The sequence below is a fragment of the Medicago truncatula genome, chromosome 2 (assembly GCF_003473485.1).
Source record: "Medicago truncatula cultivar Jemalong A17 chromosome 2, MtrunA17r5.0-ANR, whole genome shotgun sequence".
Lineage (NCBI taxonomy): Eukaryota > Viridiplantae > Streptophyta > Magnoliopsida > Fabales > Fabaceae > Medicago > Medicago truncatula.
This window is the reverse complement of record NC_053043.1, coordinates 8,099,328-8,158,187: the sequence shown is the minus strand read 5'-3', so window position 1 is coordinate 8,158,187 and position 58,860 is coordinate 8,099,328. Positions and strand designations below refer to the sequence as shown.

The window sequence follows — 58,860 nt, the reverse complement described above, 5'->3', positions numbered from 1 at the left end:
AAAGATCAATTTTTTTACTTTGACTATCATTCTTTTTTACAATACCCTCCTTTGTGTTTGGGAACAATTTCTTAGCGCCGGCTCTTCTTTTCATGTTTCTTCATTGTTTGGGTATCTTTAATATTGTATTATGTTAACTTTTTCTAATTCATTTTGGCACATCTTTTGCTATGATGAATTAGTTTTATGGTAATATATTTCATTTTACTTTGTTAAAAAAAAATTGTCGTAAAATGGTTGTTCAAACATCATTTCTCTCTAACAAAATATAAATGGTTTGTCCTTGTGAGCTTATCTCAGTAGGTATGGACAATGCATAATATATGCAAGGTCCGGGGTTCAAACATCGACCACTACAAAAAAAATAAAATACAAATGGTCAACGAAGAAATGGAAGAGATTCTTTTATCTACACCCCTTTGGATTTGATAGTACAAACTTTGCAAGGAAGTAGGCTAATCTATTACATCGTTTTTTAGAAGATTTTATCTAATATATCAAAACAATTATGAATAATACTAATAGCACACTTTTCAACACACTCAATTTAATTTGTTAAAATTCACATATGTTCTACCAAATCAGGTTGGTTCCATATCAATTTGCGTAAGCTGTTCATTTTATCCTTATATGTAAATAATACTTCATATTTTTCTCAAACTTTTTTCACAAGAGAGTAAATTTTCAAATATAAATCAGATTTTTTTTTTAATTCAACGTTTTCTAGTATACATTTGTTACCAAACTATGCAAACGTTTTTAACTGTTGGCCAAAAATATTATTTTTTTGAAGAAGCTAAAATGATTCAAAAGAGTCTTTCTGAGCACAAGACGTACTCAGGAAAGGACATCAGAGTTAAGAACAATATATACAAAAGTTGCCTAACAGATCATAAACAAAAAACAGAAAAGAAACTCTTAGCCAATGCCTAAAATGGTAAACGGACTAAGCCACCACCCATGATAATTGAAGGGAAGAGAAATAAACTCCGTCTTCAAAAAATTTCGGACTTGGCCAAAAATATTTTATCTAAGTTTTTCAGCATGATGTCTGAAAAAGTTATAGTATTAAGTTTTTTAGTATAAATTTATTTTTTAAAACTTAGATAAAAACATTTCCTCAAAAAAAAAAAATACTTAGAAAAAAAATGACAACACGTAAAAATTGTTTCCTTAACCTATATGACAACGGTTTCTCAACCATTAGAAAAAATATATTAGTTCAAAAAATATACAGACTAAAATATTTTTTAAGAGTTAATTCATCGTTAGAAACTTAGACAATGTTGTTAATGACATTTGAAAATATTTGATTTTGTTTATTGTAATGATGAACTCCATGATTACAAGGTACTTTATTTATTTGCATACTTTAAAAAAAATAATCATGAAAAATATTATAAGTAGACCAAAACATAAGTAAACATAAAACAATTATGTTTGTTTTCAAGGCATGAACAACATAATTTTTCCAACTTCTGCAAACAATGAGATTTTTAGACATATAAACAATTATCAACTTTTGTTTTTATTTCTACACGTATGTTAGTTTTTAAAATATTTTTTATCAACATTTTTAGTTTCTATTGTTAAATTCTAGAAACGATAGTTCATGCGACACTTTCTATGTAGATTTTTGTAAAGACATGAAAAATTTATAATACATTTTTGAGTTAAATATGTCTTTCGTTCTTGTAAATATAGGTCATTTGCATTTTTGTCCCTGAAGTTACTAATCCTTCCAATCTGCCCCAAATATTAATCATTTGACTTTTGGTCCTAATTAGGTTTTTTTTGCTGAGGTGGACTGTCATTAGCGACGTGGTGTCCATGTGGCAAGTGATAATTGGACGAGGTGGTTTGCTTAAATAGGTCTTTCATCCCTGCAAATATAGGTCGTTTGAATTTTCGTCCTTGAAGTTACTAATCAGATGTAATTAGGACCAAAAGTCAAATGATTGATATTTGCAGGGGCAGATTGGAAGGATTAGTAACTTCAAAGACGAAAATTCAAATGACATATATTTGCAGAGACGAAAAACCTATTTAAACCTACATTTTTTTTATAAGCGCATAGACTTTCTGTCTTGTGTGAAGGAGCAAGTGCAAAGTACAAGGGATGCAGGAAACAAAACTCAATAGAAGAACATGACACCATAATCATTGTATTATAATTGTGTTACCATTATTATTCTTTGTTTTATTTATCACATCATCACTTATTCTCTATTTGCACTTTAGAGTCATGTTTTGAACACAGTTTACTTGTCAGATCAACAAATAAATTCTCATTTTAACCTTTTTTTCCTTTCAAATTTGTTGTTGCCAGTTTTACCCAAACATGATTTTATAGTTATCTTCATATAATATGAGAAGTTGAGAACATGGGAGAGAGAGAGAAGATATTTAAGAAGGCAACATGACAGAAGATGGAGAAGATTCTCTCAAAAAAAAGAAGATGGAGAAGATGAAAAAAGAAACCCTAATTAAATATCAATACTTAATATAACTTAAATGATAAATAAATAAAAATATGTGGTAACAAAGTAGAATCCTGGTAACAAAGTAGAGATTTGGCCATAGATTTAATCTCTATGCATCGCACATGAAAAAATTTATGTTGAGAGAGATTAATATTTTAGATAAATCTTTGTACCTCAAATCATCGATCTTTAACTTTCGATTGTAAATTATTTTGGACAACTAAAAATAACAAAATCTTTCACGTTATTTAGCAAAGTCCATGCGACAAATATGATGTGAACTTATGTTAGCCACATAGTATGAGTGTTGAAGAAAAATATTTTAAAAATAAAAATTGAAGAAATTTTTTTTGATAACTAAAATCGAAAGTTTATATTTTAAAATCTTTCACGTTATATTTAAAATACAAACAAATACTACACGAATCTTCGATATAAGCCAAAAAAATAAGTATGTTTGATGGACTCAAATGAAAATAAATTTAATAACATTGTACTCTATTTAATTAATAATGTCTTTCCAAAAATACTCGTAAGTAAAAATGTAAAAGGACTTAATATAATATAATCGAAACAAAATTTATTTTGGAAAAAAATATTTGAGAAAAAAAATATCCAATTTAAATTATGTCAGAGAAAATTCAGTTTTAATAAAAAACGTTTGCAAAATGAAATGTAAAAAAGTGGAAAAGGATTGAATGTGCTGTGTGAGCATCTGATGTTGATTGAGTGAGAAAGTGTGAATGTGTTGTGTGAGCACACGTGATTGGGAGTGTGTGAGCACGTGAAGTGGGGTGCACATGAGTTATGACTATTAACGATGCTAACACAAATAATGAGAATGATGGGAATATACTTTGAAAAATTAATGAAATAAACATTATATATAAAAGCTTAAAAAAAACATTATATATAAAAATTTAATTTCAAGTAAAATAGTTTTTAGTCAAGTTTTATTTCTCTACCTGTCAAAGTTTATATTACTAACATATTCCTCATAAGGGTTCAAAAAAAGAAAAAAAAACACAAGGCCTTCATAAATTTAATAATACTGAAAATATATATTTCATTTTCGTTATAATTTTTTTATTAAATAGTGCTAACAAGTAACACCACTCATTATTTTTATCAATTAATATATAGTTATTAAAATATCATATTTTTCAAGTATAAAAATCGATGGGGAGTCGTAAATTTAACTTAATCCCTTATAAACGGATATCTACCAACTGAATTATACTCACAATACATAGCAACACTCATTCTAACATTTTCTTTTTGATTGAATACATGCAAATCTCATCAATATCATCTATACTTCTATTTTCAAATCTACAATTATTCCTCTAAATTTATGTTTTCATAATTACTATATAAGAAGAAAAATTCTATTGTTAATTGGTGATAATTATTCTCTATCAAATAATTTATTGAACATACAAAGTGAGTTCGCTATTCTTAACAAAATGACTTTTATACGCAAAAATCATATTTTAAAGAGTAGTGATATTTGAACTACTATTTGTCACAATTTTTATGATAAATTTCTCTTTCTCTCTGGTTAAAAACAATAGAGAGAAAAAAATAATAAAAATATAATGTAAGTATGAAAAAAAGTTGTCATAAAATAATTGTACAAATATCATTTCTATATTTTAAATTTAAAATGTGCAAACTGTTTACCACAAGATAGATAACATTGAGCTTATAGAAAAGAAATTAAAAGAAGATATAATTGAGATATTGACACGACCCACCACTAAGGACATGAAATATGTGGTGGTTAATTAAAAGGGAGCAGAACCACATAACTATACATAGAAGGTACTTGCATCTGTATGGATTTCTTATTGGCACATGATGAACATGAAACCAAATTTAGACAACGCATGAAGTAAGGATAGCGATTTTTCAAAATCAAAAGAGGGAAATGCTAACTAGTATTCTTGAAATACTAGTTAAAAATCTTTAATGTTAAATTTTTATAAAAGTTTATGTTATCGGTACATTAAAAATTGAAAAGTTTAACATTTTTAAAAAATAATTATTTAATTTAAAATGTTTACGGAATGCCCCGAAGACTCGGTTTAGCAAAGACCTATAGAAGAAAAGCTGTCGAGCTGGAACAAGGAGACCAACGCCGGATAAAGATAGAACACAGGAAGATATTATTCCTTAACTTATCCTAGACTCAAATGAAATTATATCCAATGAATTAGCATATATGTGTAACAAAGTAGCTCCTAAAACAAGTTGTTTAATACTGTTCACTTTAAACATATGACAACTACTAACAAATCAATACCACATGCAAAATACAAACAAAAACAATTGATTTTGCCTTGTCGAGTAGATAATTTTTGTTAATTAGCAAAACAATCTGAATTAGTTTAAGTCTGTTTATTTAATAGTAATTTGAAATGGTAATCAGATAAAATAATTTAGACCTCGTTAGGATCATTTTTTATTTTCAATATAATTTTGGAATTTTCAAAAGGAAAAATCTTAATATTTCGGTATCAAGTTTCGGTTTCAAGAATTTAGTTTCAATACTTCTGTTTGTTCTCGTAAGCTTAGCTCAGTTGTTAGGGACACTGTATAATATATGTAAGGTCCATAGTTCAAACCCGACCAAAAAAAAAAAAAAAACCACTATCTTTACCTCGTCTCACCATAATGTACCGAATATAACAAAATATTAAAAGATAAAATAATAAACAATGACAAAAATATATAATGGAATTTGGAAAAAAAATACCAGCAAACATCATGTGGGAACTTTTGAGAGAACTATCTAATACTCATGGTTTTGCTAAATTGTTAATCACCGGCGATTGCTAGAGTGGCGATCAGTGGTGGTTGGTGGTAGCCAACTGAGTGGTAGCCAATGGAGATCAAATTAAGTGGGGGTGAGAGGCGGCTAGAGTTTTGGTCATAATAGTAATCAGTGGTGGTTGGAATTGTTGTCAATGGTGATCAAAGTGATGGATGACGAAGGTGTTCAGATAAGTGATTGTTTTCTTGCATTACACTACTTTTATTTTTACCATAACTTTATTTCTCTGAGTTTTTTAAGTAACATTTTTAATGAGATAATCGTTGTTGTACACATGGTTGTTTCTTTGGGTTTTCTTGCATTACACTACTTTTTATTTTAATATATTCAATATGGTACTGCAATTAATATATAGTAGGTGATAGTTTTATCAATAAAAAACATCATAATCTTATATTGAAACCATGACCAAGTTAATAATCATTCAGTGATCTTCTAAACCGTGTAAATGAACGTTCTTTTTATATTTGATATAGTGGTTCTTTGACTCACCAATAATATAGGTGAGGTCTACTACATAGTACTATCACTTAGACTTTAGGTCTTTAAATCCACAATATGACTATTCCAAATTCACATGCATAAGGGTACGTTCTTTTGTCCTTTTCCAATAATGTACTGTGGATATCAAGGTTAAGCCCTTTCTTTTCCAACTGAAACTCGCAGCCACCTTGTTGGGTGGTAAATATACTAAAAAATTTGTACACATTTTATTTTTATTTCTATCTTCCAATTATATATATATATCATTAACATATTACATCACTCTCTCAAAGTGTGAAATAAATATTACCATGTCAATGAAATATTTTCCAAATATATTAGATATGGTTTAAAAATAATTACATTTTCTGAGAAGTTCATATATATATTAGTTAACCCGCAAATATATACATGTCATTTTCTGTAGTATATGCTTATCCCTACATGTCTATTTCTAAACAAGCTAGCAAAGTTCACTTCTATATAAAATATAGTATAAAACCATGCTTATCTCAATACCAATGCCTGCACACATAAACTGAGTTGAACTTATCTTTTCCCTGCTCAAAAAATCATGAGTGACTCAAAGTATGCAACCACTGCAAACAATGGCCAGTATGTCTCTTCAGGTACCACTTCAAGTTGACCTTCTTCTTCTTCTTCTTCTTCTTCTTATATATATATATCATGTTTTTAACTAATCAATATATGTTTGCTTGTTGTCTCAGATCAGATGAATCGCGAGGATGTGCTGGAATTTTCCCCAGAAGAGGAAGATATCGTTGCGAAAATGTTTAGATTGGTCGGAAAGAGGTTAGCTTTGTCATATATATGTTAACTAACTTCGTTGGTATCTTCCTTGCATTTGCACAAACTTGATGAGGCAATTAGTATTATGTGTTTGTATTGGAGAAACTCTAAATTAAGTGTCGACGTACATGTTAATTGTAGATGGCATCTCATTGCTGGAAGAATCCCTGGAAGAACCCCAGAAGATATTGAAAAGTATTGGACCTCAAAGTTCTCATCATCAACTGCATGCTAAATGCTAGCTGATATCCTAAGCACCATTCTAAGTTCCTAGGCAAATTGTTATTTAATTTATCCATCAACAAAAATAGGTAGAGTTATTCATTTTAAGTTGACACTAATCAAAATCGTTCATTTATTTTTTTTACCATATATAACATAAATGTAAAAGAACAAATGAATGGTTTTGATTGATGTCAATTGGACATGGATAACTTTATATATACATCTTTTGTTGGTGGTGGAGGTTGTTCTCGCACCTCTTTCCTATTATTAATCCATATGCATGGTTTGAAATTATGAATAACTTCTTATATATCTATCTATTGTATTATAAAGATCCCTACATCTTTATCCACAAATAAGATGATGTAATAACAATCTATTAAGTGATTTTTCACTCTAAATTTTATGCGAAAATGACAGTGATAATAATTTAGTATTTGAGCGGAAAACAAGTAAAGTTCGGTCAATGATATGTATAAGCAAGAGTTCAAACTCCGACACTTTCGATCAATTCGATATTCACTATTAAGAGTCTTTTATAGGGAAAAAATATGAGTATAATTCTCATTTTGTTTTTCAAATTAACAAACTGTATCTTAAAAATTATTTTTTGAAGAATATATCTAAAATTTTATTGACTAATTAAAATTAATTAAGACACATATTTCAATCCAACTAAATGAGTTTATACCCTCGACAACCATTTTAAAATTATTAACCATTGACAATTATTTAATTTTGCAACCCTCCCTTCAAGCAAGATTAAAACATTTTTTTTATTTCCTGCCTCCCGAGAAGTCACGTAGTTGAGAGTTTCTCTCTTTAACCTTGAGAAACTCGGTTTGAGACCCGACAATCAGAGAAAACATTTTTTTTATTCACAAGATCACCAGAATATGATAAGGACAAATAGGATAATAATACAAATATGATATGAATAAGATAAGTTTCATTTTATCATGCCATAGGAAACGAAATACTTTATTACATATTTTAGATAAACTAAATAATGATATGGAATATATTATATTTAAATGATAAAATGTGATCAAATTATATTTAAAATTTGATAACAAAATTCAGAATAATTTTATTATGTTTATAATAAATTTGTGTTTATTTTTTTTTATAAAGAATAAATATTCATTTTTATGTATTTATATACTTTTGCAATATAAAATGAAATTATAAATCACTTTTTAAAATTAATTATTTAATCCTTTCAAAAAAATTAATTATTTAGTATACATTTTTTAAATTTATAAATAGTTTTTATTATATATCAATTTGTATTTCAAATTATGTTTTAGGAACTTCCTAAATAGTTTTTTGATATGATATGTCCTTCAAAACATCAACAATCCATAAACTCTCTAAATAATTTTTTTAATTTTTTTTAGGAACTTCCTAAATAGTTTTTTTTTTTTTTTGAAGATTCCTAAATAGTTTATGGCTTGCTGATTCGTTAAGGTCTTATTCTCGAAACAAGCTTCTTCTTAGAGCACCACCAATAATTGCGTTTTTTCTTTTCTTTTGGGAGGACCCAATAGTTGCGTCCTTAGTTTTTTCTTTTGATATGATATGTCATTAATTTTCGCTAACCTAAACCTGATTTGATATGTCCTTAAAAATTGATGATGCTCTGCACGATAGACAAATTCAATTAGGGCTGGACAAGATTGGCCCAAACCGCCAAAATCCGTCCGGCCTGCTTTAACCGTTTGAATTCGGCCGGGTCATCCGGGTCCTTCGGTTGAAACAAATGCTTATCAATGGGTTGTGTTGGTTAATAAGGGTCGGTTTCGGTTGGGCTAATCTAGCCCAACAAAATCCGAACCCGCCCGCCCATATCATGTATATTATATATTAATTATTATATTTATGTATATTACTGGAACGATGCCGTTTTGGTGTGAGAGGAATTTTTCTCAGGAACTCAGTGTTGGCTTCTCACTTCCATTCTCTCCTTCTCACCATTCACCATTAATTCCAGCGACGAACCCCTAATTCCGACGACGAATACCATCAGAATTTGAGCTTTTCTTTCTAATTAATCTCCTATAAAGTTATAACATATGTGTTTTCTTATGTGATTTTCTGTCTAAAACTCATTTCTGTGGGTTGTATTTTCTTCTTCATCATCTTTTCTCTTCATTCTAACCACATATCCCTCCTTCAATCTATCAGATCTGACCAAATCTTTTGTATTACAGTCTGGATCTCAAGTTTTGCTTCTGAAGTTAACATATTTGGATTATTCTTGTTTATGGATATTTGTTACAAGGGTTTTCTGAAAATCAATTTTTGGAGTTTGATTTTTTTCTTCTTAAGATCTGGATTTGCAGATTTTTTTTTTATCAATTTTTTTTGAACAAAAAACCGACGTTATCGAACCGATCAACTGCGAAAACCGTCAAACCAACACCGAAAAAAAACCGAATACTCAGTTGCACAGAAAAGGGTTTTCCTACTACCACCGTCGGCTTGTCCGGATGGAGGGTTTGGGACCGAAATCCGACCCTATCCGTCCGATGTCCAGCCCTAAATCCAATGGCTTTTATTGTCCTATATGAAACTTCAAACTTATAATGTGGTAAAGAGAATCACTAAAATTAAATGAATGAAAATGTTAATGAGAGTCTTTCGGGCACTAGTTAAGGAAACAAATTATAGTAATAATTTTTTAAAATTTGTGTAATCAAATACTTAAAAGTGTAGGAAATAATATTTTAATTTTTTTTGTTTTATTAACTAATGGTTCGAAGACACTAATTAACATGACCCTTAAATTAAAAGGAACATGAGATACAGACAAATCGGTACAAAAGTGGTACATGACCCACTAAACATAAACCGAGACTTTAATGGGTGATAAAGACAAATCAGTACAAAAGTGGTGGAAAAAGTGAAACAATCATAAATGTGTGGACGTAACTGAATTGAAGAAAAAAAAAAGTGTGAGTATTGAGAGCATGTAAATAGACGTATGAATCATCTACAAACACAGAAATGATCCAAGTTCCAACAACCCCCTTCAGAACATCGGCAAGCCATAAACTCCCTTTTGATCCAAGCCGAAACAAACAACACAGAGTCGCCTAGGTCTTGAAACAAAAACCAAAATCCAGTTGTAGTCCAAATCGAAGGATGAATAGACGATAGGCTCCATCACAGTCCACCAACGACACTTGAACTAAATGCGAGAGATACAATCCTTAAGGTTTAACGAACGATTGCTATCGTCAACACGAATCATCTACACACTTAGCCCCCTTTCGAGCAACATCAAACAAACCAAATCTTGTTGAATCCAGTTCGGGGTGCGGCTAACAAAACAACCCACAACTAAATAGAACCAAAGAAGTAAAGAACCCATATCTTAAATACAAAAAAAAAAAAAAAAAAATTGAAATAAGAAGAAAAAAAAAAGGTGAAATTGAAAATGAACCCACTAATGTAACCTACGCAAAAGAATTTCATGAGATTTAATAACATATAAAGTATATAAATTAATTTAATCATTTTAGCGTAATTAGTTTTTGGCAAATGTTAATGTCAAATTTAAGGTATCAACTAACAAATATGTTGAAATTGTTATTTAAGACTCCATTGTAGAAATTCATACCCCAACTCCTTCAATTGTGTCCTTGAGTTTTTAATATCTATTGTCATTTCATTTATCTACGAAAATAAAACAATCAAATAAATAAATTTTAATTTAATAAATTAAAAAATTAATTTTTTAGTAAAAGTAAATAAAAATGAAAGAAAAAGTAGAAACATTAATTTAATTCCTTTCCTCTATCTTTTCTCAACCAATCAAACAAAGAATAAAGAAAGTATGTATTATGTTGTCGCCATTTATTTTTTTTAGGGATTAAAATTTGCTTTCAACTGTTCGCGTGAGCATAGCTCAATTGGTAGGGACATGCATTATTATATATAGGGGCTGGAGTTCGAACCCCAGACAACTCACCTATTCACTTTGAAAAAAAATGAATTATAGCCATAGGCTACTTTGACAAAAAAAAAAAAATTTGCTTCCAACTTTCTTAGAGGTTAAATTGGTTCTTGCAATTTTTTTCAGAGTCTAAAATCATTCTTCACTCTAAAAATTAACTATTTTTTAACTAATATTCCTAATATATGTTTCAATTTTTTTGAGTAGTTAATTCAAAAATATTTTGTTGAGTGAGCTATTTTTATTAAACATCAACAAGACGCTTTAGTAAATTTAATTTGTATTTTAATAATAGCGATAGAAGGAATAACTATATTACAAGTTAAAACAAAAACTGTGATTGGGAGTTGGGACCAACTTCGGATAAAGATAGAAAGGAAGAAGAATAGAGATATTTGAGGCTCAAACGAATTTATATCCAATGAAACAGCATATATATGCAACAATGTAACTCCCAAAATTAGTTGATCCCTTTAAAGCATGAAGCAGCTATTAATAATAGTACATATGATCATATGAAAAACATGAAAATACAAACAAAAATGTTGTCTTTGTCTTATTGAGTCGATATTTTTCACAAAAAAATCATTTACATTCAAAATCAACTTAAAAACACAAAGTCACGGATGAAAAAAATCATTATGGTTAACGGTAAATGTTGTCGTTCTTGCTAAAGAACAAGCCGTACCATTTGTTAATCACCCACCTAAAAAAATTAACACAATAATTTGTAAAAGAACTAATTAAGAAGGGGTTGCAATAATTCAAGATTCCGTCCCATTCAAAGACACGATCAAGAGGTTCATGAAGGCAATTAGGAACCGTCTCAAAATCTAAATCAAAAAGTACATTTTGCAGGCCAAATTCTATCACTCATTAGAGAGCTTTAGGAAGACATGTAATTTTACCAAAGTGAAACAAAATTACCAAAGTGATTGATGACACGTTTTTATTAGTATTTGTTTCACAAAATTACCAATGTATTTGTTTCAGAAAAGAAAAAAATTGCCAAAGTGAAACAAATGAGTGAAACCAAATCACCTTTGTGTTAAAATGAGTGACGTTGTAAGATGAGTGCCATTTTCAAAGAGAACTTGTGACCTAGGGAGTATAAGCTTCTAACTTGGAACTTAGGTTGGTTATCTCTTGACTTTTGGACATTACTTGCTCATACATATGAATTTTGTTCTCGGTGTTTTTGATGTTTGACAATCCTAATACTCCCTCCGTTTTTAAATATAAATAAAATTGATTTTTTAGGTTTATTTATTTAATGATGTATGTGATCCACATTATGAACCATGAGGGAGTTTGATAACGATTGCTCAAGCATGAGGGAGTTTGATAACATATTTATATACAAATTTTTAACACTTATTTTATTTAAATAAGTATTTGTTTTTAGGTTTAAATGCAATTTAAATTTCCCTATTTCGACATTTCACTCCATATCTTTTGATCTTATCTATTTATGAAAAATAAACAAAAAGTAAAATACTTTTTTTAGAGAGAAAAAAGTAGTAAAATCCTTTTAAAAACACAATAGAATAGAACTATTTACAATCTCATCAAACTATTTTGTATTCACGAGGTTACATTTTCAATTTCATTTCTTTTTTTCTTTTTCTTTTTTGAAGGAATTTCACTTTTTTTTTTTCTTGTTTCAACGTTTAGGTAGATTCTGTTTGAAAATATTGAATATGGTTTTCTTTGTATTTAAGATATGGGTTCTCCGATTCTATTCATATATGTGTTGTTTTGTTAGATGCATCCTTCGATTTGGATTCAGCAAGACTTGATTTATCTCATGTTGTTCAAAAAAGCTATGTGTAGATGCTCCGTGTTGATGATAGTAGTCGTTCGTTGTACCTTAAGGACTATATCCCCCACATTTGCTTCGAGCGCTGTTGATGTTCATCCTTTGATCTGGACTACGACTGGATTTTAGTTTCTGTTTCAAGACCTAGGCGAGTTTGTGTTGTCTGCTTCGGTTCACAATGGTTGGTTCGGACGAAAATGGACTTTATGGCTTACTGATGTTTTTGAAGGAGTTGTTGGAATTTGGATCGTTTCTGTGTTTAAAGATGATTCATATTTCTATTTAAATATGACTGCTCACACCAGTTATTTTTTGCAATTCGATTTCGCATCCATATGTTTAGGGCAGTGGCGGTGCCACATACAAGTGAGGGGATGCAGATGCATCCCCTGGATTTTCAAAATTTACACGTGTTGCATGTATTTTATTTCTATTTGAACCTCCTGGTTTTTTTTATATTGAACCTCCTGATTTTTTATATTGCATCTAGTCAAAAGATTTTGCACCTACTGCTCATATGAATGACACGCCCAGTTTATACATTTCTTTTATATATATTTTTTATTTTTTAGATTATTCATATTGAACCTCCTGGTTTTTTAGTTTTTCCTTCTTAAGGCACTTACTTGCTTTTAACTACATGCTTTTGATACATTTCTTTTATATATATTTTAAAGGATACATTTCATTTATGTTATTTTTTTTATTAATAATTAAATTTATGTTGAAGTAAAATCGAGGTACTTTAGGGATCGAATACAATTCCTACAAAGTCATTTGAGAAGCATTTTACTATTAAACCAAGTATGTTCTTGTCTTATGATTTTGCAAAATAATATTAGTTAATAATATTTCATAACTTAATCCTCCTTGAATCCTAAATCATATGCATAAAAATTTACTTTATTCGTCTCAAATCATAAGCAAAAAAAACAAGCTTTTATCCTATTTAGTCATGTTGTTTACAAACAAATCATTTTTTCCAAAATAAATTTTTATTTATTTTCATGAAATTAAAATACTATTTGACCTATCATAAGTGGATTCTGACAAGATTGTGGTTAGCAATGGATTAAGTGGATTCTGCAAGAAGAAATACTATTTGACCTATCATAAGCTAAATAAGGTTATAACAACTAATCTCTTACTCTACAATGTAATTATGACATTGTTCTTGCACAACCACTTTAATTGTGTTCACATCATATAAGTTACTTTAATTCTATTTAAAGTAATAATAGGCTAATTTTAATTCTGAGTTGTTAATATTATTATACGTGGGGAAGTAAAATGGCATGAGGGGAAAAAATAAAAGAGAATGAGTCAAGTGTAGTTGCTAACAAAGTTAAATCACATACCATATGATGCATCTCCTCATAAAATTCTCTTCCACTTAGCCATATCACCCAATGACTACGATTTTACTCATTTCTATCATGGTCCGGAAGCTAAGAATCTAGAAACTCAAAATGTTTGGTCCAGTGATAAAAGAAAAGACATTTTATCTATAAGGTTACTGGCAGGTGTTCTTGTTCATTAATTTTTTTTTTTAAGCAAACCAAAATATAATAAATAAAAAGGAAGTACAAACAAGTTGGGGGACATATACTTAACCCAACAACCACATATGAGCCCTAAGCGGGTAATAAAACATGAAAACAAAAGTGGTATAACAAACAAATCGGATTGAGATTCAGTAATGAGCCTAATGCTTAGCAAAATAGATACACATGCACAATTCAGCGAACCCCCATTAAATATGTTCATTACGATTTATATTTAATAGGGTTAAATATGTTTTTGATCTTTATAAATATTTTAATTTTTCGTTTTATCCTCTCAAAAATTTCTTTAACTTTTAGACCTCCAAAAAATTTTCATCTTCACGTTTAGTCTCTCCTTTAAAGCAAACTCATATGTATAATTCATATTTTTGAATAAAATTTTGCAATAAAATTTATAATATTATAAGAATCTCTTAAAAAAATAGAATTTCTTTAACAAAACTTGAATTAAGTATGAATTTTTTTATTTTTGACGGTTAACAAATCATATTTAATTTATGTTTGTTAAAAAATTCTATTTTTTAAAAAAGATTTTTACAATATTATACACATTTCTGCACAATTTGATTAAAAAAATACAAAAATTAACTTCAAAATTGGGACCAAAATTAGTGATCGAAAACTTTATTTGGACTAAAAGTTGAAGAAATTTTTTAGAGAGATTAAAATGAAAAGTTTGTATATTTATAAGGATCAAAATCATATTTAACCCTACTCCATATTATAGGATAAATTGAATATTATTCATCAAAATATACGAAATATTAGATTTAATTTGAAATTTTTCAGATTTAATTTTATGAGATTTATATGAAATGTGACGTGTAAAGACTAGTTGGGGGGTATCATTGAGAGTTTTCCATTCTTTTCAAACCTTTTGGGCTTTAAAGAAGTTGGGCTGAGCACTTTGTCATTCAAAACAGTGCTGGGCCAAAGCAAAAGTCTCCGTCCACTATTTTTTGTATTTAATTAAAATGAAAATGATTTATAATACCCATGCATCTATTCTTCTCACCCCCAAAAGTTTTAGTTAGACTGAAATATCCTTAAATATATTACTTTTAGATAATTTTTACTTTCTAATAACGATACTCTCAAATTACAAAAAATTTGTTTAAATTAGTAATTAGTCCATGTAAACATAACAACTTTTGATTTTAGTCACATGATTTTGTTTGTCTTCTCTCACTGTAAAGTTAGATGTTTTATTTTTAGTCTCAGACATCAATACTCTATTTAAAAACACGTAGTGTGTCCTTTACGAAATTGGTATATAAGATGATGATATCACACGCCAACGTCGTGAAAAGAAAAATTTAAGGATAAGCACAAAAATAAAGAAGGCACTAACATGTTTGTTGTTACGCTTCACAATATATTTATTTTGCAGTATCAAGTTATACACCTTTTCAAATATATCACAATTAAATAAAACACTATAGGAAAGGCACGAATCCTATCTAAACCCGTCAAATGGACTTGAGAGATTCCAGTCGAGGCAAGCAACCTTCAATCGTCTTTTGGAATACAATCGGGATAGCTCAATGAGATGTGATAATAAAGACTAAATTGGCGGGAAATACATTAAAGATTGTAATACACGGCTGAAGTTGGATTAAATCGACTATTGGGTTTTATGCTCCAAAGCAAGTCCCTCGTCGTCAAAACACATGAACATATTTTGTTAAACTTTGCCAGGGAAGTAAAGATCAAATCATCCCTCCTAACATAAGAAGTCCATGAGGGATGACCTTTTATTATTAGAAAAAGGATCAAATCGGTTGAGATCTAGGTTATGGTAATTAGTTGATTGGAAGCTCCAAAAGCTCCACCATGAGAAACGTTGGGAAAAGATACGAGGGACTTTTTTGAAAGTCACACCCTCAATACGAGCCATATCTCACTAAGAGGACAACAAATGCAGACAATATAGGCGAATTCAGAGCGAGGGAAAATCATAAAGTTCCATTCACATCTTCTATTTACTTGCTTCTTTTTATGTCGATTGAGAAGATAATGCATGTGGTGGTAAACATTGACAAGGAGGAAATAACATTAAGATATCCTCTAGCTCGAATGAAGTAGGGTAAAATACAAATGTATTTCTAAATCTCGCTGGACTGAGCCGGTACAAATGAAGTATTTGCTAAACCAATAAAGCAGAAATTTGATGTGCTAGACTCCCATAACCTCGCAAAAAACACCATCATTATTGGTAAAAAAATTCTGATGTCTACATCAGTTTTCGAAGGACGAAATCAAAGAGGAGGGTGCATGTATCATGGAACACTAAGGCCTTCAACCCCGGTGATAGAAATAGATTGGAATGTACATACCAACATGATATAAAAATATACAAATGTTCTGTTTTTGAAAGCATGATTATATCGTAAAATCCCCATGGGAGATGTAGTCTTACATCAAGTAAGGTTTAAACTTGAAATACTTCAGCACATTCTTGATGTTGAACGATTTGCAGGAAAGTGGCAGGAAAGACTTAAAAAAAAGGGTTTTTACGAACACATCATCGGTGGGTCTGGTGCACATCAGTGAGTAATGATATCCTAAACTTGACGTAGGCCACCATGGAGATTGGCCCATGAGGAGTTGTGGCTGGAGGATTGGATTTCATATAAAAAGGATAAGGTCAGACAAAATCATGATTTCTAAAGTAAGAAGTGAAGACAAAATAATGAAAGGAACTCAACGTTGGAGCATTTAAAGAGCGATGCCATTATTATCAGAAAAATAAATCGCTTGGTTAGTTGAAAAGATTGAGGTTACCGTTGGATTACGTGGATTGTGCAAGAAGAAATACCATTTGACCTATCACAAGCCAAATAAGGTTATAACAACCAATCTCTTACTTTACAATGTAATTATGACACTGTTCATGCGCAACCACTTTAATTGTGACACATCATATAATATCTTAAGGGTCAACCAATGATACAATACATGGAGGCATTTCTTCCGCCTAAAAATAATTATCATGTTAGCTAAACTCGGAAAATAGACGATTAAATCATTATGTGAGAGAACCCTTTAATGAAGTGAATGATAAACGATGCTAGAACAGTTGAGCATGGAACTTGATTCTTTCTAAAGGCCACTAAATCTAAACATTGGTTGTCTATAACAGCCCAGATAACTTTCAAGATTGTCGACTGATCCCACAAACAAACACAAGTTTTTTCATCGTGTTTTGTTCTCAATCACACACTTTTCGAGAAACTTTCTGGAAGGTCACTCATCCCAAAATTTAACCAAGTCAAGAAGGCTTATCTATGGAGTTCTTATGAAATGGGCTACAAGAAAGAAGATGCATCTTGTTGGTATAGGTAGTACCAAACAATTCTTATAAGTCTCCCTTCAACCTTATAGACCCATACCTGCACAATCTCATGATCCCTCTCATTCTAATGAGGATTCAATTTGCCTAAAAGCTGTCAGGAGACACTAATTGTCATGGCTTATGCACCGCGATCACTCCCTGCCCTCGTCAGCCTCAAACGTTACATCATCAAGTGATCAAAATTGAGTGAAACCAGTATGTCTGGACAATGACGCGACAAACCTATGATCCCTGCTCTCAACGCCAATAACTGCTTTGAGGAATGAGTGAGAAGACACGAATTACCCGAATGGAGGTTTAAGCCCCGTAGACCACATCGCTTGGCTAACATGTAACAATTACATTATAAACACTATGTTCATACATTGTAATTACCACATCCAATCAATTAAACAAAATCATTTCACCCTTTTTTTATCAGTTTATCTTTCAAATTTTATTTATGTATTTGTTAGTGAGACTTAAACCCAAAAATAATTGTGCTCAACGTTTTACTGAAGAGGTTAAGAAACTCACAAATGAGGGACAAGGTTTTTTCCTTTGCGTTAATCGCTTGAAGCAAAGAAAATGTAATCGGAAAAACTAAACTGACCTCAATTATTTTTGGCTTCCATCAACACTTATATTAAAGGTCAAAGTGCAATATATTCATTTGTAATATATAATGATATTCGATAGAAATCTTCATTAAATTAAAAACATCTAATAATTTTTTACACTGTATTTGCGGTGTGGTTTAGTTTGTCCAAAAGACAAATATCTATCCGGTCTAAAAATCAAAATACTCGCGGTTCAGTTTTAATGCTTCTCAAAACAAAATCCAATCTGATTTATTGGAATTTAATTTGGATAAGTATTTGATTATCCAAATTACAATTCTAAAAGAAATTATATCAAAAACATCATATGTTTGTTGCAAAATATATCATACAATATATTAAGAATAAATATTTTTGAATAATAATGACCGATTATGTTTGGAATAGCAAATTAACACAATGTCATATAGTAATAAATACATAAATAAATTGATATTAAATTATATGTTTGTGGTTCATTCTGTTTGTTTCAGTTTTAAAAAATAAATCTAATATCTATTCTGAATGATTTTCACACAAAAATCCAACAACATACGGTAATATTCAATTTTGCATAATTTAACAATTTTTTTAACCGATTTAAATTTGAACACTCTTGCTTAATAAGTTTTCCCTTACCAAAGATCGAATAAGGAAAAAAATGCCAAACCTGAAGTGCTAAATCTCTTTCTAGAGCTGGTAAAGAGGTGCTCATCAAATCTGTTGCTCAAGCAATTCCTTCTTATTGTATGGGAGCTTTTCTCATCCCCACCTCTTTATGTGAAGAATAGAAAGAACCATGACTTCTTTTTACTGGGGTTCAAAAAGGAACGGCAGTCGGGGAATAAATTGGATGAGATGGGATAAATTATCATTGCATAAAACTCGTGGTGGTCTCGGATTTCGTGATATGGAAGCCTTTAATCTTTCCATGCTCGGTAAACAAGGTTGGAAACTCCTCACAGAGCCCAGCTCCTTACTCACTCGCATTCTCAAAGCTAAATATTTCCCTCGTCGGGATTTCTTGGTAGCCAATATTGGTCACAATCCAAGCTATACTTGGAGGAGCATATGGAGTTCTCAAGACCTTATTAAATTGGGGTATAGATGGAGGATTGGCGATGGATCTCATATCAACGTTTGGAACGCTCCTTGGATTCGTTCTCTCCCGACACTCAGACCCTCCACTATTCCTCCTCCTTTCATGGGTGAGCTACTTGTCCAGAATTTACTCAATCCAGACCGGATCTCATGGAACAATGTTCTTGTTCATGCTATCTTCAATTACAATGATGCTGCAACAATTCTTGCTATTCCCCTTCGGAACAGAAATCTTGTTGATTCTTATGTTTGGCAATTTACGGTTGACGGTTCCTACTCCGTTAAATCGGCATATTCTCATTGTATATCTCTTGCAGCAAATGTGACGGAAACTGCTGTTCCGGGTCAGAACTGGGACATTATATGGAAGCAAAAAGTCCCTCCTAAAGTTCGATCTTTCCTTTGGCGTGCATCTCATAATTGCCTCCCCACTCGATCGCGCTTAATCCAAAAGGGGATTCCTTGTTCTGAATCGTGTGTGCATTGCGATGTCTCGGCTGAAACGCATACACACCTCTTCTTTGTGTGCGCTAAAGCTGTTGCTTGTTGGGAGCTGCTGCAACTGGATGACACTATCCAAAATATGCTTCCCACCGCTAATGATTTTTCTACGCTCTTATTCCATTTCTTTGACAGGCTGAATACCGAAAAATAGTTTATAGCGTCAATGATTCTTTGGAGTTTGTGGAAGAATCGTAACTCTAAGCTTTGGGAGAATTCTAACTCGCCCCCCTCAATCTTTGTTCAAAGAGCGAAAGACTCACTCAGCGAATGGCAGTATATGCAATAACACAAACACCATGGTCAGATTATGCAGCACACGTCTCTTGGTCCAAGCCTCCACCCTCGCACTTAAAATGCAATGTTGACTGTGCATTGTTTAACAACATCTCAGCAGTAGGTTATGGCTTTTGCTTTCGCAATTCAACAGGTCATTTTGTGTCCGGTATGTCGAATTTTACTCACTGCAATTTACTCCCTGCTGAAGCTGAAGCTTGGGGCTTATTTGAGGCCATGAAATTTGCCTTAGATAATGACATGCCCTCTGTCATTTTTGAGTCTGATTGCAAAACTATTGTTGACATAGTGAACTCCCATCAAGTGCCTCAAAATGAGCTTGGAGACATTATCTCTAAGTGTAAGGATTTGTTATCATCTCACACTGGTTTTGTTGTGAATCATGTTAGGCGGCAAGCAAATAAGGTTGCTCATTCAATAGCAAGAGCTTCCTTATCCCACCCTAGCCCCAATGTTTTATATGATGTACCCGATTACTTGTACTCTTTAATCATTAATGAAATGGCCTAAGTTTGCCTTTGCTCAAAAAAAAAAAAAAAGGTTTCCCTTACCAAGAAGTAAAAAACGAGTGCTATTTTTTTGTAAAATAAAATCAATTACAATTTTTTTTTTGTTATGGAGAGGGCCAATGGCATGAGAAGAGAGAGCGAGAGTGAGAGACTACATTACTACTAGACAATGGATAGTTATCTCCAACAAATGTCTAAGGGTCTGTTGGTAACATCCAAAAAAGAGCTTCTAGCTTATAAACTCGTTTGACAAAAAAAACTTTGTTTGGTAACACTTTTTCACCATGAGCTTATAACTTATTTCACGAGCTTATAAGCTATTTTTCAGAAGCTATTCTAAGTAGCGTTTGAGCTTATAGTTTATAGCTTCTCACTTTTAATTTCAGTTTTACCCTTATTATTCTAACTAAATTCCATTTTTTACCCTTAATCGTTTATTATATTATAAATTAAAATACATATGTTTTAAATATGAATGCTATTTTTTTTTTTATGAATGAAAGATCCTTTTTTTTTCTAATAGAAAAAGATTTTTTTTTAGCGTTACGTTTAAGTTTTTTTTTCATTACAATTGTTACGTTTTTTTGTGGAACTATTTCAATATTTAATGTCACCTTTTTTTTTGCGAAATGACACGTTATTTTTGTGTGATATATATCAAAATTGTAGAGAATAAGAACAAGGACAATAATTTTCACCAAAAAAAAAATAAGAACGTTATGTTTACCTTCACTATATATATATATATATATATTTGTACAAACTATATTTTATTTATTGTTACGTTTAAATTTTTTTACACTTTATATCTAATTTTTTTAGGCAAATGAAAATAAATATAAAATAACATTTAGGAATTAAAAATTAATTTAATAATAATATTAAATTAACAATTTTTAATTTTTAAATACTTTAAACATTAATTGATATAAACTTTATTATGAATTAAAAATATCCTTTTATGAAATTTTACATCCATCAACTAATTGAACCGCTAATTTTACCAAACACTTCAAGTAACTTATCAGCTACCAGTCATCAGCTATAAGCGATCAACTATAAGCTATCAGTTATCAGCTAGTTTATCGATCATCCACTATTTTTATCAAACAGAACCTAAATTAAGACGGACACGTAAAAAAAAAAATATCATGGGGTCATTCTCTCCAACACACCAACTTCTAAAAAATGTCCAAATTAAGATGGATATGTAACAAAAAAAAAAAAAAAATCACATTTGAATCTACGGAGGAAACAAGGTTCGCTAAAACATATGCACATTGATTTATCTTTCGATAAGAGTGCTGAAATACAACCTCCCACTCTAACTCTAAGAGACGTCGAGTCTTCTTAACAAGCAAACTACCACACGGGCTACCCCTGCCACCTTTGGAGAGCCACCAGTAAAGAGTCAACGTTAACCTCCATAGTTGCAAATCCCAACCTTCGACCATAATTCAGTCCCTCAAATACACCTCACAATTCTGCCATATACGCGCTATACAAAACGAGTACTATTCTGTAAAAGAGGAGAATAAGAGCACCCATATGTTAAAAACACAACTTGATATTTTCTTTCTCTTGATAAAATGGGACCTTGTTTAAAAAAGGAATGATCAACAATTTGTGTGATTCTCATTACTTTCACAAAGAACCAACTAACCAAACTGTCCTTACTCTTTACAAGAAGACCGTATTGCTTGTCTCATTCTTGTCAAAACCACTTTGTTGGTAGTTTTCACAAACCTATTCTTAATCATTAAATCACCTCTAAAAATTATTAATAATTTAATCATAAATTTCCTTTTGTCTTTTGTGTCTAACTGCTTACAATATTATCTTGATAAAAAAATATTAATAATTAAAAATTAACTAGGTTTGGTGCAAATTGCAAAGAAACCTAGTAATGTCTTTCTGTTGTGGGATTCATCATCTTCATCATGATATCATGTCTTATATGTATGGAATATATAGCTCTCCCTTTCACTAATTAACAATAAATAGCTAATTATCCAAGATCAACATTGATTATCCAAAATCACCTGAATTAAATCATTATCCAAAATCAAACTTGAAGTGACCTTAAGCATATGAGACAATGACCTTGATCATAAATTACAATTCCATTTCAATTATTATTACATGCTAATTAGCAGTTTAGCACTTGCTTGCTGCTTAATTAGGCTCACTGGCCACTGAGTTGGACTCTAATCACCCAAGTCCACCCAACCGAATCATTGCCCATAAACCACCATTTCTAATCATAATTAAACAAATTTATATTAATCAAACAACCACCAAGTGGAATCTGATTAACAATTAATTAATTAACCACAATAATAACAATAACATTAATTAACTAAAATTACAAATACATAAACAAGAACCATTTTAAACAATCAAAAACCACCACCTGAACCGGATATTCAAGTTTCAACCATCGAACCCGGTCTGACTCCAAACAGCATCACGAACCCGGCTCAAATCACGACCCTTCAAAGTTCGACCCACACCTTCGAAAACCGATTTCGCTGCATTCTTACGGCTACGCGCCAAATATTCATGCGGCGGAACCATCTCCGATTCATCATCGTCGTCGAAACTATCGTCGTGTAACGACTCAACCGAGTCAACTCGGAGTATCTTACTCCAATCCGGCACGTTCACCGGCAACGATGTCGCCATGTGCCGTCCACGTGCCGAAGGCGAAGACGCAACGCCGTCGTGTGCACGAAACTGATGCACAATCCTCGCCGTCGCCACCGTGGAGGAATTCACTGGATCTTCGAACGCAAGTGATAAACCACCTAATTGACGGTGTTCATCGCTGTTTTGAGTAATCCGATGCCGGTTCCGATACGATGAGCCAGAACCACCGCCGATTATCTCAACGGTTTCAGCGTTTGGTGATTCCCACTCATCGGAGAAATTCAAGTCAACTTCACCGGAACCAACATCTGTGGACCAGATATCCTCTTCCCGGAGCTCCGATGGATCGGCTGCGGCGGCGGAACTTTGGTTGTGAGAGTAACCGTATGTTCCTAAGAAACGTTCACTCCGGCTGGTTGTTAATTTCCGACCTTTCGCCATATACGGCGGCCGAAGTAGGTTGTGCCGCCGTGGAAATTGAAATTATGAGATTTTATTAAGAAAAAGAAAAAAATAAATATTCACAAGTTTTTAATATTTTTTCTACTACTAATGTTATGAGTCCATTGCTCTTGAGCTTGAGCTGAGGAAAAAATGGCTAGAACTTGCTCTCTATATATAATGTTGGAATTTCATTTGAATTTGAGTTTGGTGTTCATTTTGTCTGAATTTATATTGTCGATGTATCAGATATCATATACGCGTAACTACAAAAATTAATCTCTCGATTTTTATAGGTTTAAATAATTAGTATATCATCTTTATACATATGAATATAATATTTTGATTAAATTAACAGAGACTCGTGTCATCTCATTCAATCACTCTCGATTGTTCTGGTTTACTGTGCACCATGGGGTAAATGAATAGAAATTAAAATATTGGGACTGTAAATTTATTTAGGTAATGACGACAGATGAGATTAAAAAATGAAATGAAAGTTGATTATAATATAAAGTTTTGTCGTTAATGGCACGTCACTGTGGTGGTGTGTGTGGGATAATAACTCGTTAATTTTGAGGCAGGTGAATGGAAATGAACCCAAATGAAACATGTGAATCTTAAATGGGACTTTCCATTTTAAGACTTTAATCTCATGTCATGCCTACCACTTAAACACATGACAAGGATTTTGCTGGTTTTGTTTTGTTTTGTTTTTTACTGTGCTGTTAATAGTGCGGGAGCAAAAAAGGACAAATCACAATTCTGGTCTTCTACCATCATAAAACATAAATAAAGGATTTTAGAAGAAGAAATAAGTTGAATTTAGTTTAAGTAAATAAACATTATTTTTTTACTAGGAGTAAATAAACAATTAGTCTTGTACTGAAAAAAGCAAATTAGTCTTTGGATACCACCTAATTTAGTAATGACATTAATAATATCAAAAACCTCCTCTCTTTCTTAGTTTTTTTTTTTTTTTTAGAAGAAATCAAAATAAAATTATATAATCACAATAATCAGCAATTCTCAAACACAAGGTGTGCTTAGGAGACCATTAAAAAGTTACAAGATGTCAGAAATATACTAAAACAGAGAAAACACAGGTTAGCCAATGCCTAGACAATCTAACGGGCTTGACCACCACCTCTGCGTACCAAAAACAAACATTGTCTTTTTAACTTTCAGCCACCCTAAAGATAACAATTTGACCTTATCTAACAAGTGAGGAGCAGTAGTAACAGTATTATTGAACAAACGGTTGTTACGTTCATTCCATATAACCCAAGAACACAAAAGTCAAATAAGCCGCATGAATGAACTTTTAACTTTACCAACACCTGCCATATGAGTAAACTGCACCAAATGATATGCAATAATATTAGAGTCCACCCCAAGAAAATCAATCCAATCGCGCACCTGTTGCCACAAAGATGCAAACGTAGAAGACGATAAAAATAAGTGTTCGGCCGTCTCCACGTGACCACACCCTGAAACACAAAAGATATCATCTGCAGGAATAACACCACGAATAGTCAGATTAGCTTTCGTTGGTAGTCGATCCCGAATAAGCCTCCAAGCAAAAACTGAGACCTTCAAAGGAACTTGATGATGCCACACCAACTCAAAAGGTATGCCCATATGAGAAACATCACCGTCAGATAACAAATCATAGGCACCTCTCACGGAGTACCCCACATCAGTATCAGACAGCCACTCCCATATATCTGAAACATTAGGAACCAAAGAGATATCAAATAGTAGCGCCCTACACTCCTCTAGCATAGCCTCCTCCCACGCCCACAACCTACGCCGCCAACTCCACCCCTCCCCACCCTGCTCCAGACCCATAGAGAACAAAGTAGCCACTGTAATGGTTTTGTTCTCAGATAAGTCAAACAAGCGGGGAAACCCCACACTGAGCAGGGAACCGCCAATCCACCTATGCGACTAGAACAAAGTTGCTGCACCATCACCCACCCTCCGCCTAACACTATCACCAAACCACCCACCACCTACGTCACCGTCACCATCAAGAATTCTACCTACCTCCCGCCACCACGAAGAACCACTCCTAACGGGCGACTAAAACATGATACCACAACCCTTCTCTATCAACTAACAACCTCCAACATCATTTACCTAGTAAAGCAACATTAAACTTCTTCAACTTCCTGACCCCCAAACCTCCATGCTCCTTTTTAGAACACAAGGTATTCCAACCTATCCAATAAATTTTTCTAAAATCCTCACTCCCACCCCAAAAAAAATTATTCAATAAAGATTCAATGGAAGAGATTATACCTGATGGAGCTTTGAAGAAGGAAAAAGCATAGACAGACAAAGAAGTCAGAACTGATTTGAGAATGATCAAACGGCCACCGAAAGAGAGAAATCTGCTATTCCAACCCGACAATCTAGATTTAATACGATTCACGATTGGTTCCCAAAACTGAAGTCTCCCCGGATTACCATCGATAGGCAGGCCTAGGTACATAAAAGGGTTATTCCGAAGAGAGATGGTTTATAGTCAACTTTTGACACAATTTCCCCTTTAAATAGTTTCTCTCATTCACTTTTATTTAAAGGGTTTTTCTATCATGTGCAAATTTGCACATGTTAAGAAGTTTAAAATAGAAATTTTATATTGGAATTTGTACATTTAATATTTACTACTCCCTCCGTCCCTTAATGTAGGCTCCCATTGCCCTTTTCACATTTCCTAAGAAATGTTGTCAGTGTAATTAATGTGTCTGTTTTGTGTGTTAATATTACCAAATTATCCTTTGTTTGTATGTGTATTAACTTTGATTTTTCATATTTCAAGACAAGTTAGTAGTATTAATTAGGGGTATGTTTAGGAAAAATGAATAAATGTATCTAGTAATTTGAAAGGGGGTTTACATTTAGGGACAATAATAAAGTCAAATGGGGGCTTAAATATAGGGACGGAGGGAGTATAAAACTTTTGAATAAATAACTGTTGTTTTCTAAGAAAAGTTACTACTATTAGATGTTTTAACACGTGCAATGTTGCACATGTTAGACATTAATAAATAATTTTAACATTTTTTAGTTTTTTTCTGTAGAAATTTCGACGTCTTAGTGCGACATTGTTTTGTTTGTCGTTTTTGTGCGATATTGTTTGTCTTTCCCATCTTGTCCAAGTGTTTGTTTAGTTCAAATTGTCATACCAAATTTGATCCATCACAGATCCAATCAATAACGTTGACGTCTTCAACGTTGCAGATCCGGAGATATGATTATTTCGAAGACTTGAATATAGTCATATTTGCAAGTTTATGTACTTTGTCGTTTTATGCTATTAAAACTTATGTTGTGAGTTTATTCGCAGATTCACCCTTTTTGTTTTTAACGAATCTTTATTATATCATATACTCTATCAATGTGAATGAATGAATATCGTTTATTTTCAGTAAAAAAAATAATATCAAAATTAGTCTCCTTTGTCAATTTACACACGCCCCAATTTAGTCTCAAATACAAATTACTCGAACCCAAATTTGAATATAAGGAAAGAGTTTAATGGTGGTAGGTTGACGGTCCGAAACAATTTTGCACATACAACAAATCAAAACGTTTAGAATTTGCTTGTGTCCAAAGGTATGCTATAAATGAAGCTGAGGATTTGTTCAAAGAGGCTAGGACGATATTGGAAAAAGAGTATGGTCCTTATCATCCAGATACCTTAGGAGTTTATTGCAATCTTGTCAGAACCTATGATGCAATGGGAAGGTAACATCGTCATTGACCCTTAAATCTCCTTACTTTTTATTGTTCTGATCTCGACATGGTGCTATCTCGATCTTATGTCCAGTTTGGATTATATCGGTTCATCCATGTTTTACTAATGCATTGTTTTATATTTATACCATGTCATATAACATATTACAAGCTGAATAACATCGACATATATAACATAGTTTTGTCGAGTATACTAGAATTATTTAGGTTTTAATTGCTAACATTTTTTGTTAATTATAATGATTTGCAGAGTGGATGATGCCATTGAAATGTTGGAATATGTAGTTGGAATGAGAGAAGAGAATCTAGGAACAGCAAACCCTGATGTCGACGATGAAAAATGCAGGTTGGCCGAGTTGTTAAAAGAAGCAGGAAGATCAAGAAACAGGAAATCAAAAAGATCGTTGGAAACTCTTCTTGATTCAAACTCTCAAATTATAAAAGACAATTGCACATCAATAAATGTTTTTAATTTGTATGGTAATTTGAAATGTTTTGATTCATTGTGTATGTAAAATTGTTTTGAAATGTCAAGTTGTCAACCCACCACCATTAAACTCAGAGAAAACTGTACTCGAACTTAATCAAAGACGAAATTCTCCCTTAAAGTTGTGGCGGGTTCAAATGGGTAATTGAACGTGTGAATTATGTTGCCATTCCTCTTATGTTTAATACAAATATTAATCTAGTCTTAAAAAATGTGTGATATGATTGTAGTACTATTGAAATATTATACGAGTGGCAAGCACTGAAAAATCATCCAAATAGGGAGGAATTGTTACATATATATATATATATATATATATATATATATAGAAAACTACCAATTTCAGCATTTTTGGATTGAATTTTTCTTTCAAAAAATACCCTCAATTTTCAATACAAATAACACATGTAACAAATAGATAAAAATAAATTTTAATATTAAAACAAATGTAACAAACACGATATGAATATATATTTTTTGAGTTTAATTGTGATGGGTTGACAGTCCAAAATAGCTTTACACACACAACCAATCAAAACATTCTAAATTGCCACGTAAATTAATGATTTTAATTTATGTGGACCAAACGTGGCAATTTAAAATGTTTTAATTGTTTGTGTGTGTAAAACTGTTTTGTATTGTCAACCCACCACAATTAAACTCATATTTTTTTTTTCTTTCCATTATCATTTAAAAAGTGTAACAAACTATATGAGTATATTTATACTTACTTTTTCATTATTCCAATTATACCATTAAACAACTTTTTCTATAATAAAGTTGTTGTCGGTGTCATTAAAAAAAGAATTTAGATTTTTTTTTTTTTTGTTATATTGTATTATTGTCGGTGTCGTTGAAATAGATAATCATGTTTAGTTTGATTTTTTATAACTTGAAAGCAACAATATTTATATTTTTTTTAGTGTTAATTAAAATCAAAATTTCATAAAAAAAAAACACCGTTCATAATTTTGAAACGTTAATGCAATAAAAATAGCGGAAAGACGACACTCATGTGCTCGTCTTTTCGCTATTATAAAGTATGATGATATGATAAGAGTTAGATTATAATTTTAATTTAAAGTATGATAAATTTTAATTTAACTCCAGCAAACAAATGAAGAGCTAGAGTTAGATTATATGTTTGTTCAAAACCAAAAGAAAGAATTACATTACTTGTAGGTCATAATAAAGTAAGAACATCCAATCCAAAGAAATGTCAATCCACTATGAAGACTTCTTCTCATAGTAGAAGAAACCCATCTTTTATTTTTGATAGAAAATAAATTAAAGCTATAGGGTTAAATGAACAATCACAAAGAGATTTATACTTATCTTCTACAATACGCACTAGCAGGACTTGAACCCAAAATCTCTAGGTTTAAGACCTGCCTTTTTACCGCTCTTGTTAGATTAAAACCGAGAGTCAGCAAAGATTTTTTTTTAAAAAACTTCTACTAACACAGTCTATAAAAACATCGTATGAAATACTTAAAAGTTATTAGGATAGCTTATATCTTAAAATGCAACTTATACATGACTATAACTATTAATAAGAACACTACATATAAATTATTTGAATAAGCTCGTTGCTAAAAAAAATTAGAGATGCAAACATGAATTAGAGACGTATGCCAACTTTGTCGTTTTACAAGTACACAGTATGTCAACTTAAGTACCATTTCTTCTTTCATATGTAGTATAGTATGTACCATTTTATTTATAGACGTATGCATTCTTTATCAGCGCCACGTCGGAAAACAATGACAGGTTGTAATTTTTTATTTTGTATAAAATTCGATAAGAAAGCTTGGGAAGAAATCTAAATTGGATTGAAGTCACACATTCATGAAGTCACAATTGGTATTTGTTTTATTAAATTAGACATTTTAGTTATTTTAAAAAAAAACTAAATCCCAAACTTAAAAAATATACTATAAATAAATGTTTGATCTCAATTCAACTATAATTGATATAGTGAATGCATGAATTCGAGTTTTAAGAGAATCAGATAACAATGTTTGATCTCAATTCAACTATCATTGATGTAGTGAATGCATGAATTCGAGTTTTAAACAAGCCTGATGATGATTTATATGATTGGGTAACTATAATTGATGCTTTGAATTATTAGTGTTAATTAATCCAACTTTATTGTGTGAGGCAATGCGATGAGATGGAGTAAGAAACACATTGTCCGATCTATCTTGATATTTGAGTTAAGAAGAGATTGATGTTGAAGTATAAACTAAAATAAAAATTAAGAGTTTTTTAATGAGATTTTTACATAAGAAAAGCTAAGTCATCTCACTAAAAAGAATAGTTAAACATAAAAATCTATTGAGACGTCATAAAAATATGAGAGTAGTTAAAGATGTGAACACGGCTTAACATTGAGTAATCTCAAAAGCTGTGTTTCGGAAATTTGAGATTTAATTAAGACATAATATTATATAAGTCCAACAAGATTTTCAATTCTAATAGAGTGAATAAATAAGCTAACTAGAGAATATGTATTTTCAAAAGCACTTAAAACAATGCATTAATTTTTTATTCAGTATTTTCAACAGTATCCCATCTATTTTTAAAATTGAAAACACTCAACAATATAATACATTAATTTCACTTGAGGATTTCTCAGAGTGTGTCTAAACTTTCTGCATGCAATTGGCCTCCTAAGTATTAAGTCTAAAAAAAAAATGTAAGAAAATAAAATATGTGATAGGGAGAGCCCATTTATCATCCTCACACCATAAATATCTCCTTTAATTAATTTAAACTTTCTGAATAAACGTTGAGAATCCTTCGACATAGATGATACAAATGATCTCCTTAACAAATACCTCTACTCAAAATCGGCGACACAACACCTTACCCATTTATCACCATAGAGTAATTTATGTAGTTAAGGCACACCATTACCCAAAATCTTCTAATCTACCGCAAAAATTCATTCTCTCTATGATACCATGAAGATAACCCAAGTCCACTATATGATAGACTTTGCTAATATCAATTTTTAGCACTACTTCCCCCCTTTTTTTATCTCTAGTTTTACATTTCATGTGGTGAATAGTTTAGATGGCAACCATAACATTATCTGAAATGCTTCTATTTCTTGAGTAACACAATTTCATCATTGTGTTGTTAGTTATGTTTGATTCACATTGTAATTGGAAAAATAACTTTACTTTGCATTTTTTTAATTATTAAAACATAGAGTACAATGAGTACTCTAACCTAATAGTAAATTATAAAACAATGTTAAGAGTTTATAGACTTCAGATTAGATATTTCATCCCAGCCACAAAAAATAATTTTTTTTATCCGAGCCACAAAATATAATTAAATGATTTGCGGACCCCCTTGAAAATTATTTTGATCCGCATGCCCCACAAATACAAAACAACAATACTCAAAATAAAATAGATCATCACTTTGTAACTCTTTTACCTAAAGACCATGATGTAGAAAGTTAATATTTGCATCCATACCCCCACACTCTGAATACACCAAACCAATCATAAATCAGACACCAAATACTCCCTCCGCCCTAAATTGTAGGACATTTTGAGCATTTCACACATATTAAGAAATGCAATTAATATTATGTGAAAAACAGATATTATGAATTGTTTTACAAAATTGTCATTAATAAATAATATGGGAAAAATAAATGAAAGAATTGAAAAAAGAGAGAGTAATAAATAATTAAGGTTATAATAAGAAAAGTAACATTGTTGTTGCATCTGTATTGTAAAGCGACATATAATTTAGGACAATTTTTTTCCTAAAGCGACATACAATTTGAAACGGATGGAACATTATACAATAAATAACATGAATAGAAGACATCACTGCCTGATTCTTCTTGTAAAAATAAAAAACATTTCTATAGCAAATTATTCGAAGTAATAATGCATGCCTCAGAAAATCATCCCTAGTAGGTAATCGATCCAATAATAACTTCCTCACAAAAACATTTCTATATTATTCTTTTGAACCAAACATATATTTAATTAAAATATATTTCCTCCCCTCCGTTTCTCATCTTTTAATTAAAATCTCTCTCCTCTTATCCCTTCAGTTGAACTAAACAAACCCTAGGATAGGATCAAGGGCGGTTTCACCGCCCGACGACCCCGGCCGATCGCCCAGGCTCAATCGATAATTTTTGCACATTAGAGTCAACCCAAAAGCCAATTAACACACTTACAAAAAGAAAAATTTGGCCAATTTGAAAATTCTCACACACAAATCGGTCTCGGAATTTTATTTAGCACACAATTGACGGGTTCATTTCTCTTATTTTAACAGGTTAATTGTTCAAATTGACCCTGTAATATACATTATGTCTGAAAATTGACCCTTAAAAATACAAAACATATATTCTAGCATTGTAACTTGAATTTCTTCTTATTTTTGACCACCCTATAATATACGTGTAGTCTAAAAATGTGACCTACATGTTGAATTTTTTCATTATTTTTTTTCATACATGTTTAACACGTTAAAATATAGCTTTACATAAAAAATTAAATTTCTTCTACCAGGGATAAATTAAATATGAATTTTTATTCCCTCATAATTATGAATTTCTTAAACAATTTATAATTAATTTGCATCTTGTTTAAAGACTACGAAATTTCATTGGGAAGGTTCTTATCATGCCTACAAAATTAGGGAACTAAATTTGACTTGTGAGTATACGCTTACGCGGAACAAAATTTTAATTTTGCACGTTTTGGTTGAAAAATCAAAATAATTTTAAACGACTTTGAACAGATATGAAACTTTACAGATCCTTTTTATGTATTTTTATAGATGTCTCTGCAAATAATGAGCTCAAAATTCGATTTATAGGTCGAGATTTCCATTGTTTTGTTTTTTTAGTTTTTGACACTTTAAAAATTCATAATTAATTTGTCGTTTGTCGAAAATTTATAAATTTTTTGTGTAAAGCCATATTTTAACGTTCTCAACTTGCCTCTAACAAATCATGAAAAAATTCAATCTCTCGGTTGCTTTTTTGAACTTCGTGTATATTACAAGGTTATAAATAATAAAAATCTCGAATTACATGGTCAAAATACATGTTATTTAATTACAAGACCAATTTTCAGACTTCACATATATTACATGATCAATTTCAATTAATAATCCTATTTTAAATTGTACTATTGTTGACAAAATGATAAACCTCTTTTATTTCAATTTTTTAATTAAAATTAAAAAAAATATTTCGATTTATGACTGTTGATATATTATGTAACATGTGAATTTGCGATAAATTTTTTGCCCAGGCTCCATAAATTTCCTAACTCCACCACCGGATAGGATCACCAGAATCTAACCTAAACTGAAGTAAGAACCAAAGATATGCCGACATGACAGAAGTACTTGAAGGATTTCCTTTTCATAACCATGAATCTAGCTTGATGGGGCTATCTCCTCTAATAATAATGATAACAATTGATTCAAAGAAACCCCCCCTAGGTTTCAAAAATTGCCTAGATCATGATTAATCCTGGCTTCTACGGCCACTCATCACACTGGCGTAGACACTTGAATTCACACATTTGAAAGGTAGTTACGAAACCCTTGTAAACAAGTTGGTTTTATACCGAGTTGATTTTTGAAATATGCAAAAACATCAAAGTTAATTGCAACGATGCTTTATGAAAAATACATGATTTATTTATTCTAATTTCTAACGTTTATATTTTTACATCTTCACCTTTTCTACACACATTCAATTCAACACCTCATTTTTTCTCTATCTTTATCTTTTTTATTATATTTATCGTATCAGTTTCTCTATTTCTATCTCTCTCTTGATATACACAAGCCAAAAAAAACTTTAAAAAATGACTGAGTGGCTGAAATTTTATCAAAAGTTTGTCTTAATAATTCTTAGCACAGAAACCTTTTCTTGTTGTCAGGATCAGGAAGGACAAAAACCTTTGGCAGAACAAAGCATGCACTATACAGAAACAGGACCATGGTAGTTATGTTAAGAGTGTATGTGTGACTTCAGGTGTTCCCACTTCCTTGGTTGTGCTATCAGGTCGGAGGTACTGTCATTATGGTATTTCAGAAAGAAAAATACAACTCAAATTTTATCAATTGAATGGATTTAATTGACAAACATTTCATACTTATATAATACAAACCCTAACAAACACGTCATAACTCCGATATAATTTTTTAAAACCTATTTTCTGTTTTTTTATAATACATGTAAGGTTTCAGATTCGAACCTCGGACACCACAAAAAAAAAATATTAATAAAAAATTAGAAAATATTTTGAAAACCAAACATATCTTTAACCTTTCTAGCAACTATTCATTAAAAAAAAAAAAAAAAAAAAGTCTTTCTAGCATCTTTTTCTTCCTTAACCCTATTATTTGATTACTGAGTTATGAGTTCTGACAAATTTGTATGGACCTTAGATTGTGGAGTAGGCAGTAAAGTGGGTCACACACACCCTCAACTCTAACCGTGACAGGAGGCCCCGTCGAAAGTGGTTGCATTTGGCAGTATGGGACCGACCTATTGTATTAAACAAGCATCTTAATTCCCATACTGTTTCTCTAATTCATTTCAGGTAAATTATACAAGTGGATTGTACCAAAGAAAGTTTTACAAGTGGATTGATTTACGAAAGTTGTTTCAATACTCCTATAATCGATGACAATGACAGTTCTCCAAAATTACAGGTGGATGATCATTTTTGTTCTCATCATTGAGATGATGACCTAATAAATGTTATATATATATATATATATATATATATATATATATATATATATATATATATATATATATATATATATATAAGTAACTAAACTAGCCATGAAAGAATGATGAGTAATTTACTCCAACCAATACACATTAGCTACATAAGCGCATATTCATGAACTATCTTCACTCCACAAATAAATAGTTCATTTTCATTGGTTGGTGGGTAAATTACTCACCATTCTTCAAAGGTAATTTAGAAAAAACTTATATATATATATTAATTATATGACATTTTATTTAATTAAATTTTTTGGGATAAAATATATTTTATTATTTATACTTCTTATGCAGTGAATTAAGGTTATTGATTTTAGGTTATTCTGAATGCGTAGAGAATTATTTTAAATTATGTGGTTTATTTTTTTATTATAAAATTTGTGCTTAATTGCTATCAAAAACTGTGTGTAATGTTTATTAAAACTTAAGTTTTAGGTTTGTATAATATAGTTTAAGTTTATTTTAATGGTCCATCCAAATTTTTTTTTGTGCTTCTTCATTGTGTGTTTTTACTAACTTTTTTTCAATTGTTTTGATTTTTGCATGAATACCCACATTTCTTTGATTGTTTCAATATACTACTTTCCTCGCTAATTATATGGTCCTTTTAAAAAAATAACGAGAATTAAGAAAATTGAAAGTGGTAATAAATTTATTTGTAATTGTTATTGTTTTTCACAATTTTATCTTTTAAGAGAGGGTTAGTGTATATTTTCAACATAATATTTAATGCTGATTGAAGAAAAAGATATAAAATAAATGAGCTATGCTATTTCAAGGGAAAAAAAAAAAAGGAAACAATTTATCAGGAACACTTCACGAAGTGTGTTAAACCGTTGGATTTGGGACTTGATGAAATACATGGGGGTTGCAAAATAAAGAGGTGGAGGTGAGATAAGTAACTAACAAGCATCGTGATGATGTCGGGACAAATTTTTTCGCTCAAAGTAGCAATTCTCAAAATAAATATGGGCGTGTTGGTAAAGAAATGTACTTGAAGATATCATCAAAGGAGTCTTATAAAAAAAAACAATTTTTTTTTTATAAAAGGATCTTATAGTTAGGGACTGATAGCGCAGAAAATCAGAAGCGGAAGCTTGTTCAGAAGCTAGTTCAGAAGCAGTTCAGAAGCACTGTTCAGAAGCAGTTTCTGATTCTAAGGTTTTATGTGAATTAGAGAGAGAATTGAGAGAGAAGAAAGTTATGATGAAAATTGTAAAAGATCTTTATTGATTCTACATATGAAATGTACAAAGGAGGTAGCTTATATACAATATCTAGCTAAGTTGCTTGAAGCACAAGCAATGTAACAAACTCTAGATCTTATCTACTAACCTCTAACAAACTTGCAACAAACTTCATAACAAACTAAAATAGAATGTGATTAACCACTGATTGTGATTATCACTAAACTAAACTTGAATTAAAACAAACTAACATCCTCCCTTAATTCAAGTTTCCACTTCCTTCATTCCAATCAAGCTTCTGAGCTTGATGAATCTGTCAACCTTCAATGCCTTAGTGAATATGTCTGCAAACTGCAGCTCAGTAGAACAATGAACAATCTGTAGTGCTCCCTTGTTCACTTGCTCCCTCAGAAAATGAAACTTTGCTTCTATATGCTTGCTTCTTCCATGTAGAACTGGATTTCTTGCTAAGCTTATAGCAGATTTGTTGTCTATGAGCAATTCTATAGGTCTGCTAACCTCTATCTCCATCTCCTTGAGTATATTTTCAAGCCATATTGCCTGACATGCTGCCATACACCCTGCAATATACTCAGATTCACAGGTTGACAATGCTACAACTGGTTGCTTCTTAGCACACCATGAAATTGGAGCATTCATAAACTTGAATAGGTACCCTGAAGTGCTTTTTCTATCTTGTCTGTCTCCACACCAATCAGCATCAGAATATGCCATCAGTTCCATAGAACTATCATTCAAACATTTAGGAAATAGAATACCATACTGCAGTGTTCCTTTGATGTATCTCATCACTCTTTTGGCTGCTAGCAGGTGAGAGACTCTTGGTTCACTCATGAATCTACTGATTATGCCAACTGCATATGCAATATCAGGTCTACTATTGCATAGATACCTCAATGAACCAACAATTTGCTTGAACAATGTAGGATTCACAGGTTCTTCATCTTCATTCATCACCAGTTTTACATTTGTCTCAGCTGGTGATGATGATGGATTGCAGCTCATCATATTGAACCTCTTCAATATGTCAGATGCATACTTCTTTTGATGCATCACCAATCCCTCTGCAACTTCAGTAAATTCCATGCCTAGAAAGTATGTCAATTTTCCTAAATCTGACATTTCAAACTCACTCATCATCTGTGATTTGATTGCTTCTATCTCATTCATATCATTACCAGTCACTATCAAATCATCAACATAAAGACAGATGAGTAGTTGATTACCTTCACTTCCTTTCTTCACATATACACCATACTCAGACTTGCATTTAACAAATTCTTGCTTCACAAGAAAGCTGTCAATTCTCTTGTTCCAAGCTCTTGGTGCCTGTTTCAATCCATAGAGAGCTTTGTGTAATCTGTACACCATATCCTCTTTCCCTTTGATTTTGAAACCTGGTGGCTATGTCACATACACTTCTTCATCTAAAGGACCATTTAGAAAAGCAGATTTTACATCCAAATGATGCATTGGCCAGTTTCTTCCACAAGCTATAGCAACTATCAATCTCACAGTTTCCAATCTAGCAACTGGAGCATATACTTCAAAGTAATCCATACCAGCCTTCTGCATGAATCCCCTAGCCACTAATCTTGCTTTGTACTTGGCTACTTCATCATTTGGCTTCAGTTTCAATTTGAAAACCCACTTCACATCTATTGGTTTCTTACTAGCAGGCAGTTCAATCAGCTAGTTCAGATTGTATCATCCTTCTGAACTAGCTTCTGAACAAGCTTCCGCTTCTGATTTTCTGCGCTATCAAATTGGCATCAAGAGCCTTTGGTTTCGTTCTAAGGGGTAATCAAGATCTTCAATCACGCAATTTGTAGAAAGAAACGCTGAAGGAAACACCATGAATGGTAGCAGCAGTTTCAACACACATCTTCCAATTCTTGAAGCACGTAATTGGGAAAGATGGAGTGCAGTGATGAAGAATCTGTTTGGAGCACAAGATTTGCTTGAAATTGTGCAAAATGGTGTAGATGAATTAGCTGCGAATGCCACTGAAGTGCAAAGGAACGCACACAAGGAATTGAAGAAGAAAGATTGCAAGGCTCTGTTCTTGATTCAACAAAGTCTTGATGAAGGAAACTTTGAAAGAATCTCAAAATCACTGAGTTCAAAGGAAGCATGGGACATTCTTTCAAAGTATCATGAAGGTGATGATAAAGTGAAGTTGATTAAGCTTCAATCTCTGAGAAGGAAATTTGAGCTGATGCAAATGGAAGATGATCAGAAGATTTCTGAGTACATCTCTAAACTCATCAATCTTGTGAATCAGATGAAGGCTTGTAGTGAAGCTATCACTGATCAACAGATAGTTGAAAAGATTATGAGGACCCTATCTTCAAGGTTTGATTTCATTGTGGTGGCAATTCAGGAATCAAAAGATGTTAAGACATTGAAGATTGAGGAGCTGCAGAGTTCATTAGAAGCTCATGAATTGATGGTTTCAGAAAGAAGCAATGAAAGATCAATTCAACAAGCCCTGCAAGTTCAAACTATCAAGAAGGATGATTATGATAGGAAGAACTTCAAGAAAGGGAAGAAAAACTCTAAGGGAGGAAACTGGTCTAAAGGCAAGAACAATGGATCTGATAAAGTTGAATCTTCAAAGGAAGGAAATTCTAATCAAAAGAAGAAAGTTAATAAGAAGAAGATTCAGTGTTTCAAATGTGAGAAATTTGGACACTATGCCTCTGAATGTTGGTCTGGTAAAGGAAAGCAATCAAAAAATGATGAAGAGGAAGCCAAAATTGCACAAGATGATTCAGATTCTGAATCATTATTCATGATGGTTACAACAACTAGTAATGAGAGCTGCAATTCAGAAAGTTGGTTCTTAGATACTGGTTGTTCTAATCACATGACAGGAAACAAGACATGGTTAAGAGAAGTGGATCCTGGAAGAAATACAAAGGTGAAACTTGCAGATCATAGAGTCTTAATTGCAGAAGGAATGGGGAATATTGCTATTGAAGGAAAGAATGGGAAAGTGGCAATAATTGAAGAAGTTCTCTATGTTCCTGGAATGCAGTGCAATTTGCTGAGTGTAGGTCAATTCATTCAGAAAGGATACTCAGTTACTATGAAGGACAACACCTTTAAGTTGTTTGATAATCATCAAAGGTTAGTTTTGAAAACTCCTCTTGCAAAGAATAGAACTTTTCAGACCAATATGAAAGCTGTAGAATTGAACTGTTTATCTGCTATGGTAAAAGATGAAGATAGCTGGTTATGGCACTATAGATTTGGTCATCTCAATTTTAGAGGTCTTAATCAATTGGTTGATAAAGAAATGATTCTGGGAGTGCCTAAAATTGAGATACCTAACACAGTCTGTGATACTTGCTTGTTGGGAAAGCAACCTAGAAGTGCATTCAGTTCAAGTTCAGCAAGTAGATCAAAAGAGCTGCTTAATGTTGTATATTCAGATGTGTGTGGTCCTTTAGAGGTTCCTTCATTAGGAGGAAACAAATATTTCATCAGTTTTGTTGATGAGTTTAGCAGAAAACTCTGGTTATATTTGATTAAGGCCAAAAGTGAAGCATTTGATATGTTCCAGAAGTTTAAAATCTTAGTTGAAAAACAAAGTGGTAAATCCATTAAGATTTTAAGAACTGATGGTGGTGGTGAGTATACCTCAAAGGTGTTTGAGAAGTTTTGTGAAGACAATGGCATTGTACATGAAGTCACTGCTCCTTATACTCCACAACACAATGGTTTGGCTGAAAGAAGGAATAGAAGCCTGCTTGACATGACCAGAAGCATGTTAAAGATGAAGAAGATGCCTAATACATTTTGGGGAGAAGCAGTAAGAACTGCAGCATACATCTTAAACAGATGCCCCACTAAGAAACTTAATCAAATTCCTGAAGAAATTTGGTTAGGATGCAAGCAGTCAGCAAAACACTTGAGAGTGTTTGGTTCATTGTGCTATATGCATATCCCTGATGCAAAGAGAAGAAAGTTGGGGGATAAGAGTGAACCTATGATACTGGTTGGCTATCATGAGACAGGTGCATACAGATTGTATCATCCTCTGAATCACTCTATACTCTATACAGATTGTCCAAATTTCTCACATTTGAAACACTGAATCTTCTTCTTATCAACTTTCTTCTTTTGATTAGAATTTCCTTCCTTTGAAGATTCAACTTTATCAGATCCATTGTTCTTGCCTTTAGACCAGTTTCCTCCCTTAGAGTTTTTCTTCCCTTTCTTGAAGTTCTTCCTATCATAATCATCCTTCTTGATAGTTTGAACTTGCAGGGCTTGTTGAATTGATCTTTCATTGCTTCTTTCTGAAACCATCAATTCATGAGCTTCTAATGAACTCTGCAGCTCCTCAATCTTCAATGTCTTAACATCTTTTGATTCCTGAATTGCCACCACAATGAAATCAAACCTTGAAGATAGGGTCCTCATAATCTTTTCAACTATCTGTTGATCAGTGATAGCTTCACTACAAGCCTTCATCTGATTCACAAGATTGATGAGTTTAGAGATGTACTCAGAAATCTTCTGATCATCTTCCATTTGCATCAGCTCAAATTTCCTTCTCAGAGATTGAAGCTTAATCAACTTCACTTTATCATCACCTTCATGATACTTTGAAAGAATGTCCTATGCTTCCTTTGAACTCAGTGATTTTGAGATTCTTTCAAAGTTTCCTTCATCAAGACTTTGTTGAATCAAGAACAGAGCCTTGCAATCTTTCTTCTTCAATTCCTTGTGTGCGTTCCTTTGCACTTCAGTGGCATTCGCAGCTAATTCATCTGCACCATTCTGCACAATTTCAAGCAAATCCTGTGCTCCAAACAGATTCTTCATCACTCCACTCCATCTTTCCCAATTACGTGCTTCAAGAATTGGAAGATGTGTGTTGAAACTGCTGCTACCATTCATGGTGTTTCCTTCAGCGTTTCTTTCTACAAATTGCGTGATTGAAGATCTTGATTACCCCTTAGAACGAAACCAAAGGCTCTTGATGCCAATTTGATAGCGCAGAAAATCAGAAGCGGAAGCTTGTTCAGAAGCTAGTTCAGAAGCAGTTCAGAAGCAGTTCAGAAGCACTGTTCAGAAGCAGTTCAGAAGCACTGTTCAGAAGCAGTTCAGAAGCAGTTTCTGATTCTAAGGTTTTATGTGAATTAGAGAGAGAATTGAGAGAGAAGAAAGTTATGATGAAAATTGTAAAAGATCTTTATTGATTCTACATATGAAATGTACAAAGGAGGCAGCTTATATACAATATCTAGCTAGGTTGCTTGAAGCACAAGCAATGTAACAAACTCTAGATCTTATCTACTAACCTCTAACAAACTTGTAACAAACTTCATAACAAACTAAAATAGAATGTGATTAACCACTGATTGTGATTATCACTAAACTAAACTTGAATTAAAACAAACTAACAGGGACGAATGTTGTACCTTTTTTAAAATCATTTCATTTCAATTCAACTTTTCTCATTAAAGTTATAATAAAATTTCATTTAGTAATATAATAATTTATGTTTTGATATATGATCAAAACATGCTGAAAAAATATTCATGGATGGTACTCATACATTCATATTCTATTAATTGGGACATGATTCTTCAAAGCCAACATAGCATCATTAGGTAATCCAATCAAACTAGGAACTCCTACAAAAAGGAGTAAACTTATACATTCCCCAAGATCAACTTCAATAGTTTTATTGCATCATGCAAAAACATGCACAACCACTAGTTTTATCAAACTCACCGTTAGTTCAAAATATTTATCTCCATCACCGCAAAAACTTGCATAATGCCCCCGGTTCATGTATCTCTTTATTTTTATTTAATAACTTTTGCTTTTTGCCTAAAAAAATACTTACCTAATATTTTTCTCAAAATTATTATTACACTTCGTACTTGGTTTACACTATAAAAGCATTTGTTATAGTAGCAAATTAGGCTTTGACGGCTCATAATGGCATGGCCTATCTTATTAAAATAATCCCACATCTTAGGACACCCTTTGTTTCTTAGTGAAAACATAGAATCAAATTGCAAGTGGAATGGTTATAAACAGAACAGTCCCAAAGACTTGACCCACCATTTATGTCTTCTTTAGAATCAAAAAATAAAATTGAATAGTGGTGTGTTTAGTTGCGTCAGCCATTATGATATTTGCAATCATAGTATTATTCTCTTTCTTATGAATATTTTCTTTGGTTCTATTACATATTACATATCTAAAGTACGAATTAAATACATGTTTTTTAATATATGTATATTATATAGTTAGGTGATGCATTTTAAATTGCGGAATAGGAACCAGAATCTCATGTGTTGTTTGAGGCACCGCCTACAAATGTAATAAACAAGAAAAATAAAAAATATGCAACAAAAATTATGATTTTCTTCCATGTGATATATCATATCATACTTTCTAGATGAGTTGGATATACTTGTTTGTGACAAACTGACAAATTAATAATAAATGTACCATGGAATTATTTTCGTACTAAACTATTTTTCTGAAATTACAATATTTTATGTGAATCAAATTGGATCCACAGTATCACCATGCAACTTGAATAATGATTGTACTAACATAGGTGGTATATGGTATCTATTGGAATTTTTTAAAGTGATAAAATGAAGAAGGACCACCTGTATGGTTTGATTAGTAGCATTAGGGTTGTGCATTATACAATTTTTTTTTTTACCATAGAAAGAAAATTATATCCAAATCTTGTTTTTTTTTTCCAAAGGACAATGAGCAACTGTATTTTGTATTGTATTCTATTGTTTTTTATTTTTTTTTATTTTTGTTTATATAAAAGTGAAGAATAGAAAAATTGTTGAGATATATAGAATAGAAGTAATTCTTAAACCGGAAACCTTGCTTAACTAATACACTTTGTTTGCTTAACAAAATTTCTGAAATATATTATTTTCTTATATATACCATATAAGAGAGTGAGGTTACTCAATTAGGACTTCTCTTCTAGCGGTATGTATTTATTCATTTATGGCAATGCAGCACACCACATGACTATAAAGTGCTTGGAAAGCAATGGCTCCCTAATGACACTTGTGATCGAAAATAATTTTCTTAACATATGAATCTTAGATGTCATTGTCATAAAGAAGTTGAATATTAACTCACAAAAGTGAACAAAAGAGTTGCTTTAGACCTCCAAATTCCCCAATGCATGGAATTTTCAGCTATCTATTATAACGACCGTTAAAAATCTTATGCTACTTTGGTATATATGGAATCCACAATTCATGTCCTTCTCATGCCTCTAGCTATATGGAGACTCCATCTCTTTCTCTCTTTGATTCCATATTCTTTTCTTTTTTCTTGACCATTGATTTTATATTCTCATTGAAAATATGTAGTGCGTGTTTGGACTTGCACGATGAGATCGACAGAATCATAGTGAATTATCATAATTTTGACAAAAACTACAATTTAAAGCATTAACAAAATCAAAGTGTCGTGATGATTTTACTGAACTCACCACTCATCTAAATATATATGAAATTAACCATACAAGATTCTAGAGATAACATCTCATGCTTTTGATATCAAAATAGAAAATATTGTTTTTAATGGGACATCTTTCCTTATCAAACAAGGGTAGCTAGATGACTCCTTATCATTGGAGTCCACCACGTACAACAATTGTATGCTAATTTTGTGAACAAAATTCAACGGTAGTTGTAGCCTATGCAGGTGATTATATCATATTTACATTTGTCTCAAGATAGGTAACTCTCAATCAGCCTCTTTTTTGAATTGTTATTTTCAGCTGAGGGAAATTGAGACAACCATGACATAGTGTCTTTACTCATGTCTTGTGCCTATCCATGTACAACTTGATCATTTTGTTCACTAATTTGAAGGGCATCCAGATTTTTAATTCAATTTCAACCAATATACCTAAGACTTCAAAACCCATACCTAGTTCCATAGGTTTGCTTCAACTAGCACGATTATAATTGATTTTTTTTACCCCCATGCAAGGTATTTTCCTTTTAGTTGGTTGTGGATGAGGAAGGATTCGAACCCCCAACACCGTGGTTCATAGCCAAGTGCTCTACAAAGATTCTTTTTATGTGTGTCAGGATATCGAACTTAGATCATCAAAATTGAATAACAAATATTCAACTGAATGATTATAAGAAAACCGACTTCTCTACCAAGGTTTAATGCAAGTGGTTGGTGCGTATGGTGTGCACATGTCGATTCCTACTTTTAACAAAAATAAAATTCAGCCCTTTAAATGATTTTATTTTTTATTTTTGGAAAAAATTATTAGTACTTTTTTTTTTAGTAAATGAATATTAGTACTTTAATTAGTCTCTGAATCAAATATACCGTGGAAGTGGATTCACCGAATTTCTACTCTTTTTTTTTTTTTGGAAGGAGCAAGAAATTTTATTCCTCAAGCCAAAAGAAATAGAAAACCTTTTCTAAGTCCTACTGTCAACTAATCAACAGAGATATGATTAATATACCTAATTCTCTTAAAAAAAAAAACATTTTCCTTCTCCAGATAAATAAAAGATACCTTACAAAATTATAATCTTGTCTTCTTACTATTAAGAAATGAAACACATCTCTATTCACCATGGTCCCATTAACAAATTCCAATTGGTTACTGTAGCACATCAGAGATAGCTAAGCTACACCACTCTTCACTCTACATAATAAAAAATCAAATCAAGGGCTATTAATTAATTATAACCCCCAAATCATTTCCATTTATTTAACTAGTTAAGAGAGATTCCCTTCCCATCAATTATTTGCTCGCCAATATGATTTCCCCTACAACCAATTCATCACAATTCACAAACCATGTATTAAAAAATTCACTCCAATCTTTCCCTTCAAAATTCTAAGGGGTATAATCAGACTTTTTTCCTACACCTCAATCATTCATGAAAATCAAGACATAGACTCTTAAAGTTAATTTAAAGAACGGAAAATCTCTTTGCCAAGATAACTTAGAAGTAAGGAAATAGATTTTTTGTGCTTACCTCTTAAAAAGGTGTTTTTATCAAAATAATTAACACTTGTAAAAAAAAATCAAAATAATTAACACGGAAAAATACCTACATATTTATCACTCTAGGTAGTCTAGCTAGCATGAAACAAAAAACGGTGCTATTCTTTCCATTTTGAATGCATTTCTTCTCTCCCTAAAGTTTATAGCTAGCTATTCAATTTTAGATAAAAATCTCAAACAATTAACTTTTTTCAAAAGCAATCATTATAATAGCTTAGCCACACTTCAACAATCCATTATTACTTGTTTAACATAATCGAAAAATTACCATAATCGAAAAAATTGTTTTAGTCCCTGCAAATGGACCAAAAGTTTAACATAATCGAAAAATTAACTTATCACCGTGTGACTTTAACCAGTCTTTAAATCTACCGTCCTTCATCGATGTTTGTACATACATCTTAGAATTGAAATTTGAAAATTCATATACAAATAAATCAAAAGAACCAAAGTGACAAAAAAAAAGATGAATGAACAAATCGTTATCTAAAGTTAAGGAACCACGAGTGTAATTACGTCATGATAAAGCCAAATTTACATCATTTTGAAATGGCTAAAATATGGTTTTAGTCCCTACAAATATGCCTCGTTTTGGTTTTAGTCCCTGTAAAAAAAAATTTTTTTGGTCCCTTTTTTCAAAAATAACAAATTTTGCAGGGACCTTTTATAAAAACAAAATATTTTGCAGGGACCAAAAACTACAAAATTGGTTCAGTTATAATGTGTCACGTATGCAAATCATCACAAAAGTGGGGTCAGAGACTATTTTCAAAAACAAAAAATTCTGCAGGGATCAAAAAAAAAAAATTTTTTTACAGGGACTAAAACCAAAACGAGGCATATTTGCAGGGATTAAAACCATATTTTAGCCTTTTGAAATTAATGTTTTGAAAACCATCTTGTACTAGTAGCTAGTAGTATTAAATATGCACATGTAGGCGTGTGTGAGGCACAGAAGAATGGGTTACCCACTTACCTATAGTTGAATCAAGGACACTGGTAGTTTCAACTTTCATGGTATCAAATAATTGTTTCTGAAAATTATGTTCACTATTGTTTGGTACAATATCACTTTCAATATATCATATAACATTATAATACTTCATGTAGATGTGTCAGTTAACAGTTGCTAGTTTATTTTGTTACGATGGATCACACAAAGCTAAACAGTTTACAGGCCTTCATGCAAGGAGCATGCAGAATATTATAGATATGTTGTTGAATACTATAAAAATCTGGATCAGATACCGAAAATTAAATCTTAATTATGTCAAAAAATAAAACAATATCTCAAAGTTTCTAGCGAATTTGCCAATATATCCTAAAACTCTTATTCGACAAGTTCATATTCTATTTGAAAAGCCTCTTGCTCTTCTGAGTCAAAGATTGACTTAAACGTTTGAGTGTTTGCATGATTGCATATACCTTCTTTCAAGGTCGTTACTCTTTTATCAACTCCACTTGTAGTACGAGGTCCACTTTATATCAATTATCATACGTGTTTTTGAATAAATAATAGTGGTGTATTAATAAATCAAAAGTTAATTTAGTGCTACCAATATTTAGAATATTAAAACGTATTCAACTAAATAAATTATTTCTGTTTTCACAGCACTCCCTAGGGCTAGGGCTAGAGAGTCCCACTTACTTACTAGCTACCCATTTCATGATGCTGAAAGCCAAGACTTTGTGGATATGGTGCTCGTGGGCAAGTGAATTTTCTAGATGAAATAGGGTTTTGGATACAATCATGACGTAAAGCACTTTGATTTTTCTAATGCTTGGCCAAAATGAGTGAAAAATGAATGATGTGCTTGGCATCTTTGTTGTGAATAAGTGTCACAATAAATCAGTGTCACTAAAAGGTCCCATGACATATCAAATCAGTGTTTTAATTGGCTATTTGTTGTGTATAGAAGTACAAGTTAAATGCTTTAATTATGATGGGCATGGTCCCCTCATGAAACATGTTCAAGACATAAACTAATCAATAGGTCATCTTATAGTAAATGTAAAATAGTTGAATGCCCAGGATTATTTGTGTTTATCCCATATTAATCTCTCTATGTAAGGGACATGGAAGTTGTTTATTTTTTTTAATGTGGATTGCAATTGCAATAAAAAAAAACTATCTATATTATTGGGAAAAACCCAAATAACCCTAAAATCATCAAAACCGTCACCCCCCTTCCTCATTTCTACAATGGCTGAACCTAATTCCCCCAAAAATAATATTGATAACACTTCATCAGCAACCAGCCAATCTACTACGGCGGCGAAAACCACCATCCATTCTGCTTTTCACCATTAACAATGTCAAAACCATCATTCTGGCGACATTGGACAATGATTCCAATCTTTATCTCGTTTGGTCTGCACTTTTTTTGGTGCAAGCACGTGTCCACCAATTTCATTATGGTATCAGAGTTTGTCGAATTCAAGGGCCACCTACCGATTCACAAACCAAGCCCAAAGAGTGATGCTGGGCGTGACAGCCGATTCATGCACCAAAGCCCAAAGAGTGCTGGGTGTGAGGGGGTGTATTGGGAAAAACCCAAGTCCCGCATCAGATAGATAAGACTCTTGATAAGAGTTTATAAAAGAGGAGGCACTCCTCACCTTATGAACCAGTTTTGTAAGGATGAGTTAGGTCCCAAATTTCAACATATATGTGGATCAACTAAAATAGATTTGTTTTAGTTGAAGTAGATTGTATATTTTGGACCAAAACATGAGCCAAGGTGACTCTAATTGGGAGTATGAGGATGATGATGAAGTAGATAGAGGTTGGTGATAACAAAAATGAATCGGATCTCTCTACTCTTTAGTAACTTTGGTGTATCTAAGATATAGTTGAATGATTAAAATAAATTATTTAGATGAAGGAGAATTAATGGTTAAGAGAAAGATAAAACCAAATGCTCCAAAGTTAACCAAATTCAAAGATACTAGATTTTGATCCGATAATAAATTATGAGTCAAGAGGATGCAAGTCACACGTATTCAGCTGAAACAAAATAAAAGGAATGTATATTTAGTAAAGTGTCAATCGATCTCACTTTAATTAATTTGCAATTCTACCGGAGAAGTGCTACTAATTTGGTACTTTAAAAATTAAAATATCCGTTTACTTTGCTAAAACATTTTTTTGGATGGTGGCCGAGGTTTGAACTCTGAATCTTACGTATATTATATATTGTCTCTATCAACTGAGCTAAGTTCACGAGACACTTTACGAAAACAATTATCAACAATATAATAATTCTGACTTTTGTGCGTCTCCTATTTTATAAAAACAACCTTCTTCCGAAAATAAGTAAATATTATATATATATATATATATAGGGATAGGATCAAATGACACCATGGTGTCAAAATTAGTTTGACACCAAATCTTATCCATTCATTTCATTTAATCCAAAGGCTTAAAACTATTACCAAATTAATTAACATACATCAAATACTCTCTATCACCTAATTAAGAAACATATCTATAATCATTAATTCATAATTAATCAAACAATACCTTCTTGTTTTTGGTAGATTCAAACTCTTTTTATTTTTCCCTAATTTTTTTCTTTTGGCCATAAGCACAAACTCAAACTTTATAATTTTCATAATTATGATAATCTTAATTCAGTTAAACATGAGACACAACGAGTCCTCTAAAAAAACATTAGACCTATGAGTGACAAAATAATCTAATTAGCATGAACAATTCAAGAATCATTTGTCGAGCTTGTTGGTTTTTTTTTAATACAATTTAATTAATTATTAAAAAATATGAATATATGAGATAAAGACAAAGAAATATCATTGATGGTGATGATGACTCAAACAACCATAGGTATATGAGTTCAATCATTCATTTTATAAAAAAGTTTAGAAAAAAAGTTTGAGTATGATTATAGAAATATGGGAAAATTTATAAATTTGGGGAAATAAAAAAGAGGAACAAATAAATTTGGGGAAATAAAAATGGAATGTTTGATTATAAATTAATAATGATAGATATATTTCTTAATTAGGTGATAGAGAGTATTTGGTGTATATTAATTAATTTGATGATAGTTTTAAACCTTTGGATTAAATGAAATGAATGGATGAAATTTGATGTCACGAAAGAGGTATATATTGAGAAACTGCTAGACACCAAAGTATAAACGAAAATGATGCACTCTACATGCCAAAATTTGGAGCACACCCAAATTACTTGAGATTATTAAACCAAGATACCTAAAGATAGTTGAAATTGGTCAGTCTTCTTTTATAAAAAATAAATAGGTTAGTCCAAATTTCAGCTTGTCAATTGTTTTCCCTAGAATATTTTTTCCCTTAAAAAGATACTAATACATCTTCTGATCCATTGATCACCAGATAACTCAAACAATCTTAAAGTACAAAAGAAAAAGGTTGTAATGTGAGAAATACTACCAAATTTTCTCTACTGTTATTTTTTTATTTTTTTTTTGAAGAATTCTCTACTATTACTTTAAATTCATGTAATTTGAGTATCGGTCCACAAAAAATCATGAAATCCACATAAATATCAGCAAGAGTAAAGTGATTGCTAAAAACAGGAATATCAAAAGTGTATTATAATACTCGTCTTCAAATATACATCGGCTTGTATTTTAGAGACTTTCTTTTGTCACCCTTCTTACGTTCTGCTTATAAAATTCAAATTATTTTAGGATGTTGAAAGATGTTTTTAACTATTTTTACATTGTTCGGGTTCTATAATCTGAAATGTTACATAGCGCGCGAAAAGTAGGAGGGTGGAAGAAGAAATTCTTCATATTTAATTGTAAAGTGTCATAAAATTAACCGTTGGGCTCTATTTGATAGTGGGCTATCCGTAATACAAGGACCCAAGTGTTGACCCATTTGGAAGTTGGACCTTGACAATATTTGGTACTCCCTCCGTTTCAAAATACATGTCCAATTTTTGCAATGTGCACTATTCACTTGACTTACTTTGACCATACTTTTTAACTAATATATAAATACAAATATTAGCATGTAAGATGTTGTTTGATTTGTCTCGACAAATATTTTCAAAATATTAAATTTTTATAATTTTTTACTTTAGAAAATTAAAGATATTAACAGTCAAAATTATACATTGACATATGTGAAGTGGTTGACTTGGACATATATTTTGAAACGGAGGGAGTAGTATTTATGGAAGTTGTGCTAACTATTAGTTGGACCGGATGTACATTTTTGTAGATAAATGTCTGATGTATATTTATGGGATCTTAGAGATCCCGGAAGGTTTAAAAAGAAACATTCATATTTTATGAAAATTGTTCTTTTCTATGTTTCTCAATGACACCTCGAAAACTCAAAGATAACCCTTAGCAAAAAGCTTATCTTTCGTTTGATGATTTATCAAAAGTTATCGTCTGTTCAATTATTTATCAAACATTATCTTCTGGTAGGTGACCTTCTTCTCCTTCCGAAGAAACTCAAATCTCACAACTTCCGGTATGTTTCTTTATTTTTGCCGTTCGAAAGTACACTTGAACAAATCATACTGTTCAAGTCCAATTGCCATTGTTTTAAGTTTGTCAAAAAAATTGCATTGTTTTAATTAAGAGTGGCATGCACGAAACATCAATCTCCTATTGTATTCATGTGTGTCTCTTTAAGTTAAGTAGGTAAAAAGATAAGAGTCATGTTATTAGTTCTCTCCATGCATGTACCGTAAATATTATTCATTTTGTGGGGTTAACATTTCATATGTCTCACCCCATATGATATTAAGTGTCTGTTTGGTTATGCGTGATAAAAATTGTGTTTGATAGAATTGAGTTTGAGAGAATTGATTTTGAATAAAAGTGAATTGAATGTAATTGATTTATGTTTGGATGCAATTACTTAAAATTTATTTTTATCAATTTATGTTGTTTGGTAGTTTGAATCAAAATTGTTTTTGAAAGTATAATTATCAAAATGGGTTTTAATTATATTTAAAACTATATTTATATTTTATTTTAGGTAATTATTTAAATTTATGTTATGTTATCAATCCGAGTTCTGTATAGAATATACGAACATGTAAAATAAAATACATTATTTTTTTTAACGACTAAAATAAAATACATATTATAAGCATGATTGAACAAGTAAAAAAATATAGAAAAATGGTTGCATATTAAAAATAGTTGGGCATGATATCAGGAAAAAAATGAATGCTCGCGTGAGAAAGAAAAGAAAATCAGGAGCATAGTTTACATATAAAAAATAAGGGCATAATGAACAAACAGGGATATTATATAAAATAATTGTTTAATAAAAGAGTAGAATTGAGTTTGGTTGCCGCATAAGCTTCAAATGTGAGCTTCAAGCTAACGTACGTTTAGGCTGCAGAATCAATTTGCTTATTTTAAAGTCAAATATTTTTTTTTTCATAATCAGCGTTTCATTGTAGTAAACGTGAGTTTTGGTACACCCACCGTGCAACCAAACATATACTAAATCATTTACCAAATATACATTAAACGAGAGTACAGAATGGATTTTTGTAACTTCCTATCATGTCTATTTATTGAAGATGCCATAAGAGTTCAACTAACCATTATTAAAACACATTGATATCTTTTTTTGGTACAAAAAAACACATTGATATCTACTAGACCAAAAAAAAACCAGGAGGAACGTGACACGATGTAGCGGATAAGGTATAGTACTGTACTATCACCTGCTCCATCGTGGCACGATGGGGTCGAAACGTGGCACGATGCTGTGTATTCCTGAACACTATTTAAGGCTTATTTCTTCATTATTTTTTGGTGTGGCTTTGAGAGAGAAACTTGGTAATACAAAGGAGGTAACTTTATGGTTGAGTGTCTTTGTAGTGAAGTTCTCTTGAGGGTTGGGAAACATTGTAAACACCTTGGGTAGTGAGATTTCACCATTGGAAGGATCAAAAAGCTTCCTTTTATGTTTTTCTCTTAGGATTCATATTGTGAGAGTGGGTGACACAAAATGGGTAGAAATTAGGTCTTGTTCTTGTGTAAGCTTGTAAGCTAATTTCTTGTAACTCTCTTTTGTAACACTTTCATCATAGTGGATTGGAGAGCTGCTCTCTCCCCCAGATTAGGTCATATTGGACTGAACTGGGTCAACAATCTTGATGTATTTTTTCCTCTCCTTCATTGCTTATCTTTATTGCTTTGATTATGCTTGTGGTGTTGCTCTACACTTAGATTTAGGTCTGTTTTTGTTGTTGTTGCTTGAAGACACTTTATCTATTGATTACCACTTCCTTTTGCTCCACACATCTTTGTTATTCATTGGTGTGATTTTGTACGAATTCACAACACAAACTATTAGTCAAAGTCAAACTTATCATATGTTTCATGTGAAGTGGCATGTTAACTCTCTATGTATAAAAATTATTTGTTTAGGAAAAAAAATAAGAGATGAAAAAAATTAATTGATAAAGAAGGAAGCAACAAGGAGAAGTTGATCGTTGGAGTTCTCTCTTGCGATCGAGGCAAAGCTGGGTTATTGAGGAACAATGTTCGAGGTGAGGGATGATTTCAATATGCTGGTGGTCGTGTCCAAATGCATAAGATACTACTTTGTATTTGAGGCAAAGTAAGTCATGACTGTCCAATTTTGATCAAATAGTTCAACATTTCAAACATATGGTAAATTAAATTTAAAGGAATTTAAAATGAAAATGAAAATATAAGTCGTTTAACCTAGGTTGATTTGTGCAATAACTTATGCAAGGAATTCGGATGGTAAGAGGAGCAACTACTATACAATCTAATCAACAGCAACTTAGCAAGACAGGAGAAATTATAGGCGTGTCATCAGGTGTCTTAAATTTTAGAAACATTTTTAGCAGACATAATAAGACTATATGGGGTCACAATTAATCATTCCATCTTGTGCTTAGTTACAATTAAATATTAGTAAAATGTAACCTGTCAATGAGGCAGCACCAAGAAAGTAAAAGCATTTCTCCTTTGCCATGCTGCCTTGGTGAGTGGTGATGCTATTTTCTTTGTGATTTATACATATTGTGTTTTCTTTAATATGTTACGCATAAACAAGAAAATCTATTTTATTTAAGTGTGATATTATTAAAATGATATTACCACAATACTATAGAGAAAATATTCAATTTGTATACACCAATAGTTAATTTGTTTTTATATATGTGCGTGCATCAAATCAAATCATTTTATGATGCCACCTTTTTACATTAAATCGTAAAATATCTTAACAAATATCTATTTTATTATAAATTAATTGAATACATGTGGAAACAAAATTGCACCGCATGTGCATAGAATATAACCGGCCAATGGCTGCAGTGTTTTCCATTGCCAGTTCTTTTGTGTCAAAAGAACCAAAAGCATATCCATGGTATTCACCCTTTGTTTATTGAGATATAAACATTTTCATACTTCATATTAACATTTTCGATAATTGATATTCCTGTAACTCTTCACTTATATTCCATTAAAAAGTATCCCTTGGTTACAAGCAATTACTAGCGTGATTCATTTCATAAATTAGTTTCCAAAACATGTTTTGAGTGAAAATTACTCTTTTTTTGTTTGTTACAAGAGTGAAAGTTACTCACTTGAGAAAACCAAATATTCTGTACATCCAAAAAAATAATGGTGCACCCCATTTTTTTAAATAAACAAAATTGCATTGCTTTTGTCCGATTTAAGGGTAATCTTGTAAACTAGATCATAGTATTTAAATACAACTTGTACTATCTAAACTCCAAACTTGATCAATAGAAAAGTGTTGCAGCTGCACTACAATCACATAAATAAACACAATTGGCCGAACTCCAAGACCAAACATTGTGTCATCATCAGTTCTCTGTCCGTGTTTTTTGTATCTTTTTACTTCTCAACCGATTGTTGTTATAAACACAATGTAACTAAAACTTATCCAGCCAAGAAAAAAGAAAATATGTGGAACAAAGGCTTAAAAAGCCTTTGGCTTAAGAATATGTTGCAACTGAGATTTCTGACTTTTCACTCTTTCTTCCAAAGGAATAACTTTCAAATTAGGTTTTGGAATAACTCTTGGCCATTCTATGCATCCTTTCATCCCACGAGCTATGTGAGGATTGATGTTGTGATCTGTTGAGTTTGCTTGTTTCAATAATTCAAAGTGTTTGAAGCTACCTTCAACAGAGTAATCTTTACATAAAGAAGTAGTAGTTTCACCAATCATGTTGTTTTCCATTCTATGTTGAGAATATTTCGTGTGAGAAATCATTGTTTCATCGTTGCGGCACGAAGCTACTTGATTAGAGGCGGGAGAATATTCCTTACCTACTTTTTCTCTACATTCCTCATAGATTGGAAATACATCATCTGATTTTGAGAAATTATACGAAAGTTCTAGAATTTGTTGAATGTTTACCGATTCAACCACTTGTTTGATCAACCTAGCATCCTCAATTTCCTTCTGGTTAGCTTCATCACCTTTTGATCTTAAAAACATTTGAAGATAAGCAATCAACTCTACCATTTGATTATATTTCTCTTCAAGTACATTTTTTGCATCGTCTAGCTTCATTTGCACGCGTACTTCGCGCCATTGCTCGGTCATTTGCATCATCTCCCTCTCATCTTCAACTTCCTTGTAAATTTTTATTGAGTCCCTCATAAGCTTCTCAATCTTAGTTTTGTCTTCTCCTATTTGTTTGGTCAATTCATGACACACTTCCTCTGTTAGTTTCCTTTCTCTCTTTTCTTTTTCGTAGTTTTTCATAAACTGCGCAGTGGATTCGTTACCTACATCCAATTCATGCAACAATTTGGTATTCAGCAACTCCATCCTCTCTCTACTTCTTCTCTCCCTTGTTAACTTATCCTTTAACTCATCTAGCATTTTTTCAATCTTCTTGTGTTCATTGCATTTCCATAACACTTTTTCGTCTTGGAGATTCTGCAAAAATTGTTCGACTTTTTTCTTGGAGGAATTCCGTTCTGCTTTAAGTTTATTAATCGACCTTTGAGCTCGAAGGAGTTCTTCAAGCAAAACGGTGACGATAGAGTCATGTTGATCATCTGCTAATTTTGTTTTCCCTTCTTTTGAAGATTTGATAAATGGCATAAAGGCTTCAAGCTTAGGACAAAACCCCCACATATTAGATTTCTAATCAAGATGGTTACTACATACTAATAGTACCAATAGTAATTAATAGTAATAATAAGCATGTAAATGGTACCTCACATAGAAGTCCATTTCTTGAACGCAAGATGGTTACCGGCTTTCTTTTCTGATCTTTTGTCACTTTGAATTTGTCTTTTGAATTTTGATAATTCACATTTCTATAAGCTAGCTGAATCAAACACATCGGACGAAACATACATAAACTATAGTCAACTACAAAACTAGGTTAAGTTATAGTTTAAAATTTTATTTTTCATTACAACTCTTTTATATATCAAGTATTAATTATACATGAATAGAAGACAATCGAACCTCTAAAAAAAAAACAGCGAACAACAATCTGCGCCGCTATGCTTTTTTGAATGACAAAATCAATCATTGTAAAGACAATATCTACGGACCTAGGAGACATGACATTGATATATGCATAAACCTTTGAACTCTATGTAAAAGGTCAACAACCTCTGATGTTACGAAGCCAAAAATATCAAAAACAAATGGTAAATTTGTATTTCTTTAAAATGCTAATTTAAAAAAAGAAAAGAAAAAAAGTACTAACGCCAAATCACAAGAAACGTGATGATTCTTATTAAACTTGTAAATGTCAAGCATACAATCCTAAAATTATCAACACATTATGCATTGCAGAGTCATTGGATTCATGGTTTTAAATTGTCACATGTAATTGCGGGCCGATGTATTATGTAGCACGTATACTTTCTGATTGAAGGCTTCTTCAGTGTCTAACATAGAATGCTTACACATCATATTCAATTAATTCATTTTATCAATTTATTATCGGTATCGACATGTCAATGAGTTCAATCTCAACTTTAAAACCATGGTTGGATTATGAATGAAAAAAAAAGTATCACATTGACGCAAACACGTACCTTTGACTTGGAAGAACGAAACGGTTCATCACCGATAGCAGCACCGCCATCACCAGAGACTTCAACAAACCGCAACTGCCACAAACCAGCTGCGAGCTTCCTAGCAGAAATCTCATTTTTCACGAAACCTTGTCTGAAATTCACAGGGGAGCTAATACCTGAATATTTCTTATGAGTACCTCTACGGCGAAGAGCGATGGCGATGGCTGAATTTCGATGTTTCTGACGATGGAGTGCTGTTGGAATAATGGAATGGCCGGAGGAATGGACTTGGTTGTGAAGGGTGGTGGTGTTGGATGCCATGAATAGAGAAAGAAAGGTTTATAGACAAAAGAGATATTCAAAGCAAAAAGAGAAAAGTGAAAGAGTAGTGAGACACGGGAAAAAAAACAAAAGACAAAGGTTGATGTTGATTTGGAATATCAGAATATTTGTGTCTGATGAGTGCTGTGTGCTGAATGAATATTGAATAAATAAGATTTCATTTTTGCATGCATTTTTTATGGAATAAATTTAAAGTGTTGAGATAATGTCTCAGTCAACATGTAAGAATAGTACTCAAATAACGGTGATTTATATTTAGGTTAAATTACATCAAATATTTTGAGTTTCGTAATATATTAGTTTTTAAGTTATTTTGGTTATACATAAGTTTTTTAAGTTTGTAAACGTTTTTAATTTAGTCATTATGTTAACCAAAATGATGATGTGATAGAATGATTAAATTAAAAATTTTTACAAACTTAAAAACCTATATATGATCAATTATATGTGACCGAAATAATTTAAAAGATCAATATGTAACAAAGATCAAACTCAGAAGACTTTTAATATAATTTAATCTTTGTATCTATGTATCCCTCTCTAGTAGCTGTGGAGCTCAAACTCAATATTTTCAATTTTAATTTTTTTATTATATATATAATAAGAAATTAAAGGATGATAATACAATATAGTAGAGTACGTGGTAATAAGTTAGCCTGCAACCTGTAGCTCTAGTGTACACCGAGAATGTTCTGTCCAACTAATAATTACTAATAATGAATAAACTACCACTTTGTTCCCTTTAAATTAGTTTCGAGTTTTTCTAATTACCCTCCGTTTAATTCTGGTTGCATCTCAAAATGATAAAAATTATTTTTTTATAAAATTTAATTTTCAAAAAATATCTTCCTTTTTTTTTTGTTACACCCTAAAATCTCTCTTCAGTTTAAGTAGGTCATGTAAACTTAGTTTTAGTAGGTCATGTAAACTGAGTTTAAGTGTACATACTTAAACTCAGTTTTAGTAGGTCATGTAAACCGAGTTTAAGTGTACATTTAAAAGTTCAACCTTGTTCAATGATTATACGTAATCTCATTTTAAGTATGTACATGTAAACTTATTTTAAGTAGGTCATGTAAACTAAGTTTAAATGTACATATTTAAACTCAGTTTAAGTAGATCATGTAAACTTAATTTAAATAGATCATGTAAACGGAGTTTAAGTATACATACTTAAACTCAGTTTAAGTAGGTCATGTAAACTCAGTTTAAGTAGGTCATGTAAACTAAGTTTAAGTTTACATCTAAAAGTTCAATCTTGTTCAATGATTATAAGTAATATCAGTTTAAGTATGTATATGTAAACTTAGTCTAAGTAGGTCATGCAAACTGAGTTTACGTGTACATACTTAAACTCAGTTTAAGTAGGTTATGTAAACTAAGTTTAAGTAGATTATGTAAACTAAGTTTACATGAACCTACTTAAACTGAATTTAAGTTAACCTCAACAATGCAAAACTGAAACTGTCGTACAGTGCAGTTGAACAAGAAGAAATTGAAACCAGCGTTATTGAAAAAGAAGAAAAAATTCACTTATTTATATGCAATCGAGTATGAATGAAAGATGTTTTGATTCACTCTTTAATCTTCCATAGAGATTAATTGAACATCAGGATTGTTTGATCGTTGGTGGATGAAAGAGAGTGGAATTTTAGAGTGACAGTGAATGAAATCAAGATTTTAAGAAAATTTCTATAAAATGACAATTTTGGTATTATAAAAAACTTTTTAAAAAACTGGGTGTAACTATAAATATATAGGGTGTGAATGGAAAAACTCATTAGTTTCTGACTTTATTAATATTTTAAAATGGTTTATGTCTTTGTCAAAAGTTTCTCAATTAGATCCCCATCTCTGTTTTTGTCGAATAACGAAACACTTAATTGATAAACTTTTAACAATGACTATTTTGAAAGATTGTCAAAAGTTTCTCAATTCAATCTATGTCTCTATGATTTTGTCATATGACGAGAGACTTAATTGAGAAACTTTTAAAAAGACAATGACTATTTTAAAAGATTGTCAAAAGTTTTTCAATTAGATACATGTCTCTATGTTTTTGTCATATGACGAGAGACTTAATTGAGAAACTTTTAACAAAGACAAGGATTATTTTGAAAGATTGTCAAAAGTTTCTCAATTACGTCATATGATAAACTTTTGATAAAAACAAAAAAAATATTTTAAAATATTAATAGAGTCAAAGACTAATTAAAAAATGACTTACAATAAAATGGACTAATTTGGTGGTTTATTCAATTAATAATCTTATTCTAAGTCTTACGTGCAACTAAAAAATAAATTGAATGCTAACCATTGCCCTTGGGGCATTGGTTAAAGTATTAAAATAAGTAAATTTGCATCGAAAAGTGGTGTAATTATTGATAAAAAAAAGTAAAACTTGTATTTTCAAGATAAAGTTTCTATTAATGAAATCCTTAATCATTGTCTTTAGAGCATTGATTAGCAAGACCTAAAAAATAATTGCAGGTCTTACTTCTTTTCTTTTCCACAAAATTTAGAGTTAGGGATGATGCTTTACTTCT

General features: G+C 31.5%; 5 protein-coding genes across 5 annotated transcripts; 3 read left to right on the top strand and 2 right to left on the bottom strand.

Moving 5' to 3' along the window:
• The first annotated feature begins 6,269 nt into the window (after positions 1–6,269).
• Positions 6,270–7,224, top strand: LOC25486148 (transcription factor CPC). Its single transcript, XM_013607359.3, has 3 exons — positions 6,270–6,431; positions 6,531–6,615; positions 6,754–7,224. The coding sequence occupies exons 1-3, from the start codon at positions 6,377–6,379 to the stop codon at positions 6,845–6,847; spliced, it is 234 nt and encodes a 77-aa protein (XP_013462813.1). The 5' UTR covers positions 6,270–6,376; the 3' UTR covers positions 6,848–7,224.
• A 12,763-nt stretch (positions 7,225–19,987) lies between these two features.
• Positions 19,988–20,524, top strand: LOC112419316 (uncharacterized). Its single transcript, XM_024776887.2, has one exon. The coding sequence runs from the start codon at positions 19,988–19,990 to the stop codon at positions 20,522–20,524; it is 537 nt and encodes a 178-aa protein (XP_024632655.2).
• A 2,027-nt stretch (positions 20,525–22,551) lies between these two features.
• Positions 22,552–23,773, bottom strand: LOC25486147 (uncharacterized). Its single transcript, XM_013607358.3, has one exon. The coding sequence runs from the start codon at positions 23,611–23,613 to the stop codon at positions 22,957–22,959; it is 657 nt and encodes a 218-aa protein (XP_013462812.1). The 5' UTR covers positions 23,614–23,773; the 3' UTR covers positions 22,552–22,956.
• Positions 23,774–25,557: 1,784 nt separating this feature from the next.
• LOC120578289 (protein KINESIN LIGHT CHAIN-RELATED 2-like) lies at positions 25,558–27,893 on the top strand. The gene is made up of 3 exons (XM_039830943.1): positions 25,558–25,758; positions 27,170–27,369; positions 27,629–27,893. The coding sequence occupies exons 1-3, from the start codon at positions 25,558–25,560 to the stop codon at positions 27,891–27,893; spliced, it is 666 nt and encodes a 221-aa protein (XP_039686877.1).
• Positions 27,894–53,616: 25,723 nt separating this feature from the next.
• Positions 53,617–56,596, bottom strand: LOC25486144 (myosin heavy chain, muscle). Its single transcript, XM_024776041.2, has 3 exons — positions 55,991–56,596; positions 55,153–55,266; positions 53,617–55,049 (listed from the first exon to the last, which is right to left on the bottom strand). The coding sequence occupies exons 1-3, from the start codon at positions 56,291–56,293 to the stop codon at positions 53,898–53,900; spliced, it is 1,569 nt and encodes a 522-aa protein (XP_024631809.1). The 5' UTR covers positions 56,294–56,596; the 3' UTR covers positions 53,617–53,897.
• Positions 56,597–58,860: the final 2,264 nt, after the last annotated feature.

Coding starts and splice junctions, on each gene's coding strand:
- LOC25486148 (XM_013607359.3), top strand. CDS start 6,377: ATGAGTGACTCAAAGTATGCAACCACTGCAAACAATGGCCAGTATGTC. Junction 6,432..6,530: donor TGGCCAGTATGTCTCTTCAG/GTACCACTTCAA, acceptor TTGTTGTCTCAG/ATCAGATGAATCGCGAGGAT. Junction 6,616..6,753: donor TTTAGATTGGTCGGAAAGAG/GTTAGCTTTGTC, acceptor TGTTAATTGTAG/ATGGCATCTCATTGCTGGAA.
- LOC112419316 (XM_024776887.2), top strand. CDS start 19,988: ATGGCAGTATATGCAATAACACAAACACCATGGTCAGATTATGCAGCA.
- LOC25486147 (XM_013607358.3), bottom strand. CDS start 23,613: ATGGCGAAAGGTCGGAAATTAACAACCAGCCGGAGTGAACGTTTCTTA.
- LOC120578289 (XM_039830943.1), top strand. CDS start 25,558: ATGCGACTAGAACAAAGTTGCTGCACCATCACCCACCCTCCGCCTAAC. Junction 25,759..27,169: donor CCTCCAACATCATTTACCTA/GTAAAGCAACAT, acceptor TAATGGTGGTAG/GTTGACGGTCCGAAACAATT. Junction 27,370..27,628: donor ACCTATGATGCAATGGGAAG/GTAACATCGTCA, acceptor AATGATTTGCAG/AGTGGATGATGCCATTGAAA.
- LOC25486144 (XM_024776041.2), bottom strand. CDS start 56,293: ATGGCATCCAACACCACCACCCTTCACAACCAAGTCCATTCCTCCGGC. Junction 55,267..55,990: donor TTCGTTCTTCCAAGTCAAAG/GTACGTGTTTGC, acceptor TGTTTGATTCAG/CTAGCTTATAGAAATGTGAA. Junction 55,050..55,152: donor GAAATGGACTTCTATGTGAG/GTACCATTTACA, acceptor TTTTGTCCTAAG/CTTGAAGCCTTTATGCCATT.